The sequence below is a fragment of the Balaenoptera musculus genome, chromosome 11 (genome assembly GCF_009873245.2).
Source record: "Balaenoptera musculus isolate JJ_BM4_2016_0621 chromosome 11, mBalMus1.pri.v3, whole genome shotgun sequence".
Lineage (NCBI taxonomy): Eukaryota > Metazoa > Chordata > Mammalia > Artiodactyla > Balaenopteridae > Balaenoptera > Balaenoptera musculus.
In genome coordinates this window covers 27147699-27219787 of record NC_045795.1, presented here as the reverse complement: position 1 = coordinate 27219787, position 72089 = coordinate 27147699, and the positions used below count along the sequence as shown (strand labels likewise).

At 35.1% G+C, this 72089-nt stretch overlaps 2 protein-coding genes across 2 annotated transcripts; both read right to left on the bottom strand.

The window, feature by feature from the left end:
- Positions 1-28160: 28160 nt before the first annotated feature.
- DEFB114 (defensin beta 114) lies at positions 28161-35450 on the bottom strand. The gene is made up of 2 exons (XM_036870139.1): positions 35384-35450; positions 28161-28303 (listed from the first exon to the last, which is right to left on the bottom strand). The coding sequence occupies exons 1-2, from the start codon at positions 35448-35450 to the stop codon at positions 28161-28163; spliced, it is 210 nt and encodes a 69-aa protein (XP_036726034.1).
- Positions 35451-62472: 27022 nt separating this feature from the next.
- LOC118904505 (beta-defensin 110-like) lies at positions 62473-68119 on the bottom strand. The gene is made up of 2 exons (XM_036870715.1): positions 68045-68119; positions 62473-62789 (listed from the first exon to the last, which is right to left on the bottom strand). Exons 1-2 carry the CDS (start codon positions 68097-68099, stop codon positions 62641-62643), a joined length of 204 nt encoding a protein of 67 aa, XP_036726610.1. The 5' UTR covers positions 68100-68119; the 3' UTR covers positions 62473-62640.
- Positions 68120-72089: the final 3970 nt, after the last annotated feature.

Sequence of the window (72089 nt, the reverse complement as noted above, 5' to 3'; positions counted from 1 at the left end):
ATTAAAATGGGTTCATAGGATGAAAGGAAGAAATCAAAGTAGAGGAAGATGATTGTTGAGATGTCAGAAGAAAACTAGGGGATGGACTTTTCCTAGAGGCAACTGATTAGCCTCAGACAGGGGAAGCCCCTTACTGTCTGAAACACTAAGGAAGGCAGTACTAAGAAGGCAGAGATGGACATAAAGAAGTACAGTTATAATAACTCATGCTTGGTAGACATTTTATTTTTTTCTTTTGGATAGTGAAGAAAGATGCTGAACATAGATTTGAAGAGAGCTGGAGGGTAATCAGGGACCATCCATTTTCTCCAGCAGCATGCAGCAACAGGGTATGGAAGAGTGGGGATTGAACCTAAGGTTAGAGTTTTTCAGGATGGGTTGGGCACAGGAGTTGACAATGCTGGTAGGAAAGTGGTTGAAATTTATCACCAAAGGTAATTGCACTGGAAATAAATTGGGATAGACTTTTTTTTGATGTAGCTCCCCTTTGTTGAAAGAGGTCTATTACAAATGCAGACATAATTGACATCGTTTGACATGATGCCTAGAAGTTGTATGTAATCATGGTATATAGACAGTATGGTGAAAATCAAAACTATTGAGCCAAACATGTGTTGGCCATTGCCCTTTTCTATTAAATATGAACTATTTTGAAGCAAGATGTAGTAAGAATCATATAGGACTTTTTTCTATTATTACGAATATGTTTTCATATTATTTTAACATGTGTAGATAAATAATTTTTTTCCTTCCAGTCCTTCTGACTATCGTGAGAGAGAGTGTGTGTATGTGTGTGTAAGCTTGTGTGTATACACATCCACGTGCAGATAGCATTAATTGTGGTCTGAAGACTAGTTATGACTTATGCATGAGTCACAGGTTCCTAGCCTGCTGGATTGGGAAAGGCAATGCTGCCACTGCCAGCCTTCCCTGTGACACCACACGGAGCTCTGGTTACATCTCTGCCTGGCCTATAGTGGCTGAGAGGCAAGAGGAGTTTCTCATTCAAAATGCTCCACAGCTGGAGTCTTGTCTGCAGTATCAGCCGATGCCTCTGGGCTCTAATCTTTCAGATTGGACGCTATAAGGTTGCTTATTCAGTTTTGTAAGCTGTTTAATCAGTAGCTGTTTTGGACATAAAAGACTGTTCTCTCATTGAAAACAGTATAGAATTATTTCTTCTTCGGTAATTTGCTTGAATCCAATACATATATATATATATATATATACACATATACATATATATATATATATATATATATACACATATACATATATATATATATATTACATATAATCAAAAAGGAGAGGACTTATAAATGACTTTTATTATATGCATTATAGAAAAAAAATACTTGTTTTAATCTTTTTGAAATAATGAAAATAATTTTTTTAACATCTCTTTCTCTAAAACTCACTTGACTAATATGCAGGAGAAAATTATAGGGTTGAGATTTATCAGTTTTTTTAAATATGAAGAATTATAAAAACCCATTGCTGTTCTCCTAACTTATAGGTTCTTTTTAGTAAAACTTCTTAGGTTTTATGAGATTTTATTTTGAAAGCAATAGTAAAAATAATATTCACAAACTTCACAGTAAAAAAAGCAGTTTTTTCTAATTTCTATGCATTTTATCTTCAAAGTAATTTCTGCTTTGCATTTAATGTATCAAAGAAATTATAACAAGTAATTTGATTTCCATATGTATAAAATTTCTATCAGTAATTTAATAGATCAGGAAAAATATTTTAATGCACTATATGATCTGATTTTCTTGTTCAGAAAAATAAAATCCAGAGTGAGAAGAATCCTTAACTTTGTTTCAGCTCTGATTTCTAGTCTCAATTGTTCCAGAAACCATATAACTTGAAAATATCATTTAATACATTAAGATATTAGTTTTTTAGTTTTCATTTCTAATGCCTTCTTTCATATCTTCATTACCTCTTTATAGATGACTTCCAAGTTTTATTTCCATCTGTAACTTCATGCCTGATATACATATCCTATTACAAAACTACTCAAGGACTTGACTATCTCACAATTTTAATGTGAGAATCTATGAATTTGAATAATTTATCTAAAGATGATGTCATCACATTCACTCCAAAGAACGTTCTCCTTCAGATTTTCTACAGTGATGTACTTTCTCATCACTTATTCAGTCTCTCGTGCTGGGAAACATGGAGCTAACTTTGATCCTTTCTTTTCTTTCAACTCTTTTATCTAGTCTGATCTCAAGTCATGATGTATTTTTCTTCACAACATCCCAGGGAAAATAGATCTGGAACTTGAGGAAAATGGTTACGAGTCCATAATTTAAGAACAGAATAAGGAGAAATAACTGGGTGTTTGGCGAGTGGCATTCTAAAGATCATAAACGTCCTTGGAAGAGGTCAAGGGACCACGGGACATAGTGAAAAAGGCAAAAGTAAGGAATTGGGATCATGCAATGCCATGCTAGTTCAGAGAGAGGAAACTAAACAGTATTGGGAATTTTCAGAAGATCAATCTACCTACTATGTAGAAAAGATTGAAGAAAGGAGCAGTCGCAGTGATCAGATGTGTATTTAGGAAGACAATGAATAGAATGGTTATACACCTTTATCTTGTTGGTATAAATTACAGTAATAGGTTTTCTAATGTTACTTCATCTTTACATTTCTAGATTTACTGGGTAATTGTGTTTTCTTACCTACCTAACATCTGAACCTCTTTATAATATTTGGCCCTCTTACGCTTCTCTAAAGTTTGTATAAAACATTTGCTTGAAGTTTTCATAGAATTTAGCTATATTTTACATTAAACTAGATAGAGGTAAGGTGGGTAATTCACTGGGATATCTTGAAGTCGTTTTTGTGCCCTATATTTACCAATGTAAAGAACTAAAAATTAACTATACACTGGTAATAGCATGGAAGGCAATACCGCTGCATAGCTTTGATGTTGTTTAATAATTGCTGTGATATACTGGGCTAGTGTTCATGCTCTTAATATGCTTAGACAAGATTTATTTGAGCTCTAAGAAATGCCTATTATAATGACTTTCCAAGGGTACAATTGGGTACTCTTAGTAGTTTGGTGTCCAGCAAAATAATCTGCAATACTCTCCCTTTCCCAAGACATAGGAGGTTACAAGAATGACATACTGCCCCTGCAATGTGTGCCAGTATTTGACAGAGTACACACATATCCAGAATGCTCCAAAGCACTGCTGAAACCCAGGTCTCCCTGCACCTTCCTTCACTGGTCCACTTCTCATGGCTATAGCTGAGAGGAGAGAGAAGTCAAAGGCAAGGCAAATTCAATTTACCTTTCATAATATTACTTTTTCTTCCCTGGGAAAAAAATCCCTTACAGCAGTTGGCTAGAGGCAAGTTCATACTGAGCACATGGACCAGTATCTAGAGCTGACTCAACCCAAGTGTCCATGGAAACACATATGTCAGTATCTCCAGAGATTAAAATGCCGTATGTCAGAGTTATTCCAGACTTATGTTCTGGAATGGCTTTCTTAGAACTATATACACTTTAGAGTTGAAAGAACTATCCAAAGTCACTCACTTTAACTCTTTGTTTCATGCATGGGAAGACTGAGAACCAGAATAGCTAAATGACATGCCCCTTGCCAATGGCTACCCATACAGTTTAGAGAAAGAAGAATTTCTTAAAGTCCAATTCTGAATTTAACCAAGTTTATTTTTTCTTTCTTTTCTGCTTCATTTTCCTTCTCTGTAGAAAAGTTGAGAGATCACTGAAAATTACTTTAGAGAAACCCTAAAGCTTTTGCCACCTTTCCTCTTACAAATGCGTGAGACCATATAATCAGCACTTGAACTTTTCTAGTTTTCCCTTTTATCCTTTCTGTGACTTCTTACACCAGATGCTGTTTTATTTTCTCTGAGATTATACTTCAATCTGATTAAGTGTCAGTGTGATCCTGAAGCTATGATAAGTTTGCTTCTTCATAGAGCTAACAAATATAATACTAATAGGTATGGAGAATAATGCTTGAGGAAAAAGATAATGATAACTTCTATAGAGGTTGCATCCCTAAATTATTCTGAAATAGAATTTTTTAAATAAATTTTATTTATTTATTTATTTTGGCTGTGTTGGGTCTTCGTTTCTGTGCGAGGGCTTTCTCTAGTTGCGGTGAGCGGGGGCCACTCTTCATCGCGGTGCGCGGGCCTCTCACTATCGCGGCCTCTCTTGTTGTGGAGCACGGGCTCCAGACGCGCAGGCTCAGTAGTTGTGGCTCACGGGCCCAGTTGCTCCGCGGCCTGTGGGATCGTCCCAGACCAGGGCTCGAACCCGTGTCCTCTGAATTGGCAGGCAGATTCTCAACCACTGTGCCACCAGGGAAGCCCCTAGAATTTTTTTAAATGTAAAGACTTTTAAAATTACCACAATTTATAATCTCATGTCTACTGTAGTACAATGTGATATATTAGCACAGTGAAGCCTCTGATGTAGGTTGGGGATGACTCCCCCCAACACACTCATTCTAGTTCTTTACCAAGTCCAACCCAAGGGAGGTGAGTTGCCCTCCAGCCTTCCCTGAAGTAAATCAGTTATGTATACAAAGCCCCTTTGCTCTGTGGCAGCTTCGCTTCTTTCTGTCTTGAGCAATACTGATAGCTATCAATAAGGCAGAAGGAAGAGGGAGGGTGGGAAATGATAAAGGAAGGAAGCTTAAACTAGTAGAAGAAGGAAACTCCCACAATGTAACCTGGGCCAAAGCAGTCATTAACAGTAAAGCATTCACCTCAGTGGAAACACTTTGAACTTCTTAAAATGTTGCAACTGCCAGTTAGTGGTAGGCAGCAAGGATCTGAGTTAATATGCTTTACTGAATGTACAGAACAACAGGACATTAGAGAAAATGCAAAGTTCCAAAATATGCCTGACTCTAATACAGTAATACACACAGTATTTATATAAAACATCTATCTATCTATATATATTATACATAATACATATATGTAGCTTCAGGGAAATCATTCACAGTAGACAGATGAGCAAAACGTTTCTAAGATGGGTGTAATTTTGAGAAAGGTACTCTCAGTTTTCCTTAACTCTGCTCTGTATGTCAAATGGTGTCTGGAAGAAAAGTGAGAAGGAAAATATTAGCTTTGCTAACTTAATGAAGGTTAGTTATCCCTAGATAGAGACATACTTTTGATTGTGATAATTACATTAGACTGTATGAGTAGATAAAAAATAAATCCAAACAGGGGAGGTGTTTCATCAGTAGTCAAACACTACCTGGAATCTTGCATTTGATTCTAGAAAAGAAAATGGAATACAATGGAAATCCCGGAGCAGTTTTCTAGGCAGCGGTGCCTGTATGGTATGAGGATGTGAAACCATATTGTATGAGAAAGAAAATGGAAGGTTTAGCAAAAGAAACGTAAAATACAGAGAGAGACTGTGGAGAAGTCTTTAGATATTTAAAAGTTGGACATGGGAAGGTGATTAAACTTGTTAAATAAAATCTCAGAGTATAGATCCAAGATGTGACTATTTCAGGGAAAGTGATTGAGGCTGATCATGTGGAAGACGATTTTTAGATCTCTTAGATCAGCTGTCTAAAAGTGGAATCAGTTACTCCTGGAAGTTGCAAATTTACTGTTATTGAGATTATTCAAGAACAAGTTGGGTAACTCCTTGGTGGGAACATCTTAGAAAGAATTCAAACATCAAAAGGAGAATGGACTAAAAACAGAGAATGATATCTTTTAATCTTAAATACTGTTTGCAAAATGAATCAGCATGAAACCTGGACTATTCCTCCCTACAAAGAACTGTTTGTGCCTGATTAGTCTATTTATATGCCAAAGCCCAAAGAACATGAAAGATGCATTTTGTACAACCATTGAACTAAACATACTGGAATACTTGGATCTCTAAAATGAATTCTATGCTTAGTATTAGAGCCATTAGTTGTGAATAAATTTAAATATTATATGCTCTTCTTTCTGAGCTCGTGTGTGTGTTAAAAACAGCTAATTAACTATTTTTTGAGTGCCTAATCTGTAGCATGCTTTACTGGGTATTATGGGTATCCAGAGATGTATAGATACAGTTTGCTAGCTTAAACTGTTTACCTTACTTCTCTTTTCTTTTTTCCTTTCCTTTCTCTTTTCTATCTTTACATATTTTTATACTTCAAACATCTTGATTTTTAACTTCACATGACACATAGATTTTAGTCCAAGATTTGTCATTTATTAGCTGTATAATCTTGGTAAAATTACTAATCTCTTTAAGTTTCAGTGTCCATATTTGTGAAAGATAAAAAAATAATAGAACCAGCTTCATAGTGAGGACTCAGTGAGATATGGACACATCTCTCAGCATATAGTAAGTGTTCATTCATTCACTACTAGCTCTTATAGTATCGTTCAAACTCACTGTCACATCTACCCTTAGCATCTCTCATTAAACCCTTCTTATTCTGGGTTCATTAGAACCTCCAATGAACCACTACTCTCTACCTCATTGTTACCACCCACTCTGGTGGTTATCCTACCTTGTTTTGGAAAAGGATGGGCTTCCCATTTCAGTTTAAACCCCTGCACATCTGTACCTTTACTCTCAACTCTTGCCCTTACATGGGGAGATGGGAAAATCTATAATGTCAGAATTCTAGGTTGGTAAATACTAGAGTTTATCCAATTGACCCTCTCATTTTAGAGATAAGGAACCTGGGATAACGAAGACAGGTCTGACCTTTTTCAGATAACAGACCAATTAGTTGATAGGAGCAAGTTAATAGCAGAGTAAAGTACTCCTCTGCTATAGAGTATCCCTAGTTCCAAACAGTTGTGAGTCAATTGAGACTATGGAGAAAAAAAGGAAGAAGGTCAGAGTTTGATCTTTAGCCCTCAGTGGCACGTAGGACAATATTTTGAGTATTAAAATGAATAAATTAAAAGAAACTAACATATTTTTAGTGCCTATTCTGTTCTGAGCACTAAGATAGTTTCTTTATATATAGCACATTATCTGATCCTCAATAACAAAACCAAAACATATAAACAAACTTTCTCTTCATTTCTTAATTGAGACAATGAAGCTCAAAGAAATTATATTTGACCAAAGTTAAATACACTAATAAATGGTAGTGCCACAATTTTAACCCATGTTTCTATGAATGTAAAATCTATGCTCTTTGACTGCTTTTATGGCAGTGCTCACTCTTCCCAATCTTGGCTATTATATAATCCCAGTCCTCTAAGGCAAATAAGTCCACTTCTCCTAGGGATGTTCAAGATACTTAGCATGTATTTGTCTTTGGGAGAAGAGGCGGGTATAGAAATTAACTATGTAGACTGTCACCTCTTGTGGTTCCTGGGCAGTAGGAAGCCTAATTTAAACAACTCCTCATCAGGGTGCTTACTCCTGAGCTTATTCTACAAGAAGTTGGATCTCACCAAGAGAGATGTAGTAAAATTCCCCAAACCCCAAGAATATAAGAAAAATTTAATGTCAGAGAGGGCAAGAGAGAGAGCAAAATAATTTTTTTTTACAAATATTAAGAATTGTTTGAACCTCAGAATTTTCACTGGCAACTTTGGATAACAGGAAACATTGGAGCAATATATTCAATCTGTATGTTATTATGTTTAATGCACTGCACCATCCTTTCAAAGAGCAAAAATTTAGAAGTCATCACTCTGCTTTCAGAAAAAAAAAAAAAAAAACAACCCTCTGGTTTGTGGCACTGCCTAGTTTCTGTATTATAAATATTCCTACATGGCCAATTTCAAGGTACCAACATGAAACTGCTGACTGCAAAGTTGAAAGATATATGCACATTGTCTTTGATGAGCCCACTGCAAGTTCTCATTTGCATATGACAGGGTTATATGGATATTTCATATAGGTACATGCATATTTTTATGCGTATGCATAGAAAAAGAAGGTCTGGAAGTATATGCAAAAATTATTTTATCAGTTTGCGCTGGAGAGAAGAGTGGGTTTAAGATATGTCTGATAAAAGAGGACTTTCCTATTTTATTCTGTATATTTTTGTATCTTTCTAAAACATTTTATTAACATGTATACACAAAAAGTACATATATAATAGATTTATACAGTTCAGTTTTCACAAACTAAACACACCTATATAGCCACTTACCCAGATCCAGAAACAACATTATCGACACTACTCATATCTCTGCCAAGCATTATTCCTCAACACCCCCGAAGTAACCATTATTCTGATTTCTAACAGCATAGATGAGCTTTGCCTGCTTTTGAAATTTACATAAATGGTACAGCATATATTATTCTAGTTAACCCAAATATTCAATGATGTAGACATTATACCTACGAGCTTTGTATTTAGGTTTAAGTATGAATACAGCCATGTCACTAGGGAGAAATGGCTTGGTGATTTTAATCTGCCAATCAGTATGATGAGCTCTTTTTAAGACCTTATGAGAGGACAAGAAATACGTAGCTGTGGAAATACGTTGATTACAGACTGATGTTCAACTATGTTACCTGGGGCCTGAATCAGCACTGCTTCAGACCAGTGCACAAGAAAGGATATAGGGAAGAAAGCACAAGAGTGAGGAGAGATTCCAATTACTTCCTACAGGACAGATGGCAGATTCAGTCCCCTGAGGGCTCAAGGAAGACTCTTGCAGGAGATGGCTATACCTGGTGCTCAGCTTTCTGAGACAGAACAAGAAGCAGAGATGTAAAGAGGAAAAATGACAGCCTGACTTGGAAGAAGAATAGGAGAGTTCTGGTTCCATGGGTAAGTCTCATATCTTTCTGAGATTCCTACATATTTCCGTGCGGTCTTGGTTGTGACTATGAGCTAGTGATATGTCCACAAATATACCCATAATCTGGTAAAGTTCTCATTATTTCTATTGAATCCATACTTCACTTATAATGAAAAGTGAGTACATGAAAACGTTGGAAATCTTAAAGAGGAGGTATTGCAATTCTTGGAATCCCAATGAGAATGCACATGATAATATGATAAAATAATTATGTTTTGATTGTGTCATCATGATTTTTCACAACTTTTGTCTAGAGAGGAAATTCTAATGACTCTGTAGACTTAGCCACAGTCCACGAGTGATACTGAGGTACGAGAAAGCTGGTAACTACAACTTCTTTCTATTTGACCCATGTTGGTAGTACTGGAACCTAAGGTTGAGTCATAGAATTGCTTTAGAAGAGATTCTGAAATGATAGGTTAAAAATGGTGTCTTTTCTATCAAAATGGATGAAATTTGTTGGTTGAAGGAAAAATATATTCTAGAAATGTCACCCTTCCTTCTACAATTCTTCTCCCCAACCCAAATATAGAAAGGGTGATATATCTCACAAATATCTGCACCAGACCATTGCAGAGCCAATTTTTCAAAATTTGATATAAGTCTATAGCTTAACATACTTATTAGGAGTTTCCCAACTAGAGACATTTTATAAAGCAAAGATATATGCATATACAATGCTTTTTTTTGGTTAAGATTATAGCTTTATGCTGAATATTGCAGGGAGTTTATTAATTTATTCAGTGACCACTTAATAGCCAAATATGGAGGAATAGTAAAGTGATTTAGACATAATTTCTATCCCAAAGAAGTGTGCAGTTTTGTGCCAAAGAAAAACACATAAGGAAATAACTCTGAAAGTAATTATTTTTCTGGTCCAAAATGATGTACGAACATGTTGCTAGGGTAGCACATAGGTGGCAGTGTATAGCTATGCTTCAAAATAAATATATATGCTATAGAAATTTACTAAGGTTTTGTACACTGGAGTTTTAGTTACTCAAGATTTTCTGAGGGTCCCATAAATGTAATGAATTTTTAATCATCAAGTATTTTTTTTTAAGATTTCTCATGTGGGTGTACTATTTTTGATGCTACAAGGAGAAAATTTCCATTTTAGGATGCAGGACATAATCAGAAGTATTTTTCCATGCTATAATGATAGAGACTTTAATCCAAGCATTATTTCATCTAGAAAACTGTAAAAATTGGTTTAACAGTGTTTTATTGTATATTGTGGAATAAACAGATCCAAAGATGGAGAACTAGAAAAGCCCTCATAAAAGAAATAACAATCATCATGTAGTCTAAAGAATGAGGAATTTTATGGACTAAAAATAAGAGAGAATATTTTTTAAAATATAACTCAACAAGCACAGTTTTGGATCTATGAATGTCACCAGATGTGAGGTGTTGATGTTAATATTAGGAAGACTAGACTGCTGTGAAACTGGACAGGATAAGTATCCTCTACAAATGAGGCATCAGCATGCATTAGAATGAGAGTGACTTTAGAAATTTTCTTTTCTAAAGGTAAGCCTGGTGAAGTTGTGCAGTGACACTTTTGTAGGAAACTATTGATATTAAGGCAAGAAGAAGCAAACAACAATTACAATATAGCAAATCAGGGATGACAAACGCCACAAATTCTGTACTGCTGGCCAAACGAAACAAAGAGAAAAGGGGCTCCAGAAAATTCACCTTGGCATTTAGAACATGTGGACATCCATGGTTCAAACTTGAAAACTAAGGAGTATGATAAATCCAGAGTCTGTCTGGATTCTGAAATCAGAAACCAAAATTGTCAGTAAGGGGAGAAAAATTGTTCTAAAGTTCTAGGACATGAAAACTACAGTTCAGTAGTAATTTTAGAAAACGGGTAAGTGTTGATCGTTAATTACCAAAACTCATGCAAGGTGATTTTAGAAATAGCAAAAAAAGAAAGCCCAAACCTAACTACAGCTCTGGTAGGAACTATGTGAGAGAATTAGGCTGAGGTTGTGATTTGGGATCATCCTTTGGGTTTGGGTTAAGATTAGTATTCATGACTTCGTTATGAAATCACTTTAAATGAACTTTCCACACAAAGTTGAGTTTGACAGTCAACCTCCAATATGATACTTGAATAGCTTTCTATAATCTTAAATAGATCACTGAGGAACATTAGAAACCTAGTGTGAGCAAGCTAGGCTTTTACCTGGTGGAAAGAAGGAGGGACTATTGCACTATCCATTGGTACTTCTGTACTATTTTCTCTTAATTTTCGCATAACATCAACCCCAACTCCTGTAGATTCTGCCACCCATGTGCAGCTAACATCCATCCAGTTCCTCTCATATCCATTGCAGGAATCTGCTCTAAGTAACATCATCTCTCATTTGTAATTCTCCAACAGCCTCTGGATTTATCTAGAAGTACACACCCTTGATCTTCCATTCCCCACACAGTAGTCACAAAGATCCTTTTTGCTTAGATTCCTGTACTTTTTTCTCTTAGAGTAAATTCTCATACATTTCCCTTAACCATTCATGGCCTTGGCTCACCCAGGCTTCCACCTTCATATTTTTTCTGTACTACTCTTCCTTTCCTTGGCAACCACATTGAATTTTTTCTGTTTCTTGTACTGTGTCTTTGCTCTTTTCCACCTCAGGACTTTACACATTTACCTACGACATTTACCATAATAATTATCCTTCTCAACCTGCCCCCCTTTTCAACTATACGGTAACATCCTACTTATCTTTTCCTCATTCCTCGGATCCTAGTTTAAATGCCATTTTCTTAATGCAGTCTTTCCAGAATCCCTTACTTCAAGGTAAATTTAGAAGCTAGATTTCTTCTATTTTAGCACATGTCACACTAATAAATATGTGTTTAACAGTTACAACATTTATAGAAACTATATTCCCCTCCATTCAGCATCACACCCCTAGTGCTTAGCCCATAGTGACTGACTTGACTCCTATTGATCCTTTCTGTAACTTGAGTAGGGACTAGCCTGAAAGGCAAACATCACTGTGGGTACGTGCCAAGGACATGGGACAGGCAAGGGCTAACCATGAGGGCTTGAGCAAGTCTGCGTTGGCAGAATTGAAAGAGCAGTTTCAAGTAGTATGGTTTTTTTTTGAACTTTTAATTTTATATTGGAGTATAGTTGATTAACAATGTTGTGTTAGTTTCAGGTGTACAGCAAAGTGTTTTAGCTATACATATACATGTCACTATTCTTTTTCAAATTCTTTTCCCAATTAGGTTGTTACAAAATATTGAGCAGAGTTCCCTACGTTATACAGCAGGTCCTTGTCAGTTATTCATTTTTAAATATAGCAGTGCGTACACGTCAATCCCAAGTATTTATGAACTGGAATAAATGTACTTATAGATGGAGATGATAAGGAAGTAGTCCTGTCCTTTAGGTGAGGCTAACAATGATCATAAACAATATAGGAGAAGTCAGTTTATGGGGGTGAGAACGAGAGAAGAAGGAATTATGCTGATGGTGTTGAGTTTAAGGAATCTACAGAATTTTCATAAGAGATATCCAATGGGCATAGTTGCATCTTGAGCTGAAGAAATAAGTGAAGATTAGAGAGTTAGGATTCATTTCGTGTGATTGGAATAGTGCTTGTAAAATATGTTTGCTCAGGAGAGTATTTTTACAATTTTTTTTTTTAATGGGAATTATTTATTTATTTATTTATGGCTGTGTTGGGTTTTCGTTTACTGTGCGAGGGCTTTCTCTAGTTGCGGCAAGTGGGGGCCACTCTTCATCGCAGTGCGCGGGCCTCTCACTATCGCGGCCTCTCCCGTTGCGGAGCACAGGCTCCAGATGCGCAGGCTCAGCAATTGTGGCTCACGGGCCTAGTCGCTCCGCGGCATGTGGGATCTTCCCAGACCAGGGCTCGAACCCGTGTCCCCTGCATTGGCAGGCAGATTCTCAACCACTGCGCCACCAGGGAAGCCCCAGGAGAGTATTTTTAAAAAGTAGACTGAAGATGTGCTCCTGGGGACCTTGGAAGTGTTTATTCTTCTATTGTGACACATGAGGCCCACAGAATTTAATTACGTTTGGGGGTAAAATGTATAGAAAATTAAAAGGACTTAGTTTTGAAATTTTTAAATGACTTCCATCATTATTACTCTATGTCCCTAAAGCTTTAGCTTTGCAAAAGCATTTTGAATTTAGAGATTTGAAAATACAAACACAGCTACTATAGTCGTTCATCTTTTTGGCTTGCTATTCTTTATTCTCCAAGAGACGCATGACTTGGGAAATACCTGGTACCTTATAGTAGAGCTTTAAGTTGTTTGTCTTTGACCTTTATCACTAAGTTATCCTAGTCTTGCTATAGAACCCATAAATTTTTTTTACCATGTCAAGTTTTCTAATATTTCTTGGTCATATGAATAGCTTATACTAGTTCTAGCTTTCCTCTTCACCCAGGGCAGAGACAAGAAACAAAGCAGAAACCAAAATGTTGAAATATCCCAGGGCTGTCTCTTTGCCTCAGGATTTCTCTCTTGAGACTTCTCAAACCCACCCACATTTAAAGATATTTTATGCTCTTTCATCTTTTTATGTGTGGGATAGGCTTCTGATGATTACAGTGTGATCTCTGTACACATATACACCATTTATGCAAGAGCAGGTTTGGAACATTAAACAGTTGTAGTAGTAGTGATATGATTACAGTGATAATGATGATTATCAATTATGTGTTTATTATGCACCAGATATTGCATGAGTTTTACTTGGATTATCTCATTTAATTTTCATGTCAAACTTATTCAGTGAGTGTTATTATTATTCTTATTTTATAGATAAGGACACTGAGGCCTAGAGAGCTGGTAATGATTTTTGTTCAAATCACACGGCTCAGAACATAGTTAAGCTGGGATTCAAACTCAAGCAATCTAACTTCAAAATATGAGGACTTCATCACTATGGTGATATACACCCCCCACCTTCCTGACTCACTTAAATTTCTGACACCTAGAGAAACCTCTAGCTTCTTAGTCACAATTTTCCACCATTTTGGAAACAAAATAAAATTATTGGTTCCTCAATCAATGCTTAAGACATCAGCAGATATGCACAGTGACAGTGAATTTCACTCATGGTTTAATTTTATTAATTAAGATGCTAAGAATGTGCATGACCCAGGAACAGAAGAATACCAAGACGAGCCATCCCTTATTAACAGACTAAAAAAAAAATTTCACTTTCATAAACGGTGTGTTCATTTTCAGACATGGTTGCATTTTGGACGTAAAGCGGATATGCCAGAGTATAGGACAATATTATTCAGATCTTTATTAGACACCTCAATCTGTCCATATCCTGGCTAAGAAAGCAACCATATCCTTTGCAGGTAGCAACTGGCTGAAAAACAAGAGTTGAATCATTGTTAGTGACTTTGGCCTTGGAGATTTATCTGGCTTTTGGGGTCTGGAGCAAATATTTTGTTTATATTTCCTTCCATATTTTCCCCTCTCCTTATGTTCCCCTCTCTCTTTCTTTCATTTATTTTTCCCATATATTTTTACCAAGCAATCATTATATATAGAAGAGATACCGTCTTGGGTCTTGAGAAGCCATAGTAAATAAAAAGAACTGAGTCTTCAACTTCATGGAGCTTATAGTCTAATGAGAAACACAGACGTATAGACACACCTAAAGGTGCAACTACAATTCTGAATGATAAAATGCTATTACAGAATAAATAGGTGGGTCACTTAGGGAGGGGGAGGAGATTCATAAATTCATCTTATATGGGATAGTTTCCAAGATTAGACTTGAAAGGTTATTTATCAGGTGAAGAAAGAAGTAGAAAATTCTAGGGAGAGAGAACGGCAAGTGCAAAGAGTTGGAAGCAAGTGGGAACATGATACTTTGATAGAAGTTGAGTGTTACTGAATTATATAGAGTGAAAGGTGAGGAGTTAAGCATTTTAAACCTGGCTAAGAGGTCTGGACTTTATCTTGAGGGTGATGGAGAACTTGTGGAAGGTTTTAAGTAAGATTTTAGGGTGTGTCTTATATCCTGTTACTTCTCAAATTGGCCAAGTCCATGTTAAAAAAAAAATTAAGAAAATAGGCTGTGGCTGTACCCTTGTAAGCTAGAAAGGACTGATAAATAGAAGCAGAACAATAAGCTCTTTTCTGTCTCGTACTCCATACTTCTAAGTTAACACGGACAAGTACAAACACAATCTAATAATATAACATGTGAGTTTCTCTTGAAATCTTACTAGTATTTGTTTTATTCAATATGTGGAGCATAATTTGGGAATACAACATTTGCTAGGATGTCTCAAATCTGGTCCACTATCCCCCTAGATCATGTCTTCATCTCTGTATACCTGGATTATTTCAATAGTCTCCTATCAGATCTCCCTGTGTCCATGCGTTCTAGGTATGCTCCCCTACACTGGGGTGCTTTACTGATTTCCCGTATGCTACTCTTCCTTGTTATCCTGTGGGCAATAGGGAACCAATGAAATCTCCTTTCTCAATTTCTTTTACTAGCTAAGAGGCTCATGTATTTACTATTTGACAAAAAATGATTCTCAGATTTAATAACAGCTAAGATTGGGCTGCTGAAATTAATCCGAGGAATTACCAAGAAGGATGTCCCAGTTGTCAGTGTGTATTTCAAGTTCAAGTTCTGAGGGCTGGATTCCGCCTTGCCCAAGGGCAGTCTTTAATGCTTGGCAGGATTCCCCTTCCAACTCCATCTTTTCTGCCTCTTGTGTACAAGGCAGCCAAGAAGAAAAACATTCAAAATAAGGCTCTTTATGACTAAAGGTATTGTCAGTTAGAAAATCCAGCTTGGGGAGAGGAGGCAAGAACACCTGAATGGGACTCAAAGTCTAACCTTGTTTTTTGTCTCCATAGCCTGTGGAATGAGGTCTGGTTATATACCTTGAAAAAGTCCCTGATTATCATTGCACCCAACTCTCAAACTGAGAATTTTATAAGATACTGTTTCATGCAGTAGTAGTTACCCAACATTTCAACGTTTCAACTTTATAAAATTGAATGTAAGGTTGAGTAATCAGAAGTTTTTAAAGTTCATTTTTTAAAGTTGGAACATAGGAGCTATACAATCATTAGTTCTTTTTAACTTGGCTAGCCAAAAGTTTAATATTACATTTTGATGCTCAATTGCAGTTTTACATTTTTGGTGAAAGTTGGAATGTGATTAAGTGGACATTTTTAAAAAGTGAAAAAGAATTAGGGTTTATATGCTTACTCTCTAGAAGTCACTAAAACTCAGTAATTATTGAGTCAATATTCATATCAAAAAGCCTCAGATAATTTTTGGCTCCTTCTCCCTCTGAATGTGGTGAATAATATTAATTTATTTTGATCCTCTCAAGTGCTAAGAAAAGTAGTTGTTTTTCGATAAGATTCCTATTTCTTGCCAGCTCAGTCATTTAATAATTTAATAAGTGGCCAAATTGGAGGTTTGGCAAAGCCAATGTATCTTGCCTTTTTCCCTTTATTTATCTTATGTCCACAATTATTGCCCATAAATGAATTTCTGGGTGAAATAACAGTAATTTTGTCGTTTTGTTTTTCTTCTTTTTGAGAAGAATAATTGACATTGAATGTTGCCTAAGACAGTATAGCCAAAAGTAGAAAAAGGATCACTGGGACCTCCTGAGAAAGAAGAGAATAATATCTCAATACCTTCTCCTTTGAGATTCAAATTTATTGAAACCTGTTGGAGTTTCCACTAACAAGGTACAAAACTCAGACTCCCAGAAAATAAAATTTTATTGGGAGTAGAGAGAGATGGGACCACCAGACTGAAGGAGAAGACCCATTACCACTTTTGCTACAATTGTCACTGATAATGTTTTTCAGCAGCTATTTCAGGGTTAGATCAATGATCTCCTTATCAGGCATCAGTAATAATCACTATTACAACAGGTTTCTGGCTCCACAGCAAGCTGGCTAGTTCTCCAGTTCCCACACTTCCTGTGGTGCCCATGGCTTTTTCTAGCCTTACAATAATGTGATTGGGTTCTGACTTCAGAGCTGGACTAGAGCAAGCTTGGCTGACTACTTGGACAGGATTGATAGTGTTGATGGACTTTAGTGGCTATGTCTTATTTCCAGATATAGCGTCTTTTAAAAGTTCCTTGTTTAAGAGAACAAATACATAAAACTGAAGGGTTGGACTGACTCTTGGACTTCCTGCTTGAAGTGAATCAAGTCCCTTGATCTATGACCTGATGAAGATCCTATTTGTCCCATTCCTTTGGTCTCTTTCAACTTCTCACTCATTTGGAGAAGTGCTCCTATCAGTTTGGATACCTTTGAATTGAAGGGTCCTGATAATAATAAAATTTTTGGTGTCATTTAGCATTCTCCTGCCAGTTAATAGAGAATTGATATCCCAAATAATGAAATGGTTTCACAGAACCACCCAATATATTGGATATCTCCCACTATTGTCAGATTCTTTGAAGAGAAACTAGTTCCCCAAATGATCCCATGGGACCAAAAAAGCAACACGTACTATGCAGAAGTGGTTAGTAATTCAGGCTCATTTATTACTAATCCTGATACTCACTGCATTTACTTTTCAGGGATGTTGATTTTTATTGCAGACTTCTACATACAACAGTTGGCATTTAATTTTGTGCAGAAACCAACTGGTGTTTCAAAATCATGGCACACACGTCTACATTTGCCTCTCTTGATGAAGCAACTATAAGTGTCTTTCATGGCACATTTCACTGTTAAAAGGGGAAAAAAGCACATAAGCCGTTTAGTTATTATATGTGACATAGGGTCCTGAACTTGGAATAAATCAGTTGTTGACATGAAAATTATTATAGCATCTGCACATGCTAAGATTCCCCCCGCTCCTGCCACAATGGGGATTTAAGAAGTCATTTATTTTACTATTTTTCTGGCAATGAGGGTTTTGTGATTCGTTGTCAGGTCTCTCTTCAACTTTTGGCTGGGCCCAGTAATGGCTACAGCTTAGTTTTCCATGAAAATTTACAAATGGTTATTGTTTGATCCAGAGTAGTTTTGGAACAGACATTGTATATTCCTAAGGTTACCTAGTGACCTGATTATTTTTTCCTCTAATTCAAAAGAAATTAAACAGTTAAATTTTTGGACTTTAGGATTCAAAAATGGGAAATCAGTTTATGTTGCTTAAATTACTCTCTTGCTTTTATCTTTAGGACTCTCTTTGATGGGAAGAATGAATAGAACCCTAGCAGGCACTGGGTTAAGAGGGCTTCTTTGAACACACACACAGATCTGAGGCTCTCAGGGAAGAAGACGTTGTTGTACTAGTGACGCTATGCATGACCAGCTTTAGACACACTTTGAAGAAGGGTGAAATTGCTTAGCATTTCTTTGTGGTTTCTCAGAGTCCCCTCCTTTACAAAGCACTCAAGTCTCCATTATCACAACATGTACCAACTAACAAAATCATCCATATCATGGATAGAAGACTTGCTGTTTCACCTCTTCAATAAATGTTTGCATTTTTAAATGGGTCACTAAAGGAGGGAAACTCACAAAGTAAAAGCATTAAATGTAATGGTGAATTACCAAGCATTCACAAAGAAGGTATGTGAACAGTGTTCTTCCCTCTTCCCCTAGAATCTTACTATATAGGATCCAACTGTGATGGAGTTGATGGTACTGGTAACCCAAGATATACTGATGCCCTCTGATTTCAGTAAACTTATGTTAGCATAAAATCTCTGTTACTTTGGATAACTAGGCCTTATAGGAAAAAAGTCAAACCCATGTTACATTGATTTTTTTGCCATATATTTTAGGCCATGTGATATCACTGTTCCACTCTATAGATTAATGATGTCTCCTTATTTGTAATATTTAGAGAGATGTTATTTATTGCTTTTGATGCCGGAGGGAAAAGACATTATCTCACCAGCTTAAAAATGCATCCTCAAATTACACCGTCCTACATGAGAGGTGTGAAGCATGTATGTCGACTTAATTGGAATATACAAATAACAGAAGATGACAGCTGTCAAACACCAGTATGAGGAAAAGAATAGCATTATTCAAGTGTCAATTCTAAATTAGCATATTTCCACTAGTAACAAAAACAACAAATATCTTTTCTCTAGATAACAGCTATTGCATCATATAAAAATTCATATTTATGTGCAAGAAGGAATTGCAAATTTTTCAACTTTTAGATGAAACAGTGCACATATCCAAGTGTCTTAGGTTTCTGAAGATACTGCAAATGTCATGAAGGTTTTCACATATGTTTTTCAAAAGCAGGTGACATGAGGGACACATATAAATCATGATAACATGACTGAAGGTAATATTATATTCCCAAATGTGGGTGTCCTATATACCAGCCTTCTCTATTTTAAGGAAACCTTTGTTTGGGGTTAGTAAAAAACAAAACCTGGTTTTAATTTGATTTGTTCTGAGTTTAGAAAGATGTCATATAATAATAGTCCTCATAATTTTCATCTGAGAAAATTTATTTTAATTGTAAGATAATTCAGATCATTTGAATCTTTTACCCAGAATACTTAGGTGTTTGAGTTTTTAAATTTACTCAAAGATAGACTTAACTGTTAGAGCACTTGGTTTCACCTATGCTATTAAGGAATGGAGTTTGAGTTCAATTAGTAAACTATTGAAGTTCTAAACTACTTCTAAATCAAAAGTCCCTAGAGTTTTATTTGTTTGCTTGTTTGTCTTATTTGTTTCTAAGGTGATTGGAATTATTTTCTTGGGTGTGTGTTTTTACAGTGTTCTTGCATATACAAGAAAAATACTTTTTCTATCTCAAGTAGCCTGAAATATGTCAAAAGAGCACATCCAATGATCTCCATCAAGACACATCCCTTGGCTGCTAATCCAACCTAAGAGTGATAAGTACAATGGTTTACAAAGGAGGGTACATAACCCAAGCACATGAAATCCAACAGGGTAAATATTGCATCCATTGTCTCCTACAGTAGTTGTCAAAGAAGAGTTTCTTCCTCCAAAATGAGACACCAAGAAGTTACTTTCTTTCTAAGATGTTTCAGTACAATGTAAAAGTAATTACAATATTTAAGAAGGGCATAATATATATTGTAGTCTATATTAGGCATTTTGCATATTTACATATCAGTAATCCTCATGATAATACTATGAAATAGACTTACTACACTTAATTCACAGATGCAGAAATTTATGCTGAAGGAATGTAAATAACTGATCCATTTATATAGCCAATAGGTGGCAGAAACCAAATCTGAACCCAGGTATAAGTAACTCCAAAGGCCATATTCATTTCATTATCTGATTAATATTAATTGCTATGTAATTGGACCTGCAGTAATAGAACTGTTAAAATGCTTTTAGGCTTTAAATCCGTTGAAAACATCAATTTTTTTTTAAATGAGAATTCTCAAAGTAAATCATGCAACATATTATAGCCAAATCTATCATTCAGTGTAAGTTAGTGGAAAATCCACTGTTACTGCACAACACACACAGTACCTCATTGTTTCTCAAGGATCCAGGTGATTATACTTTAATATCCTATCTACCTTGTCTTTCTGGATAGCCAGCCTAGACTGAGAACAAAGAATTTGACCAAGTCCTTAAACTGACTCCCATAATGATATAACTCACCAGGAACCTTATTTTTTAGTAAGATCACAGGTCCTTTCTTTATGATTTACTCCTGGGACCATCACAAACTTCTCTCTTGGCAACTCAGTCACTATCTCCAGTTGACATCAACCAAGACTCCATAAAGATTTCAACCACTCAATTAACTTTTCCATTTTACCTGGTGGCAATGGGGCCAGAAAGAAAAACACAACAAAGAGAAGGACAGGAATCTTCATAATTAAAGAAAGTCAGTCAAATCAGCAGCTGTGGAGTCTTTCAGTGAGAAGAAGGTGGAGAGTGTATCTTTTTATATTTCCCTGCAGTGATATGAATTTAGTCATTCATGTTTATCAAAAGTTAACTCTCCTATTTAGCAGTGCCTGGGGCAAAAGTGCTGGATGTTGTTTTTCTTTTATCTTGGTAATCTAAAGGGCTTATGACATCGCCAGCAGATTATTATGATTTTTAATAGCTAGTTGACTAAGTAATTCCATATCACTGGAATTTCTTACAGGAGGTCTGAGGAGTATAAATATGAGAATTTAATCTTTGCTTTTCTTCTTCTATATCTTAAGAAGTTATGCAAATATAAACTACTGAATTTTAAAAGTAGCAGAAATTTCGTGTCTACTAATTTATTACTTTTGCTACTAGAACCACCTTTTCCCCTGTGATCTATAGTTATTATTAAAACCCTATTCATCATTACAGAAATAAATAATTCTTTGCTGTCTCTCACTTGCAATGTAGATCTTAGAGACACAATAGGCATAAGAAAATTTCACAATGAATACATGCTCTCACACACATATACACAGTCAAATAATAATATGCGTAACGTCATATTTGCAAGATGCCAAATGATGACACCATCAACAAATACTGTCATTTTAATACAAGAATGAATTATTTGAATGGTGTCTGTAAGGTGTTTGTAAGGAGTTATGATCATATAAAGGGGATGTTTAGCTAAAGATACAAGTCAAATTTTGCTTTGCTTTGCTTTGGCTGTTCTTTTTTTTTTTTTTTAAGATCTAGAAGTAACAGGATTATTGGAAAATGTGGTTACCATGGTCCATTAAAGAGAAGTATTAATGAAATTCCCAATTTAAAGACATTCCATTCCTCTGTTCTTAGAAAGCAAGGAAAGTTTCTCTATTAAAGATTAAAAAATTCAATAAACCTCCTTATGCTTAACTGCTGAACCAAGAAACCTGGAACACTGCCAGATTATTCAGTGGCTGTTACATATAAGCTGCCGAATTCCTACGACCAGCCTCTGCAACAAATTTGTACAGGGTCTTCTGAATGATCCTTATTCTTAGGGTAAGTTCAAAGGGTTGGTAATTATTCAAAGTGAAGTTGGATAGTTTTAGATTCGATATGACCCTCAGTCCAAAGAGTGCTATCAAAGCTCTGGTGCTTATCCAAGACTGATGTTTTTAGGACATATTTCTTATTCTCAAGGCGCTAGTCATTGCAAAGGCTACCTTTGCGGCTACAGAGATTACAAAAACAGATAAAAGGAAAAATTAGCCAAAGCTCATCTTCTCCACTTACTGTGGGCTTCTTTCATGGACCTCTTTTGTATTTGGGAAGAATGTTTGTCTAGGAGTTATGGTACCTGAGTTCTTTTCCTTATGTTACTAACTTGATAAGAAACATTTTGGTCAATTCATCTAACTGGACTTCACATCCCTTATCGTTGAACAATAAAAGCTAACATATGTCCATCATTTACTGTGTAGGTACTGTCTTGAACAATTTATATAAATATATATTAACTCATTTAATCCTTACAACATCCTACAAGGTATGTAAAATGATTATTTCCTGCTTATAGATGTGAAAACTGAGACTTAAGAAGATTAAATAATTTGCCCAGTTTGGTACAGTTAATAAATTGTAGTGATGAGAATTGAACCCAGGATGTTGGATACCAGAGTCACATCTCTTGACCACGTTATGCACTGTCTAATGAAGGGTGTGATTAAATTATCTAAATCTTGCCAGTGAAAACATGATTTTGCTCTGATTTCTTTCTTTGCTTATGACATGACATAGATAAAAATGTTTGTAAATGTAAAATACTAGAAAATTATCTGGTATTATTATTATGAAATCATTGAGATACCTAATCCTGCTAGTATGGTTTTCAAAAAATAATTTTGTAATTTCTGGAATAACTTGGTTGAGCTTGTTAAATATTTTAAGTAATATTGCACATCATTTAAGCCGGTATTCATAAGGTAAAGCACTGCACTCCTCTAATCATTTAATTACCAGCATGTCAAATGTACTGAATAAAAGTACAATAGCAAAGTCTCTTTGTTCTTCAAAAGAAACTTCTTTAAGAATCCAAGAGAGTGAGACTCTGTGTGATATCAGAGTTGTAACATTGATTTCTGTTAGTTGAGCAGGTAAGATCAAGGGCATCTTCTAAAGGGAAAGTAACCTAAAAAACAGCACAAAGAAGGATGTACCTTACTATGTATTATAACATACTACAAAGTTATAGCAATAAAAATAAGATGGTATTTCTCAGAAATAGAGGTCAATTGATCAACAGGCCCACATATATATTCATAAATTTAGCTTCTCATGAATATAGCATGTCAAATCTGTGTGGAAAACATGGCATAAATATGACACAAATGATATTGCGATTAGCAAACTATCAGAAAAAAAATGTCCAGAAACCCACGTCTCCTAACATATGCTAAATAAATTGTATTCTTTAAAATAAAAATAACAGAATGTGAAATACGTGTGTGTCTGTATGTGTGTTTGTGTATGTATGTATATAAAATATATCAAAAATATATATGGAAATATTTTATAGTCTGGTCACAGGAAGTGGCTTTCTAAGCAAGAAAGAAAAAGCCTTAGAAGTTATACAAAAGATAATACAATTTAATGATACATACATTTATAATTTATTTATGAATGAAAATCAAGCAAAACTTGGATAAAATATTTGCAACATGTAATAGCCAAAGGGTTATTGTACATAAAGAATGAGTGCAAAATTATTTTAAAAATACAAATCATTCTAAGGAAAATCAAGAGTTGTTTATGAAAAAGCAATTAATGGGAGAAGAAATACAAAAGTCCAACAAACTTACCCAAAATATTTAACTCACTGGGAATTAGGAAAATATAAATGAATGCAATTATGATATTTTTCCATAATCATATGTTGCATTTTTTTTTTTATTCTTTAAAGAACAATTATGAGTTGTGAGCTTATTGTGGGAAAACAGACAGGACATCCTGGCTGTGTATAAATGTTAAAAATGTACTTTGACACAGGAATTCCAAAAATTCATGCTCCTTTTACAGATAGTGTGCAAATACCTCAAGATGTCACCTATATGCAGAATCCCCAAAACAAAACAATTAAACAAAACAAAATGAAAACAGATTTATAGATATAGAGAACAAATGGGAGGTTGCCAGAAGGAAGGGGGTTGGGGGACTGAGCAAAACAGGTGAAAGGGATAAAGAGGTACAAACCTCGAGTTAGTTACATAATAAATAAGGCATAGAGATGTAATGCACAGCATAGGGAATATGGTTAATAATGAAACAGCTAAGTGGCATTTTGGGGGGTTCCGAGGAGCTCCGGTTCTTTATGTCTCAGCACAGAAAAAATTCAGCGAGAGGTGAAGTGATAGATAAGAAGTGATTTATTAGAATAGGACGCTTGTGAGACTTAAAAGCAGGCGGGTGAGGTACCACCCTGAGAACTTAGTGGGCTACAGTTTCATAATCAGAGGAAAAGTGGGGAGGATGAGAAGACCACCTTCTTCCTCATTCTTGAGTAGATGTCAAGCTTCTATCATCATTTCCTCCTCTGGTTGGGCAGGGGAGTTTTCTTGTCCCTACATGGTCAAGCCAGGACTCTCATGGCACTATGGAAAAACTATTTCAGGTCTCAGTAAAATGAGGGTCTTTCATTTTGAAATGTCACCTTTCCATAAATTATAGTTTTTTATGTGTGCAGAGAGCATGTCCTAGGGGTCATTAACTTACTGAGCTCACTGGGCAGGATGTGGGTCTCATGCCACCATTGTTTTATTGTTTTGGAGTATGTCTCATGCTTCTGCTGCATGGGTTTTGTTGCTGAGCAAGCCTGCTTGGTGTTGTGGTTAAGCAAACCTGCTTTCTTGAGTAATCATGAACTTACAGGGGTCTCCCATACCTTTTTTCTTTACTTACAATCCCCTACTGGGATTAAATATTTAATCACCTACTCTGTCCCTTTACTCTGTCCCTATCAATAATACTGTAATAACTTTGTATGGGGACATAAGGTTACTAGACATCGTGGTGACCATTTCATAATGTATGCAAATGTCATCATTTTGTATCAATAGTACACCTGAAACTAACATAACATTGTATTCATCAACTATACTTCAATAAAATGGGCACCTAATAAATACCTTTTGAAATGAAAAAAAGAACAGATGGGAAATTGGGATGTCTAGGATAAATGTAGATAAACCATCTACTATGGTTACAAGCTTGTTAAGTTTGAGGAGAGATGAAGGAATAGGATATAAACCCTTTCTAAACCCTCATAATTTACTTGAAATCTAGCTGAGGCCCCAAAAGAGAAGCATCTCTAGGAGCCAGAGCACAGTGAAATATAATACAGTAAGCCCCCTACATATGAACGAGTTCTGTTCCAAGAGTGCATTCGTAAGTCCAGTTTGTTCGTAAGTCCAACAAAGTTAGCCTAGGTACCCAACAAACACAATCAGCTATACAGTACTGTACTATAATAGGTTTATAATACTTTTCATGCAAATAATACATTAAAAAACAAATGCAAAAAATAAAGAAAACAGTTTAAATCTTACTGTACAGTACCTTGAAAAGTACAGTAGTACGGTACAACAGCTGGCATACAGGGGCTGGCATCGAGTGAACAGGCAAGAAGAGTTACTGACTGGAGGAGGGAGAAGAGGTGGGAGATGGTAGAGCTGAAGGATCGTCAGCAATAGGAGACAGAGGGCAAGCTGCAAGTTCACTCATGCCTGACGTTGATGTCACAGGTTCTGGTTCCTTGCTGAATTCAGTTCTATCTACCCTCTTGAAAAAATGATCCAGTGATGTCTGGGTAGTAGCTCTTTTTTTCTTATCATAAATGACATGGTAGCACTGGATTGCATTCTGAACAGCTGCTGCAACCTTCGTGTACCATTCTACGTTTGGGTCCTGTGCTTCAAAAACTAACAGTCCCTCCTCAAATTAAGAAAATCCCCTTGCCATTTCCTGCGTCATGAATCTCTTTGGTTCTTCAGTTACTTCTTCTTCCTCTTGTCTCTCTTCATCCTGTCTCTGGGCCTCCAGTTCCATCAGGTCTTCGTTAGTAAGGTCCTTGTGTTGCACAGCAAGGAGTTCAATGAAGTTGTCCTCTTGCAGGTCTAGCTTGAAATAAAAATACTGTACTACTGTATTCTATATAGTACTGTACAGTAAAGTACACAAAAGGACAACCACTTGTAGAGGATGCACGCACGTGACAATGTACGCCAGATGTGTGAACTAACTTACGTGATTGAACATGTGAATGCATGTTCGCATCTTTGAAAGTTCGAAACTTGAAAGTTCGTATGTAGAGGACTTACTGTGTATTACTGTATATTAAGCAAGTATATGGTGCTGCCAATACCTTGGTTGGAGCTCTAGAACTGGGTATAGTGTACATTGATCTTTGTTCCTAATTAAAATACAGAATTGGGCTATTGAGAAATGGGAATTCTGGATATGGATCTGCCACTGACTGTAGTCATGAGCAAAATCTCAGTTTCCCTTTTCTCATTTTCCAAGTCCTGGCCAATTTTCCTTCCCACTCCCAGCAGTTTTTTTTCTTAATATTGAGAAATATTCTCTCTGAAATGAGCCCAGTCTGGTTGGTTTCAGGATTTCATAGGAGTAGATTTTCTCAGCCCCTTCAGGTATTGCTAATTATCACTTCATTTACCCACTATTAAATTGGAAAATCCCTCCCAGTTATAGCTGATGTAACGATATTGGCATGCTATTCCTCCTCCAACAGCATTCATTGTATGGGACTGTTCTATTGTCACATTCATAAAAAGGCTGCATACAGATTTCACAAAGGCCTTTAGGCCATTGGTGTTTTGCCTTTTGTGTTTTTTTTCTCCACCCATTTGTATGATAAGGTATGTGGGGATATCTTGTCACCTAGTTTGTTGTAAATTTTTTCATGAGTTTTGGTTTTACTCTTATTTGCTCTATTTCAAACAACTGTGTTGCTGCCACCATCCTCCAAAATCCCTCTCCTCAAAGTTTTAATGTAAATCTTGAATTATTGTGCCTTATTTCACATTGCATTCCACATTTCCAACTTGTTCCTTATCCCTAGAGCTCTTTATATATTTCTTTCTTCTGTTCTCAAATCCTTGAATTTGATCCTCATATCTGATTCTTGAGCCTACAGAAGTACAGACACTGGCTAACCTCCTTGTCTCTAATGGGTGCATTCTACTTGAATTAAACATTTTTCTTTTGAGGTACACATCACTAAACCCCCGGTGGCTATATGATGCCTATCTTGGTAAAATCTGTTTAAGGTAAGATATTCCCACTAGGTTCACCAGATTTTCAATTAAAAAAAAAAAAAAGCAATAATCTTGGGCCAGTAGTTAAGTTAGTTTTAAAGAATATGATGATTAAAAATATGTTTGGGACCTTGTAGAATATTGATAAAGTGTTGATTTATCTTTTGCTTTTAGCTGAAAAACAAATTCTAGTCTTCATGTTTCTTCCTCAGCTTTTAACATTACGGAGACTACTTGTGCCATCTAGTAGTTACACGGAGGTTAAAATAACAGATCTTTATGCATTTTCCCAACCTATCCATACTTAAAGAAACACAGAGCTAATATTTTATGAGTGTAAGCTCTAGCCAAAGTTCGGATTGTATTTAAACCCAGTTTAACAGTACAGTTGACCCTTGAACAAGGAGGGGGTTAGGGGTTCCCACCCTCCCCACAGCCGAAAATCTATGTGTAATTTATAGTCAGCCCTTTGTGTACACAGTTCCTCTGTGTCTTGGTTTCTTGGTATTGGTGGTTCTGCATCCCCAAATCCAACCAACTGGGATGGTGTAGTACCTCGCAGTTCAAATCTGTGTTGTTCAAAGGTCAAGTGTATTAGCATTAGATAGTATTAAAATAATATGCCTTTTTGAATGAGAAGAACCTTGGGAGACGAGAGGGAAGGGCAACGAGCATTTCCGTGCTCTACTATAGCTCATGCATTCATCTCGTACTTAGGTTTTCTGTCTCAATGTCAGTAACGTGTTGATGATACTTAGGTAATTGATAAGCCTATGGGTATTAATGTTCATGAACCAACTTTCTAGTGAAGTCATGGTTAAGTTGGGAAATGTTCAATTGTGTAAGTGTAGGTGAACCTCCGACACATCAAAAGTGGTCTGACATTGACACAAACATAGTATCCATGATAAGAAATTAGCACCAGATATGCCTCCATCTAAACTTTAGCTTAGAGAAAATAAGAAAGATCCTACCTCATTCCATTGAATATATAATTAATATCTATGAAGGAAGGCATTGATATCAGCTTATGTGTTTATTTATTACAGAGCTTCTAATTACATTCTGACACCTCTCTGCACTGGTGCACACATGACTTCTTTGGTCAGAGGTAAATCTTCCGTTTCAAGATAAATCTTCTTCAAACGCCCTCTCAATGCAGCAAATTTTACTTGGTGACAAACATATTTCAATTTGCTTTTCATGTTTAGAACAGCGTTTCTTACATTGACCATACAATTTTGAGCATCGATTAGGATCCACCAAGGCTATAGTAAAAGAAGAGTAATTGAAATAACTGATCTCTTATTTAAGAACATATTATTTATGATTATAAAAATACTACGTGTACATTGTAACAAATTTGTAAAATGCCAAAAAATAAGAAGACACAAATATTACATATTCCCATTATCTGTATAAAATTGAAATGTGTTTTTAGTTAATATATGATTAGATTTTATGACGTGTTGCTCTTCTCAACAAGATTCAAGATTTTTAGAGCTGCATCATATTCCTTGAAATTATATATGACAATTTATCAATTTCTCAACTACATTATAGTTAAAATTTTACCAGGTTATTATAAACAAATTTGTATTACATATTTTAATATTTACATGATATATGTTTAGGATAGTTGTGAAAGAGTTTGATTCTAGAGTTTTTTTCATTATATTCTTAATCTTACATTCTAAATTCTCACAAACTCTAGACCTATATTGAGCTATCTATTCTACTTTGTGATTATATCTATGGGTTTTTGAAACAAAACCAATGAGCTAGATTATCAAAATATATAATAGAAAAATCATTTATTATATTTAATTTTATATAAGTAAATTTTAAAAATGAAACAAAACTTGCAGGAGAATGCCCAAGTATAAATGCTCCACAAAGAGAATTATTCAAATTAAGCTCTGGTGTAAACACCACCTAGGTCAAGAAATAAAACATTGCTGGCATCACATTTGTGCTGCTTCAAAATCGTATCCCATTCTACTCTTTCATTTTCAAAATAATCTGTTATCTTGACTTGCAATATTTTGTTTGCTTATTTTAAAGCTGATGTGACAGCAACTGCACAGTATATATATATTTTCACTTATATTTATGACAGTTATTAATATATGTTGGTTGAAATACATGCTTTTATTTTTTCTCTCTCTCCTTTTTTAAAAATATATATTAGTTATTTTTTTATGATTCTATCACCTTACTATTGTATATTTATATTATCTTTTATTATTCTTTTACTAGTTTATGATAGAGGTTTCAGCTTCCCAAAATCTTATCAAAAGCCACTGCTTTTTTTTCTGTCTCTGAGCTTCCATATGAGAAGATAATTTTCTTTCTGTCTAGACAATGCTTTTAAGAATTTCCATTAATACAGGAATGCCGATGTTGAATTCTGTTTTTGTTTGACAGTACATATTTTTATGCTTTCATTCTCAGAGTATTTTCATTTGATACAGACTTCTAGATTGTAGTTATTTTCTTTCAGAACCCTGAAGACATCATTGCATTGTCTTCTCACTTCCTTCTTTGTTTTTGTTGGTGAGAAGTCAGCTCCCAATTTAATAGTTGATCCTTTGAAAGTAATCTGTTGTTTTCCTCAACTTTTGCTCCCTTCTTTCCTTTCTTCTTTCCTTCATCTTTCCCTCTCTTCCTCTCCCCCTTTTTTTTCTATTTTTCAATCATTAATTTTCCCTTGTTTCATTCCAGATAATTTCTTCTGATATTTCATCTTTGTTAAATATCTCAGCAATTATGCATTAACTCCTGCTTAACACACTCATTATGTATTTAATTTTGCTTTGTTTATTTTTCAGTTCTGGAGTTTTACTTTTGTTCTTTGTTATAGTTTTTATTTCTATGCCACGTTTTAAATCTTGTTTTTATTTATTTATTTATTTAAACAAATTACACATAGTTATTTTAAAATCTTGGTCTGATAACTCCATTATCTGGATCCCTTGTTAATTTGTTCATTATTGTGTTGGTTTTTGATTTTTGATAGGATAGTCTTGTTTTCATTTGTTCCTGATTATTTTTGTGCTACATACTTTGGCAAAGAAAAAATGAGGAAATAACTTGAGGCCTAGAGAAATATTATCTTTCTCCAGAAATGATTTATTATTGTATTTTTTGCTGGTGGCTTGAACAGCCAACCAACCTTCTTGGACGGTCTTAAACCGTTTATAGAATTTAAGGTAATGTGAAAATGAGCACTAGTCCCTGGGACAACTAGAGTAATGTCATTTTAACTTAGGCCTAGTTTGTAGCTTTCTGGCATCTGAAATGAAAACTTGCCAGTTTTTCCATAGTTCTCCTTCCTTCTCGGGCTCTGAATTGCAATTTTTGTCCCAGAAGTAGCATAAGGCTATCAAATTTCTGTTTTTCAACTTCTCTCCTGCCTCTTCAAGAATGATTGAAAGATTGATCTCAACCAGATGTTTTTTCTATAATTTTTAATTGACCTGTTAACTCCGCAATGCTTTTAAACAGAGTTTTTTCTCTTATTTTTGTTCATCTATCCCTCTCAATAGGGAAGCTGTAGTTAAAAACTGTTATAATTTTATAGTGTGTTTTAACATTTTAACACTGCTATGTGAAACAGACTACTGTAATTTTATAGTGTGTTTTAACATTTGATAGAGCAAACAAATCATTACTTTTAGTTTTCAAAATCTTTGTATGGTACAGATTGATAGTTCTTTCTAACTGCAGAGTGAATATGGGTTTATAGCCATAGACTTTGAGCTTCAATTTTAATTCTGTCACCTGTTAGCTATGTAGCTTTGGGTAAGCTATTTCAGTTCTAGGAGCCTTAATTGCCTCGCTTGTAAAATGGGGACAATGGCATGTAATTCACAGTCTTTTTGAGACATGATGAGTTAATATGTATGTTTACAACAGTGGAATATAATAGCTTCTCACAGATTAAGAACTATTATTAAATGGTAAACAAAAGACTATAGTTGAAATTAAATTCTTACTGAGTACGACTTTTAGACCACACAGCGGGCTTTGTTCTGAAGATAAATCAAAATGTGGAGGCAAAGAGATAAATCCACAGATAGACTCATTAAGTACAATGATAAAAGAAATATATTGGGTCAAACGTGTGAACAGATGAGTGCTTATTATCTTGACATGGTGTCATGGGAAAGTGATAGGAAAATGTAAATCTTAAAAAATGAGTAAGAGTTATCCAGATGAATAGAAGGACTGTAAAAAGAACGTGAACCAGCAGACAAAGTAGTATGATTCTTATTCCAAAGTTGAAAGAGGACATGATATGTTTAGGTCCAAAAGCAAATAATAATGAAAATAGTTTTTATTCATTAAAAACCTACGTGTCAAGTATTGTTTTAAATATCTTGTACACATTATCTCATTTAACTGTTCTAAAACTTTGAAGTAGATGCTGTTCAGATAAAAACTTGAGGCTTTGGGTGACCAAATAATTTGCCCAAGGATGCAAAACCCATGCTTAACCCAGGATTTAATCTTAAATTTCTCCAAATCCAGAATTCACACTTTAAATATTTAATCCATGGCTTCTACATTGAAAAAGTTGGAAACTGACACATGAAAAGCATTCAACAGCTATCTGAATATTGTATCAAATTAGATACTGCTTGTGATAGATTTGGCTGTCTCTAGGAGCCTTAATTATTTTATGACTACAGAGAAATATGAAGATTAAAAAAATTGGAAGTTGAGTGGTTAATGACAAATAAATGGGATTCTATTAAAATGAACATTTACATTTGTAAAGAATCATTAGTAATAAATTCTTGATAATGTACTCTCTCTATATGCTTAATAAGTGGTTTTCCAGGCTGCAACCTGAATGTAGAAAAAAATTTTACCTTAGGCAAATTTAAATAAAATAGTTCTGGCCCTTCTATTTGGAATTCTTTATTAGTTCTCCTTACTTTGATATGTCTTAACTCAAAGTTAGATGATAATTGGGAATTTTATATCACTGTCTGTTCCCCATCTCTTACCCAGCTCTTATTTAGATCTTAGAATTACATTTTTGATTTCTTTTCTATTCCTGAAACACTGTCATTTTGGCAAGGGTTATACTTACTCATCTTATGGCTGTACTTGGATCTTTACAACTGAAGAGATTTAATGTCAATTAATAGTACCATCATGTAAAAGTCATAAAGGATTCTAAAGTAGGTATTAATTTATTTGTTCCTTAGTTTATTCAAGAATATTTAAAGAATTTACAAATTGAGGAAGGTCTAATAAGGAATTAAGACTAATTTGTACATTACCTCAACTAATGCAAATTAATTAATATAAACTAATCATTGCCACATGAGAGGCCGAGTGTGGAGTTCATTTGTGATAGAGCAGCTTTCTGGATTGGTTGGGAAATTATTTAGCTAATCAACAAAATCCTGGCCACTTTGAAAAGGCTATTTATTATTATGGGTTTTACTTTTTTCTCTACATTTTATCATGTTTCTCAAGTAACCAAATTGCCTTGGTGACTGACTCAGCTTACTTGTAAATAGAATAAAACCTAAAGCACCAAGACTGATACTGTCTTCTCACCAAAATTTCAACACAGATGTGTGTCTCTCCTTCACTATTTTAGACTTGGCTTCTGGTTCACCATGCACTAGATCATAAATCTGCCAAGGCCACCATATTTCTGCTGTTTGGGATCCACGGCCTCTTCTGAGACATCTTAAGAGCTGGCTATACCTGAACACAACCTTGTGTTGTTTCTCCTCTTCTACTTCCTCTCCTCTCCTTTTTTCTTTTTGCTTCTATTCCTCTTCTTTCATTTCTTGAAATATTGCAGTACAGTCTTCAATGTGATAAATACTTTGCTTACACTGTTGTTTTCATCTTTTCAAAACCTTATAAAATTAATATTACCATCCATTTTATAGTTAAGAGAACTAAAGATATTGCCACAGCTACAAAGGAGCCCCAGGTCCTTACTATAAACCCTGACCCATTTACTGGCAAGCTCACTCTATAAACTATGATAGTATGTTATGTTCACTATCGCTATGGATTATTTTAGGCTTGCACTTCCCCTAAAATACTGTCCATTCCTTCATATTTTAATCAAAATCGGTATTAATCTCTAATCATTTTACATCCGGTCTCTCCAGCATGGTATCACTCTGCACTGAACACTCATCTGACATCTTCACAAAGTATTCACTTAGATTAGACACTTTTCCTCGCTTCTTTTGTGACTTTAAGGTTTTACCAATAGTCAAACCACACCATTGTGCAATGAATATGTACCACTCTATGAACTCCTTCAAAGCCACCCACTCTGACATCTTGAATTACTCTTCCTGGTTTTTTTTTTTTTTTTGATCTATCAAAGGCCACATATAGTGCATTCTATCCATTTCAGCTGGCATTATAACTTAGTATCTGTTAGAATGATCAAAATGTAAAAGAAAGATTGTGGTCATAGACACAGACCAACTATCTTCATAGGCTTCTTTAACGTTTTCTTCAAGGCTCAGTAAATGTAGAATTTGATGGTATAGACCGTATACATCTAAAGTGCAGCTATCCTCCTGTGTGACCTCACTGCTTTTGACCAAGTTATCTATTCAGTCTTTTATTTAACCTCAGTGCCTTCTACTATAGGAAGCATGATGAAGTATAAAGAACAATATGCTGGGATCTGAAAAGTCTGTATTTGCATTCCACTTATCATTGATATTTGTATAAGTGTGAACTTGAAATATGATCTTTTATGTCATTTTCCTCTTCTATTAAAAGAGGCAATGACAGTCATCTCATAATGTTATCTGGAAGGTCAGATTAGATATCGACACGGAAAGTTATGGAATGGGATTGGCATATACTAGACCCTCATACATACTTATTGTCTTTCTTTCTTTCTCTCACCTTTCAAAGTCTAAACACAAGTGTCTTACCCCCAATTTCAAAACTCTTCATCAGGGAATTCAGGATATTCTCCCAAACCTCCACTAATGCCATAATTGCACCATTCTTACTCTTTGAAGCATAATTACATAAACTTTCTAATTCGAGCAAATCCTCTGATTTATCTTTTACTCAACTAGCTTGTAAGGATGACTAGAGAATTAACTGTATCTTTTATTTCTGTTTCCTCAGAGTCTAGCATTTTGTTCAGTAGTTTACTAGGCACTCAATGTTAGATGGTTATTGATTGACACGCTAGTACCATATGCCTCAACACATTCCTTAATCACATTTGAAGTCCTCACTTACTCAGGCCCCTTTCATTATTAATAATAACTGTAATAACAGAAACATCTATAATAATAATAATAATAATAATAATAATAATAGTACCTAAATTGGTAAACTAATTTTCAGTTTGTAGAGCCACTTTCCAATACGTTATTTCAGTAAATTTTAACTGAGGTGCATGTAATTAACAGGTACAAACTTTCATATCAGATATTTCATTTTTTTTTACAATTGTTATTGATTCTTCTGTATTTTCTTTGTTTTTTGTTAAGGACATCGACAAATCACTTAAATTCTCTGAGTGGCAAGGTTGACAAGCAGTTGAGTAGGGAGCTAGTAATAAAATCTAGATTTTCTAAATTTGAATTCAGTTCTATTTCTAATACATGTTGCACCTTTTGAACTTCTAACTCTCTAGGGCCAAATTAGCACACTTTGGGTCATAAATTTGTATCTCTCTTGTTAGAGAGTCTGGATTGCTTCAGGGGCAACACGTATTAAGAATAGCATGTAATCACCACCAGGGGCTTCACTGTACTACATATTTTGATCGTTTATTTTTAATTGATTCATAAAACCATTGCTGTATTCCTTTACTAATGCATTAACTAATTCAACAAAGATTTTTGAAGTACTATTTCTTTACTTGCCTTTTTATTAGCACTGTACCTTATTGCCCAGCATATTCTGAGACTATATCCTGGATCATTTTATAAATTCTGTCATTGACATCCCAAGAGATATATACTGTTTTCTTAGTCCATTCATCTTCCCTGCGATCCAATTTATTATGAAGTCTTCACTGATATAAGAATAAATAAATTTAATAAATTATGAATTTCTTAATAACTTGAATAACAAAACAAATCAAGACCCACAAAAGAAAAAGAATCTCATCTGAATCAACTTATTTTATTTGCATTTTAATTTTCAAAATGAGATAAAGTATATTAGTATAACACTATTCTGAACGAGGAAACTGAGATTCAACATAATCAGAGACTTTTTAATTGAAAAGAGTGTATTAAGAACCTGCATTTTCTAATTCATAATTTAATATTTCTACTTTTAGCTAGGAGCTATATGATACATACAAACACACCAGAAGCATCTATTACCTGGTAGAATGAAGGTCACATAACACAGAAAATGAAGAAGATAAATAAAGATCTTCATTCTGTAGAAAGAAGCTGCTGAAAGATTTAACAACTAGAACACTTTCCAAAAAGCCAAGAGACATTTACTATTTATAGTTTTCTAATGGAAGAAAGACTCTTTTTCCGGAAACTGTTTTTATTTTGTGTTCTTATCTCTGCTTCATTGACTAGGGTTGTGGGCAGGATTGAAAACACTTGATATTAATCGGTCTTTAGGGAGGAATCTCTATGTAGAAGATAGTTGTAAACATGACATTCTTATATCAATGGTGATCAATTAAATACCAACACAGAGGAGCATGTACGGAGTAGGCTTGAGATAAATATTTACCATTTTAGATGTAAAACATCTGAACATTACTTTGTCATTTAAACTCCTGATTATTTTTCAAAATATATTCCAATCACTAACCTGGTACACAAATTCATCAGTACGTTCCTATATCCAAAATCCTACCTTATATCCAGTTATCCCATTAGTTTCCCCAAATTATTCATTTACCAAAGTCCAGATATTATGCGTCACTTTTGTCACTGATTTTTTTTTTTTAACATCTTTATTGGAGTATAATTGCTTTACAATGGTGTGTTAGTTTCTGCTTTATAACTGATTTTTATTACCTTTTTTTTAGATGTAACTTGAATATTTATGAAGCTCTGTTTCTTTCTAGAAAAGTCTAACTAGTGTCCACTTATTTTAAAGTTTTTATCACAGTAAAACAATAAATATTGAAAAAATAACTTGTAATGAATATAAATAATTTCTTACCTCAATTTCCCTATTTTTATGTGTTCTGGTTACTATAAACATAAGAATTTGTCCTTGCTTGGCAACCAAGAGTATATCTTTTGGTTTCCACTAAAAAAAAAAAAAAAAAAGAGGATTTAGACCACTTACACTTTCTCCTGTGATGTCCTTCTCCTCAAATATTTGAAAGTTATATTAATTTTTGAAAATCTCTGTAGGTATCTTTAAACATTTAAATACTTTATCTTTTCCCCACCAACTTTAGTCACAACATTAACTCTTCTCTATTTAAAATAAAGATATTAGTCCCCTCTCCATTCACACCAACATTTCTCCCCACTTTCCACACACTCATTCAGTTGTTGTTACACACCTCCTCTTATGTGGTCTAGAATAATATTTGAACTGTGTGTATAACCAGAATTGAAACAGAAAATTCATGCTTTATATTTAAAGTTTGTAATACAGTAAGCATCATATTGCCTTTTTAAAATATGTTTAATATAAAAACACTTGTGCTAGTCAAAGAAAACTGTCCTTGGTTTCAAAGTCAAGTAGATTGTTACTATTATTTTACTATTATTATTTTCTTTTATTATTATTTCTTTCTTTTCTTTCCCCTTTTTTTCATTTTTTAAATGGAAGTATAGTTGACAAACAATGTTGGTTTCAGGTGTACAACATAGTGGTTCGACATTTATATATATACTATATACATTATGAGTACGTCTGGTAACCATCTGTCTACACAAAGTTATTGCAATATTGATGCTGTACATACATCCCCATGACTTATTTATTCTATGACTGGAAGATTGTATTTCTTAATCCCCTTCATTCCCCCACCTACTTCCCCTCTGGCAACCACCAGTTTGTTCTCTGTATCTATGAGTCTGTTTCTGCTTTTTTTTATGTTGTTGTTCATTTGTTTTGTTTTTTAAATTCCACAGACAAGTAAAATCATGTGTATTTGTCTTTCTTTGTCTGACTTATTTTGCTTAGTATAATACCCTCTAGATCCATCCATGCTTTTGCAAATGAAAGGATTTCATTCTTTTAATGGCTGAGTAATATTCCATATATATATATAATATTCCATTATATATATAATATTCCATTATATATATGATATTCCATTATATATAATATTCCATTATATATATAATATCCCATTATATATATATAATGGACACTTAGGTTTCTTCCATATCTTGGCTATTGTACATAATTCTGGGATGAACAAGGGGTGCATATATCTTTTTGAATTACTGTTTTCATTTTCTTCAGATAGATACCAAGGAGTGGAATTGTTGGATTGTGTGCTAATTCTGTTTTTAATTTTTTGAGGAAACTCCATACTTATTACTATAGTAACTGCACCAACTTACCTTCCCAACAACAGTGTACAAGGGCTCCTTTTTCTCCACAACCTTGCCAACACTTGTTATTTGTTATCTTTTTGAAAACAGTCATTCTAACAGGTATGAAGTGATGTCTCATTGTGTTTTTAGTTTGCATTTCCCTGATAATTAGTGGTATTGAACATCTTTTTGTGACTCTGTTGACCATATATATGTGTTCTTTGGAACAATGTCTCTTCAGGTTCTCTAACCATTTTTTATTTATATTGCTTGTTTTTTGGATATTAAGTTGTATGGGTTCTTTGCATATTTTGGATATTAACCTCTTATAAGAGATATCATTTGCAACATCTTTTCCCATTAAGTAGGTTGCCTTTTTGCTTTATATTTTTGATGGTTGCCTTCACTATGCAAAAGATTTTTAGTTTGATTTGATCCCATTTATTTATTTATTTACTTATTTATTTTATTGTCCTTGACTGAGGAGACACGTGTACAAAAATATTGCTAAGACTAAAGTCAAAGAGTTTATTGCCTTGTTTTTTTTCTAGGAGTTTTATTGTTTTAGGTCTTAATATAAGTCTTGAATCCATTTTGAGTTTATTTTTTTATATATGGTATAGAGAATATTCTAATTATATTCTTTTGCATGTAGCTGTCCAGTTTTCCCAGCACCAATTATTGAAGAGACTGTCTTTTCTTCATTATATATTCTTGCCTCCTTTGTCATAGATTAATTGACCATGAGTGCATGGGTTTGTTTCTGGGCTTTCTATCCTGTTCCATTGATCTATGTGTCTGTTTCTGAGCCAGTACCATACTGTTTTGATGATTAGCTTTGTAGTATAGTCTGAAGTCAGGGAGCGTGATTCCTCCAGCTCTGTTCTTCTTTCTCAAGATTATTTTTGCTTTTGTGTCTCCATACAAATTAAAAATTTTTTGGTTCTAGTTCTGTGAAGTATGTCATTGGTATTTTGATAGGGATGGCATTGAATCTGTAGGTTGCCTTGGGTAGTATGGTCATTTTAACAATATTGATTCTTCCAGTCCAAGAACATAGTATATCCTTCCATCTGTTTGTGTCTTCTTCAATTTTTTTCATTAGCATCTCATAGTTTTCAGACATTTCTTAGTTTTTAATATAACCATTTATATTGAAGTAGCCCAAATTATGTCATTTGAATCTGTGATCCTCTATTTAACAGCATGTAAAGAACTGAAGCCCTAAGTCCAGTAGCTCTCAAGAATGAAGCCTGCCAACAACTACATGAGTGAGTTTAGAAGATCCTTCAACCCTGTTGAGTATTGAGATTTCTGTAGCTCAGGCCACCTATTTCAGTACAAACTCATCAGAGATCTTGAGACAAAAGCACCAAGCCAAGCTATTTCTGGAATCCTACTCATAGAATCTATGAGATAATAAAGGTTTTAAGCTGTTACTTATTGGGGTAATTTGTTATGTAGAAATAGATAACTAATACAACATCTTGTCTTACAGTCTTTACCTTTTAATTGCTATATCCATAATATATTTACACTTAAGAAAATAACAATATAGTTGTTTTTAAACCTGCCTTCTGGTATTTGTTTTCTATTTGTTCTCCCTCCCTTTGTTCACTTTTCTTTCCTTCCCTTTCTTGTCTGTGTATTTTTTATGATTACATTTTATCTACCCCATTCACTATATATTTTTTGTCCTTTCCTTAGGATTTATAATATAGGTCTTTAGCTATCACGTATAATATAAGGGCCTTAAAATCCTCTACTTCTATTTTCCTTTCCCATGATTTGGGCTATTATTGTCATTCATTGCTCTCTGCAGTGCTAGAAACTGCACAATATATTATTAGTTTTGCTTTAAGCAATAAATTATCTTTTATAGAGAATAAAAATTGAGGGAAAGGATATTTACATTTACCTGTGAATTTACAAATTCCAATTCAATTTATTCCTGTGTGCAAATCCAAATTTTTATCTTGTATACTTTTCCTTCTACTGGAAGAATTGTGTATATTTGTTCAAGAAAGATCTGCTGGAAATGCATTATTTCAGATTTTGCTTGCTTGAAAGTGTCTTTATTTCACTTCCATTTTTGACACTATTTTTTTTTTTACTGAGTAGAATTTTAGATTGACAGAATTTTTTTCAGTATTTAAAAATGTTGATACATTGTCCTTTGGCTTGTATAGTTTCTGACCGACAGTTGGCCTGTATTCTTGTTTTTCATAACAATGTTATTGAGATTTAATTCATTACCAGACAATTTACCCATTTAATTTGTACCATTCAGTGGTGTTCAGCTCGTTCATGGAGTTGTGTAACCATCATCACAATCAATATTTGAATACTTTCTATGCCCCCAAAGAAACTCTGTACTCTTTAGCTATCACACTCCCACCCCTCGATAAGGTCCCCTCCCTCTAAGCCATAGACAGCCATTCATCTACCTCTTGAATCTATAGGTCTTCCCGGTCTGATCATTTCATGTAAAGAGAAGATAGTACAATATGTGACAATTGTGACTCGCTACTTTCATTTAGCATAATATTTTCAAAGTTTATCCATGTTGTAGCATGAGTCAATACTTCATTTTATTGTCAAATAATATTCCATTGTATAAATATGCCACATACTGTTTATTCATCCATCAGTTTATGGAGATTAGGGTTATTTCCATTTTTTTGGCTATTATGAATAATGCTGCTATGAACATTTGTGTACAAGTTTTTGTGTTGACAAATGGCTTTATTTTTCTTGCATATATACCTAAGAATAGGATTGCAGAATCAAATGAAGACTCCATGCTTAAACTTTTTGGGAAATGTCAGACTGTTTTCCAAAGTGTTTGCACCAATTTACCCAACAACAGTGTATAAGAATTCTAATCTGTTCATATCCTCGCCAGTATTTGTTAAGGTCTGTTGTTTTGGTTATAGCCTGTTTAGTGGGCGGAAAGTGGTAACTCATTGTGGTATTGATTTGCATGCCTGAGATGTGCTTGTTGGACATTTGTGTATCTTCTTTGGAGAACTGTCTATCCAACCCCTTAGTCCATTTTATAATTGCATTTTGTGTTTTTAAAAATTGTTTAGTTGTAGATATTCTTTATATGTTCTTAGCTACCATGGTTGGGATATTGCTGGTTTTCAAGTCTACTGTAGAGCTGGGGAGAGTTGGAAGGAAATAGGGCAGTAAAAATGCCACAAAGGTAGCTGTTCTTACTGAGATTTAGCATTTTTTCTTGAATATATGCTCCTTGGATTTTTGCAAGTCTGTGGTTAATTTGCAGAGCTCTTAAAAAGTTGATGTTGACAATTTTTTTGCCAGTGTTTTGTTACTTTTATCAAGCGGCAAATTTTTGGAGTTCTTTACCTCATCATTTCAGAAGTCTTGCCTATGATTCATTTTGTACTGTTTCTTTTTTGTTTTTTACACTTGTGTTGTTTGGAAGTTATACACTGGTTAATAACGCTGTGCAACAAACTACTCTGAAATTTGGCAGCTTAAAACAAAAACTATTTTACTATGCTCATCAATTCTGTGGATCAAAAATTAACACAGAGCATAGTAGTAATGCATTGCCTCTTTTCTTCTACATCTGGGACCTTACCTGGGAAGACATGAAGCCTGGGAGTGAGTTCTCATTGGCTAGCTTCTCCTTCTTATTCTCCTTTGCAGTGTCCAATTTTTTCTTAACATGATTTAAATGTTATTCCTTGAAATTTCAGACTTTTTTTCTTCTCAATCTGTAATCTTCCCTTGGGCGATTTTATCTCATTGCTGCAATAAATGGTTCCTCAAATCTATATTTGAAGCATTTTTTTTCTTTCCTGAGCTTCATGCATGTTTACAGTAGGAAAATCTAAACTCAGAATGTCATAAATGTTTCCTTTAAATCTACACCTCTTACTGTATGTCCTAATGAATGATTGTGTTGTTCATCAATTTCTTTAAGTAAGAAAGCTGAGACTTACCTTTTCCTCTTAAATCTCAAATTGACTGAACTTTTTTCATTTCCTCTAATCAGAATTCTGTCCTAAATTTTTATATTTTCCAGATACGTGCTATAGCTATATGTAAAAAATACACTCAGTGGAGACTTTAGGTTCTAAATGTCAAGCATTTACTGACGGAAAGCTTTATAATTCATAAGATAGTTTATGTTAACAATTTAATATTGTGATAAAATTAATGTGGAATGTGGAAAACTGGAAACACAATGAGTTTATTGAAGAGAGGGATGAGGACAGAAACACTAAATACAGAATTATAAGGTGAAGTAGTTAAATAAATTCTTAAGACCCAGGAGAGAAGACTCTTGGATTGGCTGCCTATGTTCAAAATTGATTATGATAAATAGTTAGCACTGGATGGCAGAATTAGAAATGATATTTCTTTTCATCTTTAAACATTTCTGTAATCTTCCAAATGTTCTTATTATCAGAAGAAAAAATATACCTTCAAAATTTTTTAATTTACTTTTATTTTCATCACATTTTACTCCTTTTGAGGTTTGTTTGATTGCTCTTTCTCACAATTATATTATCATACTGTCTTATTATGTGAATAAAATGTATATGACTTTGTGTTCAAGGCCCGAGTGCATTTTTGCTGAAACTGTGGAAAGGTAGCATAAACTATGACTGATGGCTGATACTTAAAAGATCATATGAAAATAACTAGGCTATTGCACAGGGCAAATAAATAGGCCAGAGGTAAAGGGAAGTATTAAGGATGGAGGGTTTTTGCCATGTGGGTGGAGGAGAACTTCTGCCAGTTTAGTGAAGAGGCTGCCATTCTTCTTTATTTCTCTTGGACTAACCTAACATTGAACTCACTAGCTGTCATTATATAGTTGCGTAATCCAGAAGGCTAGAGAACAACACGTGAAAATAGATTTATAGAAAGTAGAAAGTTCATTTTTATTTATAATATAGTTACAATATAGTGTTATATAGTGGAATTATAATTTACATCTGTAGTATTAGACAGTGTAGTAGAATTATAATTTGCGTCATTAGTATTACATAGTGTACTAGAAACATAACTTGCATCTGTAGTATTACGTAGTGTAGCAGGAGTATAATTTACAGTTATAGAAGCTTTAGTGGTGGTGCTGGGTTTGACTGGCATTATGTATTCCCGTACAACACAGCAGGGCTCCGAATCGCAGTCAGTAAATACGTATTCCCAGGAGTTGCATGAAGTCTTGCAAGCACCACGAACAAGGTAACATTGTCTTTTTCTTTCTTCAATTCCTCTTGTTTTTTCTCTTGTTTTCCTCTGCAAAACTAGGAAAAAGTGGCTATGGTCATGATCCAGGTTTAATCCCCTTGCATAGGTAGATGGATAAATAGATAGGTAGATAGATAGATAAGTAAATAAAGTTGTTTAAAGTATAGAGTTAAACCATTTTGCTTCTGAAATCATGCCCAGGCAACTATATTAAAGAGTTTGGATTTTATTGCCTATAAATTGGTACAGTGTAAGTACTTATTTATCCAACAGTATTTCCTTTGCCATTAGCTTTTTTGTTGTTGTAAATAGAATATTTGTAAATATCTAATCCGTGCATGCTTTCTCAAGAGTAAAGACAAAAGGATGTGGATAAGAGTCTACATATTTTGTGTTCTAAATACCCATCCACTCCAACACCCCTCTCCCTTACCACAAATTACTGGGCCAGTAGTAGAAAGATTAATTTTGACAACAGCTATAGCATCAGTTCATTAAATTGCATTTAAAAAGAGAAGGTATTAGGAAGCATGTAAGGAGTCATAGTCTCATCAGAAACAACAACAAACAGGTTTAATTGCACCACGTTGGTAACTGTTTTCCTATTATATTCTCAACTATCAGTTCTACTCATTGCCTCTTCCATTAGTGAATTACATTATGAGTTCATATGGGGCCTCCTAACAATAATTTGTTTTATTTTCCAGAGTAAAGCATTCACACACACCCACACAAAAAAAAACAGTTGCCTTTCCCTCTTTTTCCATATTAACAAAAATTACCTGATGGACCACGAGATATGGTGAAGATAAAGATCAGGAAAATACAAAGTATCTTCATTGCTGATATAGTTCCTTGAGTAAAGTTGAGGCAGAGCTCAAAATGACAGAGATGTGCTATTCTTTGAAAAAAGATAGATGAACTCTTGTTTTTATAGCTTTCTCAGGGTGATTACTATGCTGATTAATGCTGCCTTTCAAGATTGAGCAGATATTCATGTAAGTATTGTGAAACAACAACAAGCAGACTAGAGGACTTAGTTCTGTTATGACCTGAAAGAGCCAAAAGTGAACTCATTTTCAGTTATACAAGCCACTAATGGAGTTAAAGTCTTCCTCATTCTTTAATTGAAAGCACATATTCAGCAGCATCAACATTTTCAGCCACATGCTTTTTCAAGTATTTATTATGTGCTAGGCAGTGTTCTAAGCACTTTACAGGGATTAATTAGTTGAATCCTCATGACAATTTCTATGACATACAAACTTGTTATTTTCCAGCTGAGGAAAGTGTGGCACAGAGGGATTATGTAATTGCCTCAAATCAGACACGTAGTGATTGGTAGAGTGGAAATGGACTCTTAAGTAATGAGGTGCTGGAGTCCATAGTCTCAATCCCCACCTTCTTCACTCTCATAACTGAATAATGGGTGTCCATCATGTGAAGTCATATGGCCTGAGATAGATACTATTTCTGGAACTCAATTTTTCTAGGGACTTCCCTGGCGGTCCTGTGGTTGGGACTTCACCTTCCAATGAGTGGGGTGAGGGTTCGATCCCTGGTCACAGAGCTGGGATCCCACATGCCGTGCAGCCAAAAAACCAAAACATAAAAAACAGAAGCAGTGTTGTAACAAATTCAGTACAGACTTCAAAAATTTTTTTTCTACAAACAGAAAATATTTCTAGTTCTAATACTGTTACATTAAAGCTTATCATAGTTATACTATTAGAATAATCAGTATAATTCTTTATATACCATGTAATGACTCATCCATAAGAGTACCTCACTCATAGGGGAAAGCAGTGTATTAAAAATTGAAAGAGCACTCAATTTAGATACAGAGAACTAATCTTGAGATCTGGCTCTTCTGTTTACTACCTGTATATTTGGGATAAATATTCAGTAGATGAGCCACAAGATTCTCTCTTTGAAGGCTGGATTGGTAGGACCAGACATACCTAGAGGTTTATGCTAAGGATTAAATAAGTAACATATGTGAAAAATATTATCTATTATATTTAAATATAAGCCATTTAGCTGGGTGTGAAAATCCCCAAAAATGTATAAGGATACATGTTAGAAATAAGAAGCCTAAAATAACATCATGATCTCTTTGCACTACAAAACTATGGTGTCATTTTCATTCTTTGCTCTTCACTATTAGACACCATGCATTATTTCAACCCCCCTTAAAAACATTGTATATTTAAATTCAGCGGTGCAAAGCTTTGAAATTAAAGGTTAAGAATTCATTATGGGATTAATTTTATATACCAGTACAGACTGATGGGCACTTTTGGAAAGTTTCAAATTGGAAAGGATCATAAAACTTTTTACACATGAGGATATTGAAGATTAAATTTTTAAGAAAACAAAAGACCGCATAAATATCGGTAGCTGGATTTCTGCTACAGTTTCTACTTCTTTCCACTACAAAAATATCTTACGCAAGCTCTGATAATTATTGATGGTTCATATCTTTAGAATACATGAGTCCAAGAGGCTCAGCCGCTCTGTAATGCATAATCTTGTTGCACTTTAAAAAACACCTATTAAATATGGATTATGTACAAGGCACTGTTCTATGTAACTTACATGTACTAATATTAAGCCTCATGAAAGTCCTCTGAGGTAGGTATAATGCTTAGCTCCAGTTTCACATACAAGGAAACTAACACATAGAGATTGAAGTAACTCACCCAAAGTCAACCAGCTAGCTGGTTAGTAGTGAAACTGGAATTGAACATGGTCTATTGTCAGAGTTCATATTTTTAACCATTATTATTACTACATACCCAAATCACCTGAAATGGTTGTTTTAGAGTTCAAAGGAAATTATGTAATAATGGAAACTTGTGGTTTCCAAGGTAAAAGAAATATTACAATTCATTTGTTCTCACCCTTTATTTTTACGGCTGAAGAACCCTTCTGGAAGCAGGAACTCTGGAAAAAAACCACTCCTGGGAAAGTCTGTTTTTAGAAGAATCTAGAGACACTTTGGTAAATAGTGCAAATTGTTCTTTCCTTTCATCCCAACAAATATTTTTCCCAGTCCAGCATGAATCCTCCTTGGCATTCTAAGAAGTAGAGGAAACTGTTGTATATTATACATTGTCACTGAGATGAGTCAAAAACAATTTCTCATGCAGAACTCTGTTGCAGCTAGTTGCTCTTATTCTATATTAAGCCGTAATTGGGTGCTAAAAGAAATAATATAAACCTTGAATTTTAAACTAACCTTAAAGATAACTATTAGAATGTATAGTCTGGTGGGAAAATGTTGTTCAGTGTCTGTTGGCTTGTGTGTTTTGTCTTGATTTTGGTGACAAATGTTACAGTCTAACAAATGTATATTTTGTGCTATCTTATTACTTGTGAATCATTTTTTAAAAAATTTACACATGAAACAATTGATCTCAAGAATTTGCTTACAGTCATACCACACTGTTATTGCAGTGTGAAACTCTCTGCCTAATCACTACTACTACTGGTAAATCTTAGTACAATGGGTATGTTTAACTTCAGTTATTCAGTTCCAACAATGACGTCTTCCAGTGTGTGGGCAGATGTCTACTCCCATACTTTCAAAGTGTCCTTAAGCTCAGGGCTACAGTTTGGGGTTATAAATGAAGGGTGGGTGATAGGAAAGAGTATAGAAAGGTAAAGGAGAGACATTTAAATCTATAGATTAATGAATAGTGATAGAAATATAAAAGAAAGCCACAGCTAAGTAAGCAGAGGCCATTATTAGTTTTACCTTTTTATACAGTGATATAGAAATATTGATCTGCAACTATCTCCAGTAACTATTGTTTAGTAGAGGCTTAAGTAATACTTTAGAGAAAATATATGTTGATACTGACACCTCCTCCTAATATCTTTGTTTGTAAGGGCATCACTTAAGTTGGTGGTTTGAGGAAAGATGAAATTCTATAACTATCAAAATACATTTATTACTTTTGGTATTATGCATCGGTGAGCTAAGGAAATTAATGTGGTGATCAAAACATCATATTTTAATTTTGAAAACAGAGTATTGATTATCCATTGTGTTACATGTTTTTATGTGCCTCCTCTTCTTATGTCTAAGTGAATTTTAAGTTATGGATTATAAATTCACAGTAGTCATTAATCATTCATACATATTTTGCATATGATCCATTTCTGTGTGTCAATCCAAATTTTACTCACATGAAGACTCATTTCTTCACTGAATGCATTACTTTAACCCTCACCCAACTGCAATCTTCTCTTTGCTTCAGAAGGATTTTGACTCTGTGTGTGTGTGTGTGTGTGTGTGTGTGTGTGTGTGTGTGTGAAATATGTGATATTTAGGCCTCATTATCAAGCATTCTTTCAAGTTGTAGTCTCCTCACTCTTTTTACCCAGAATCACAATTGATTTTTTTTTTTTTTTTTTTTGTCTCTGCTACTCATATGTCATCTTATCAGAGGAGATTTTAAAGGCTTTTTTGGTACCTACTCTAATGATTATAGTGAGCCTCGCTTCATTGAAATTTATTTTCGGTGTTCTTTGTTTGTCTTTATCTGAAATTAGCTGGATCCCTTGTCAGCTTTTGTTTTTTTAAAATTACTTATTCACACAGTTTGATATAATTGTTACCACTATTATTATTATTAACTGCCACATCTCATTAGAATGTAAACTCCATGAGGTAGCAATCTTGACAATTTTACAGTGGAGCCTAGGACAGAAAAGGTATTTAATATAGACCTACTGAATGGGGATTGAAATAAAGTTATAGTAGCAATTGTAGTATCTATCGTTTATCTACCCAGAAAATTTTAGAAAATGACACTTCTGAGAGAGTGAATGTCAGAATCCTAATCTTAAGGGATCAGAGACCAATTCATAAAGAGTTGTTACCCATTTCTCTCCCTTTTCTTGGTTATGGAAGATGACTAAGGGGAACTAATGCTCTGTTTTCTTAACCTTAAACAGGTAATTATGACTTACCATTCTAAATATGGTTTGTATCAAGGATAACAGTGAGAGAAATGTTCTGAAAAGTATATAGATTGTACATATAAATATTCCTTACAACTCCACTTCCTATTTTTATTTTTTATATTTAGCCAAAGGATTGGTTCTTACTATATGGCCAGTAAGTAGTAGTGAGTACTTATTGAATATTTACTAAATATTGGTTACTACCTGAACACTTTATATTTAATATCTCAATTAAACATAACAGCAAGCTTATGAAGTAGATACTACTGTCAAACATTATGCCATGTTTTACTGTCATCATTTCACACAGGTAAATGAGGATTAGAGGCATTCATTTAATAACCTGTTCAAAGTCACTGTACTAGTAATTACCCATTGCTGACATTACACCCCAAAGCGGTCTGATTCTTTTTGTTTTTTTTGGCCCTGCTGCATGGCTGGTGGGATCTTAGTTCCCTGACCAGGGTTTGAACCCAGGCCCTCTGCAGAGAAAGCACCGAGTCCTAACCAAAAGCAGTCTGATTCTTGAACCCATGTTCTTATCCACTACACTAGAATCAATGAATTTGTGAATGAACAAATTTCTGAAAGGCAATAATGAGCTCCTCTAATTTCTCTCTGTTTATAACACAGCACTAAAGCTGTTTAAGCTTTGGTAAATGATAGATGGCTGACTCTAAAAGAAAAAGGTGAATTCATATTCAGAAATAGCAGAAGGATTATGTGAATCAATGGTTCTCTGAACTTCATAACTTTTAGAATCAAATGGGATGATTTAAAAAATACACTCTCCTGGGAACCACCCATGAATTGTCTCATTCTGTGATTCATGGGTATGGTTCAGAAAATTACACTTTTAAATAAATACCCCTAAATCTTCCAGACGCTTATCCAGGTCTGATACAACTGATTTAGTCATACGCTCTGTTTTTGTCAGGCGTGAACTCATCTACACCATTTCTTCCATTCATATGATGAGTCTCATCACTTCTTTTGCTCTGATGAAGTGATGCCCGAAATGTGGATGAAGCACATTTTTCTCCCCACCAAGCCCAGGAGAGCATCAGTACCCAGGATGTGTATACTCAAGCCCTCTATTAAGGCAGTGTATGGAATAGTGTGGACAGACTGAATGAGTTTGAATGCCACTTTACTACTTTCTGACTGTGTGAGCCTTGGGCAAAGAGTGTTTCCATTCCGGTCTCAGCTTTCCTAGGGGTGGTGGTAATAAAATTAGTCACCTTAAATAGATGATGTGAAGATTGAATGTTGCAAGATGAGTACTTAATCTGACCCAGCCAATGCTTTTTTCCCTGTTCTCTACATTTTACTGTGCTCTGGGATTCATAAGCCAGTGCTCTACTGGGAATTTCATCCTTTGATATTTCACATGCACCATGAGTTAGGAGACCACCTGTGGAGGAAAAAATATTTTACAAATATATATATATTTGTGTGCAAATATGTATGTGTATATGTAGACACACAGAGTGTACTTAGAGATGGAAAGAAAAAAAGAGTAGGAATAAAACAACTAAAAAAATTAAATAATAAAATCTGAGAATATTTATATTTCCCATAGTTCTTATAGAAATATATCCCTCAGGGATGTCACAGGTGAAGCCCAATTTTTCCCCACTTCTCCACTATGCAAAGACCTTACTGAAAAGCCCCTATTTTGTTAAAAAAAATTAACAAAAATCATAATACATCTGAGAAAACAGCTTCTAATTGAAGATAAGTAAGAATTTATTTTAGGAACTGAAACCAAACTAAAGAATGTAGATAACTGTCAAGTGCATGCTTCTATCCCTTTGAAAGTTGTCTGCAGACTCTCGGAAATGAAGAAACAAGATTTATAAAGTATTTCCAAAGTTCATTTAATGCAGTTTCCTACTTCTGAGCATTCATACCCTTGACAGATTACCTCCATCTGGGACCCCTTGATCAGGCTGACTGATTTTAGGATATAGAAAGAGCCAATTCTTTGACATTAGAAAGCCCTGGAGTTGAATGTTAGGCTTGCTTTTACTAAGTGATCTTTTGGAGGTTCAATTTCCTTATCTATAAAATGGTGCTTTTAATATAAAAACGTATTGAGTTGTACTGCATATTAAATGAGACAATGCGTGAATCTAACAAGGAAAGTACTCATTAATAACTTAAAAAATTACTGAGTTCTCGCTATGCGTTGGTGCCACTCAAGACTCTAGGACTGAGCAGGAGGCAAGAAGAGCATGGTGACAGCCACGCTTGGAGTTTAATTTTCAGATATGAATTGCTCTTCATAAAATTCCATAGAGTGTTAGGAAAGAGAGTGGTTACCGAGAAAGACATTGTATTAAATGGTCCAAAGATGACTTCCACCATCCTGAGAAAGAGGTGGCCAACAAAGGGTGTCTCATGCAGAGGGCCAAAGTTAAATATTCCAGAGAGCATAATGTGTGTAAGGAGAAAAGAGCAGGTGAGAGACTGACACTTACTGAGAAATGGACAAGTCGGGGGCGGAGGTCAGGGAGCAGCAGGGGCTCCATCTCTACTGGGCTTTTCAGGTCATGGGGAAGTGGTGGATCTTATTACATGTTTGATGGAAGGTGGCTAAGTGTTTAGGAATTCACTCTAGCTCCCACTCTGTTTGGAAGGGAGTATGAACAGAGTCAGGGAGGGAGGTGATTTTGGAGATTACTGCAGTGGTCTATGAGGGAAAAGATGGCAGCTTAGAGAAAGTGTCCCTTGTTTTTGACTCTCCCTATCATTTCATTCAGTTCTCCTCCCTTTGAATCTGCAGAAACTCCTACCTCTCAGGTCCAACCACAAATAAGGGGAGCCTGTCCTTGACAATCAGACCATTGTCAGAACATTGATCATTGATATGTATCTGTCCTCTCCTCCCCGCTTCCGGTTGGCCTTGGATTAGATTTTGTACTTTTTAAAGGAACAATCCAATAATATGACACACTGAGCCATGTGGGAGTTTATGGCAGGGGGCTTCCTTTTATCTCACAATACATGTGTACTATAGGGGACATTCACATCCCCAAAAATGTCTAACACACAGACAAAACCAGAAACTCCCACAAGGGAAAGTTCAGGGTAGCTGAGAGATGAGGATAAATGCTTTAGAGGGGAAAGAGGGGGAGAAGAAAAGAGGGAAAGGGGAGGGAAGCAGGAAGATAGAGATTGATTAGCAGCTGGATGCAGCTCTGATGTGTTGCAAAAACAGTGTTTTTTTTTTTAAAGTATTTTTAAAAAATATTTTATTTATTTATTTATTTATTTATTTATTTATTTATTTATTTATGGCTGTGTTGGGTCTTCGTTTCTGTGCGAGGGCTTTCTCTAGTTGCGGCAAGCGGGGGCCACTCTTCATCGCGGTGCGCGGGCCTCTCACTATCGCGGCCTCTCTTGTTGCGGAGCACAGGCTCCAGACGCGCAGGCTCAGTAGTTGTGGCTCACGGGCCCAGTTGCTCCGCGGCATGTGGGATCTTCCCAGACCAGGGCGCGAACCCATGTCCCCTGCATTGGCAGGCAGATTCTCAACCACTGCGCCACCAGGGAAGCCCTAAAACAGTGTTTTTTGAGCTCTAATTTGCTTGTGAATCCCCTCGGTTCTTGTTAAAATTCAGATTCTGGCTCAGTAGTTACGGGGCAGGGCAGAGATGCTCCATTGCTCACAAGCTGTCCTGTGGTATAAATGCTCTTGTTCTGTAGAGCACACTTTGAGTATTGATGCCCTAGAGCACATCAGCTAAGCAGGTGCTCACCCTGTCAGAGTTTATGTGCTTAGTTACAAGTTTAGCTATGTCCTGCTGAATTAATCCTGGATTCTTTATCAGCACCATTTGACTAGCTCTATATTTACTTGGATCATACGTAGTAATCTGAACAGAACTTAAAGAATGCACTTCAATAGGTTTCAAGAACAAAATCCAAAAAATATGTTACTTTTATTGAAGAAAGATGTGCTAAAAAGAAGGAAAACATTACAAATAACAAAGTCCTGTTGCTGGTGAGGTTTCTTAAAGCAAGAAATAATGACATTATATAGGTGAAGCTCACTAGAGTTTGTGATGAGGGACCTATCTGTATTTATAGCTTATCTGTGTTGTTCATAGTTTAATTCTAAACCTTAGAAGATCATTGAATCTGTGGCTTATTAAACAGGACTATAGCTGAAGAACTTCACCAACATACCTCAAAAAAATTAAAGAAAACCTGCGTGCTGTCATCCAAGGCTTAGCAGTTTTCAAGGATGTTAATTTTGTTAATGATTCCTGGGTAGTGGATTTGAGTTTTTGATCTCTGAACCTCCAGTTTTCATTTAGAAAACTTTATTCCCCTTGTTTTTAAACTAACTCCCCAGCTTCCATAGTTATCTGTGGAAACATAATAAAAACTATGTGGGTGAAAGTTGTTGAACAATTTGTCTCTGAGCCACATTCTACTTTCAGACTTGCAACCTACAGGTCTCTCTTGTTCCCTGCAGGGTCCTGCTGTGGGTTCTGTGTTCTGCTTGATGACTAATATGTTCTCCTTTGAAGTGGCTAGTCCAGAAATTCATTACTTGCCTTGATTAAATGGAATCATAAGATGTATCGACATCCATGTAAACCATATAACTTAAATATTTCAGATAGAGTAGCCTAAACAATTTTAAGCACACAGGTGTATGTGACATTAATAATCTCTTGTTAAGCTAAATGCCATCTCCTCATTCCTGGTCCCCAATAGGACAACTTCTGAAAATGCAAAAGCCACTCTTTTAATGTGTTCATCCATCCGAAATACAAAGAAAGTGTGCAAAGAATAGACAGATTAGAGACTGTAAATTATTTTTATTCATGTAAACAGTGATATTTAAGATTTAAAAGTATACATTTCCATTAAACACTGAAAGCATTTTCTTTTTACCTACTCTTGAGTCAATAAGATGTATCTCTTTTAAAGACTTTGATGTTCAATTGTACTTCTGGTTTCCAGAGTTTATATGCAGCACTGAATTCTCCATTTAATGCAGTATCCGTAATCATATTCAACGTCATCACAAAATGTTTTACATATTCCTTTCACTTCTTGGCATCTCTCAAATCTATACTTTGGTTCAAGTTCACTTCTGGCTGCAATCAAGAAAGACATCTAAAGTCAGCAATCTAATTTTTTTACTAAAGGGAAAAAACAACCTGTTCTAGTCATGAGATCATGTGTGTAGGAGATGGAGTATCTGGGATGTCAGGTTGTTTTACAGGACAATTTATCAGTTGTTTCAAAAGGTGACCAAGATACAAACATTTCACTTGCACAAAAAGCGTACATCCTTATATTACAGCTCACATCAGCATTAAATTTCAGGTGGCTTCTAGGGGCTCTTACTCCCCTATCTTTTTTTCTTGCTTTATTTTTTAATTTCATGTTTTCTCAATTTTTTAAACCGATTCTTATTTCCTCCTCACAGTATCATTTGTTCACTACTTTCTTCTCCATTCCAGATCTTACTCGTAATTGAAATTTTTTTCATTATACTAAAGCAAATGGATATGTTCCTTTCAACAGTCTACATAACATAATTTAGTACTTAATTATATGTATTTTTTTAAACATTTGTTTATTCTTGCAGCCAAAATATAAACCCTTATGTGATAGTTATGGTTTCTTCTGATTCTTTGTTATCTCCTACCCAGTATATCCCTGATAATTGGAACACAGTAGGCATGAAAATATACTTATTCATAGAATAATTTATTAAAAAGTAAGCTACCTTAGATATGCACATAGAAACACGGTTTTGTTGTATATTAAGTATTTAGTAGAAAATGGAGCCCCCTGTTAGCTTCTAGTTTGCCGTGAGTCATCTAGGACAATGCAAAGAAAGATGTTCTGAGATTCCAAAGTCACAGTTTCCTGTTCATACGCTAAATCAGGGATCCCCAAGCCCTGGTCCGAGGCGGTAAAGACCTGGGCCGCACAGCAGGAGGTGAGCGGTGGGCGAGGGAGCGAAGCCTCATCTGCGGCCCCCCATCGCTCCCATTACTGCCTGAACAATCCCCCCACCAGCCCCCTACCCCGTCTGTGGAAAAGTTGTCTTCCACGAAACTGGCCCCTGGTACCAAAATTGTTGGGGACCGCTGCACTAAATTATAGTACACAGAAGCTAAGCTTTTATTTTTCTTAAAGATTCAATTGTACTGCAACCAATGCTTTAGAATAGAAGGCACTTTGAAGTCAGGCTTATTTCTTTCCCCTAAATTTTATCATAATATTTATTTATCTTGGATAAGTCATTCCACCCATCTGCCCTACAGACTATAATAAATATAGCTACCATACATACATTTTGAATATTAAATTTTGCATATGTGTGTGTGTCAGGAAAAATACTGCAGAATAATTTCGTTAAAATTTGGATAATTAATTGAATTGAATTTAGATTAAAGTTATATAATGTCAACTCATAGAACCTAATTGTCTGCCTAGAATCTAACTGAAATTCAGAATGGTGTTTCATTTCATTCCACGTGGCAGGTGTTTGAGTACCTAGGATTCTCCAAGCATTAGGTTGAGAACTGGCCAGTAACTTCAAAAGTAGAGAACATAGAGAAGACTTCAAATATACTAACTCTATTGTTAATAAAGTCAGTAGAAAAGAGAAAGAAGTTAAGCTTAAAGTGCAAGAGATTGTCAGGAAGGTTTTGACATGTGAATATATGTATCTTCTTTGGGAATGGGAAGATAATTCATGATGAGACAATCTCTGGCCATTGATGAATCTTGGTGAAATCTAAAGTTATTTCAGAGCCATATTTAATATAATTTAAAGGAGGAAAGGGTGTGCTGCATGATTGCATTTTGCTTTTTTAAAAGTCTTTTGCCAGGGTAGTACTTTTTAAGCTAATCAACATGCCTGAGACCATAACATCTTGTCAACCCATCAAATCTATGTTAAGATATGTTAGGGCTTCCCTGGTGGCGCAGTGGTTGGGAGTCTGCCTGCTAATGCGGGGGACGCGGGTTCGAGCCCTGGTCTGGGAGGATCCCACGTGCCGCGGAGCGGCTGGGCCCGTGAGCCACAGCTGCTGAGCCTGCGCGTCTGGAGCCTGTGCCCCGCAGCGGGAGGGGCCGCGATAGTGAGAGGCCCGCGCACCGCGATGAAGAGTGGCCCCCACTTGCCGCAACTGGAGAGGGCCCTCGCGCGAACTGAAGACCCAGCACAGCCAAAAATAAATAAATAAATAAAAATAAAAGTAGCTATAAAATTAAAAAAAAAAAAAAAGATATGTTAAATTCAGAAAAGAGAAATGTGGATTTATAGAGATCATGAGTAACATTAAAATATTCTAATGTTGCTTTTACTTTCTCATTTTTTCAAAGAGTAGAAACGTTTTAAATAATAAAGAAATGTATAGAACTATATGATCTGGAAACAAAGAGGGTGCATTGAAAAACTGGTTCTATCACACTTCTTAGTTATTTGCAAATAAGATATCTGTTTAGAATCACAGCTATGTCATGTGAAAACTGTGAGTGAGAATAACACATCCTCATAGCATTGTTGTGAAAATTGGTTATGTGATGTGTTATAAACTGTTCAGTGCTATACAAATGTCACCCATGAGCACATAAACATTTATGTGAGGTGATTGAAACTAGCTGATATATACCACATATAAACAAAAATAAGTAACTGTTTGAAGGACACATAGCATCTCTTTCATCTTCTAATATGTCTGCACTTTTTAAACATAACTGGAGAAATGAAGTTGATGATAAATTTTCATGATAAGAAAAATATAAACACTAGTTTGGAGGCCCCATAAGGAGTATATGTTCTGGAAAGATTTCTGGGAGTCTGGGCAAGAGTGAAGAGCTACAATTATGGTGGCAGTATATGGTGGACAGCAACGTGACAAGTCCTGCTTGCCCATGCGTATGGACAGCTCTTAGAAAACTGACGGTTCAAAGCTCAGTGGTTCCCATAGAGTTTATTAAATGTTAGTTTTCCCAAGTTCTGTGGGGGGTTCTTCATCCTCCCAGGAGAAATGTCTGGCATGTATCTCCCCATCTCCAAGGAGATGACTGCTCTGCCTACCTCATGATACTCTGGGCAAGTAGAAAGGAAGAGTTGAAAGTAAGAAGAGGTGGGTTTGGAGGATGTCTATTCTCACTGGGTCCAGGTGTAAATCAAGGTAGAAACAAGGCCATAGGTTGTTTGGAAGTTTGGACAATATAGTATTTTGAAAGGGTATGATCTTTCAGAACCAGACAGTACTATGTTTCAATCCTGTGTACCCTACTTACCAGCTGTGACATATTGGACAAATGATTTAGTCCACTGGATTTCAATTTCCTTATGAAATTGAGGGTTTCGTGAAATTTGAAAAGTTATAATGAGATGAAACACGTAAACTCCTTTTATAGTATTAAAAAATGAATAAGGTTTCAAAATCAGGTTATTCTCATACCCATTGTTTTTACTTCCCTTTTGCATTCACCCTTAAAACTGACCCCAGATGAAACACTGTTATTAGTGCTTATGCCCTGCTATAGTGCAAGCTGCCTTCCATCAAGCATGCTGTCTGCCTTGTTTACTGATTTATTTCAGCGTGTAACAAAGTGCTTGAAACAACATACTCAATAAATGTGTAAATAACTGATAAAACGGCTGAGTGAACAAATATGTCACCATAGAAAGAAATCTAACTGGTGTTATATACTGAAAACCTCTCTGGACTTTATTACACTCTCCATCAGTTATTTCCTGTATCAACTGAGCAAATGACTTAACTCCTATGCTAGTTTCTTCAACTGTAAAATGTGTTTAATAATAACTGTGTACTTCAGAGGGTTGTGTGACAATTGAATAAGATAACACAAATGGAACTAGTTTGTAGCCCCCAAATTAGTAAAGTAAGTTTTTATAGTCAGTATGAATGATTTATAGGTTTGTGGCAAGTTAAAGAAAAACCCTTTATTAACTCACCGGTTTTTCTTCATCTTCACTATTAAATGAAGAGAATACCTTCTCTCCTGATTCACACAACACACATTTAGTAAGCAACTATGTTGTACTTGATACTGTGCTGGATGCAGATGAAAAAAATAAATAAAATAATTAGGCTCCCACCCACAGAAGAGAGCCAGTGTCTTTAGTTGGGAGATGATGACATAGAAATGAAAAAAATACAATATCACTTGTAAAGGCAATTCTGAGATATAAATAAAATATCTTCACAGCATAAAATAAAGAGCACCTCCTAGAAAGGTCTATTTTTTACTAATACTACTATAGATACTACTACCATAACCGTTATTAACAGCTATGCTTCACTAAGTGTTCTTTAGATTTCAGGTTCTTTACTAAGCAAGTTATTAATATATTCACCATCTGATTTAATACTATAATAACCTTATGAGATAGGGATAACCATTCCCATTTCACCCATAGGACCAACAGATAGATAGATAGATGATAGATAGATAGATAGATAGATAGATAGATAGATAGATAGATAGATAGATAGATACAGATATAGATTAGATATAGGCATATCTCCTAAACATAGATATGGTGTTTTGAAAGAATTTATGATACATGCAGAATGGTATCACTTTAGCATAACTAAAGTGATGTGGACACAGACTTCATAAAATACAGAGTCAAACTGGGTACAGGTGGCAAAAGACCTGCAAAACTGAGGAATTGAATATTGTCATGAATGGAGAGGTGAAACTAGAGAGATTTTTTTTTTAATCAGTCATCAATTTTATACACATCACTTTATACATGTCAATCCCAATAAAACTAGAGAGATTTAAAACACCATTTTCTCTTTAAGGGAGTGGAGTTTTGTAGCAGAGAAGCTAGTTAGACAGTTTTTAGAACATTCTAAATACAAAATAATGAGAAATATAATTGAGTTAATGGGATTTAAAATAAAGAGGAGAAAGTGAAGTTAGGAGATATCTATGAATTCGAAGCAGCCCAACTTGGTAACTTTTGGATTTGGGAGAAAAGTACTGCTGGGAAGCAGAGCAGCAATGATATCAAGTGTTTTAGATTTTAATACTGTGTAGTTGATAATAGCAGTTAATGAAACAGAGAATAATAGGAAGAGGAAAGACTTTACGCTTTGTAAGAAGCTTTATTTTTGACATATCAGGATTAAAAAATTTGGAAGCTGGCCGAATACATAAGTTCCATAAGTAGTAATAAATATAGCTTTGTGGTTTGGGAAATATATTGAGAAAAATGCTTGTTGATAGAAGAAGTCATTGTAGTAAACAAGATTATCTTGGGAAAGCGTATCAAACAAGAAGAAAGGAGATTCAGGGACAAAACACTAGAGGCCATGGCATTCAAGAGACTATCAAAATGGAGAAGTCAGTTAATAATTGTCAAAATAGTGACCAACTCTAGCCATGTGCAGAATTCCAGCAAGATGAAGAATTAAAATAAGTCTTTGGGTTTGCTTTTTGGAAAACTTTTATAATATTAGCAGGAAGATTTTCAGTTAATTGAAATGGATAAATGTATTGGGGAGAAGAGTATAATATTTGATAGAGCGGAGACTATGAGTCTAGGCTACTTTTTAAGAAGGTTTGGTAAAGAATAGAATAAGGCAGATTAGAAAATAGCTTAAAGGAAAAAAATCTCATAAAATCTGACTAACTTCCCCCTCTGTGATGAAGTGAGAGAGTGGCATTGACATATACACACTACCAAATGTAAAACAGATAGCTAGTGGGAAGCAGCCGCGTAGCACAGGGAGATCAGCTTGGTGCTTTGTGACCACCTAGAGGGGTGCCCACATAGGGAGGGTGGGAAGGAGATGCAAGAGGGAGGGGATATGGGGATATATGTATACGTATAGCTAATTCACTTTGTTATACAGCAGAAACTAACACAACATTGTAAAGCAATTATACTTCAAAAAAGATGTTAAAAATATATATATAAATCTGACTAACTCTACTTTACATATCCATAATCCTACCATTCCTCACTGTTTTTATTGTTACCACCTTGCTACCATCATGTATTACCCATATTATTTCAATACCACCTAATCATGAAAGCACTTCAGGGATGTTCTTTTAAAACAACATTCAAATCATGTTTTTCCTCTGGCTGAAACTCACTGGATTTCTCTCAGAATAGAAGGCAAGGTCCTTTCTAGTTCCTAAAGGCTCTGGGTAATCTGTATATACGTTTCCCTTCTGACCAGCTTACCCATGACTCTGCTCCTAAGTCACTCTTTTCCAGCTACCCTTGCTTCACCAGCATTCCTCACAAATCTCAAGTATGTTCCCATGAGCAATTCTTTGTCTTTCTCATTATCTTGCTCAAAGGTCACTTTCTCAATAAGGGACCCCTGAAAAATCCTGTTTTAAATTATTACAGCCCAACAGCGTTTTGGGGTTCCTTAGCTCTGTTTTATTTATCAACAGAGAAATTTGCTTATTTATTTGCTTATTTATTATGTTTACTGTTTGTATTTGTCTCTACCTCTAAAATATGGCTCCAGAAATATAGGGATTATTGTTTGTGCTGTTTATTGATGTGTCCCAATCTTATTACATTATGGCTGACACACAGTAGGTTCTCGATGAGTATTTATTGAATTGGTAAATATATGAGGGGGTGAGGAATGCAGAATCTAACTCACATATTGTCCGTATTATGAACTGACGTTCATCTTGGGAGTGGATCCCATGTTTTATTCACTTTTTAACTCTATCAATTGAATAGTACTTAAAACTCAGTTTGTAATCAGTTAATAACAGTGCCTTAAGACAGAAGTTGTAATTCTTTAATCTTCAGATCTAAAACCCATGACATCATACCTGGGAAGAAGCAAGCCCTTAATCAAATGCTGTCTGAATAAATAAATTATTAATTGGAATTAGATTTTGTTTTCACCCAAGGACATTGAGGTGAAATAAATTCTGAAATAGATTGGGTTTGAATGCATGATATCAGGCTGGATGTTAATTCTTCTCTTCCTAGTCCTGTTCTGGAATTTGATGGTTTCAACATAATGCTTTTAATTGATTCAGATGTATATTGAGCTACTAAATAACAACAAAAATATGTGATACCTCGTGGTGTCTATTGCATCAAGGTCTCTGCCAATCAAAACTTACAGAAAACTAAAAGTAAAGAGAAATACATACTATCATCAAAATTCAGATTCTGGGCCAAAGGAGGGGAAAATGCAAAACTTTCAGCTTTTTAGAGCAAACTAGTTTAATTTAATATTATCTAACTGTTTGGTCAATAAATGCAATGAAAATTACAGTGTATGAGCAAGAAAGTTGCCAGAAATCTTTGCATTTATAAGTATTTTCCCCGTTTTTTCTTTTCTTTTCTTTTTTTGTTAATAAATTCTGAGGGCAATATGAATAATCAGTGACACCTCTTTCTTTTTAACAAAGCTGGCTGCAGAACTTCATTAAAGGGGCTTCTAGAATTTTCAGTTGATATCACAAAGAACTAAAAGATTTCCACAGGGAAGAATATTAATTTCATACTTGATGCTCATGGGTTTGCATTCTTCAAGACTGTCACATTTGTCCTTTGTGTTGAAGGCAGAAGCTGGTAGCTTGAATATACACTGGACTACATAAGGAGAGACCAGATCAAAAATTTAGATGGTTTTGGTTTTCTCTGTCAAGCACTGAAAGTTGAGGGGGTCTACCAGTACAGACTAGTTCCCATGCAGAAGAATCTCGAGTGTCTTCCAAGAAACCTCTACCCATCTACCACTTTTGGGTGATCACTAAAACATTCAATTCTTACTTGCTCCATACTGCTACTATATTAGGCTTCTCAATTTTACTTTACAGGCTTTGATGTAATTCTGGCTCAGTATCTGGTCAGGTAGGACAAATATCAATAATAATCAAACTTTCCTCTGGAGCATTTATTTTACTAATCTCCTTCTCAATGTGGCTGATATATTTATTGTTCAAAAGTTAGGCTAATCTTTTTCTGGGACCACCAATATATCATCATCTCTAGCTCATTTATAATAACATTTGAAAAATTCAAATAGATATTTGTTCTCATAAAGCACAGAAAATTTATTGATTATCTGAAAACAGTGCTGATTTTTTTGTTGTTTCCATTTTTATTTTTAAATTTCTGTGAGACAGAGTGCTTAATTATAAACCAGTGGCTCTAAACCAGGAGTGATTTTGCCCCCTAAAGAGCATATTTAGCAATGTAGGTATATATTTTTGGTTGTCACAGTTAGGGGAAAGAGTGCTATCAGCATCTGGTGGGTAAAGGCTAGGGATGTGGAGAAATGTTTTGTTGCTAAAGATACAATGCACAGGACAGCTGCCACAATAAAGAATTGTTGGACTAAAATATCAATAATGCTAAGGTTGAGAAACTCTTTTTAAATGAATATTGTAAAAATGCTTTTGAAAATATTTACAGTGCAAAGCAACACATTGGACAAAGTCTATTTTAAGTTATTAAAATGTGAAATACAATGCATGTAAGCCTCCAACGTATGCCTAGCAAATAATTGTTTCATAATGGGAACTCATGTTTATTAAAATAAAACTAAAAATTAAACAGTCCCTCGTGGTAGAAATATATCTAGAAACTTTATCTAAATAGGGGAAAATTATTTCCCCATGCACTTCACTGTAAGAGATAACGCTTAGTATGAACATAGACTCTTAGATCTCATTTTGCATTTAGAATATGGGATGAGACACCATAATACAAATATCAAGAGAGCAGCTGGGACCTGGAAATACTTGTATCCTTCTGAGTCCGAGTCTGGCCCACAGGTATCCACTCAATAGATGTCCTTTTTCTTTACTTAAATGACCAAAGGATTATTTAATTTTATTTTGGGAGGAAGGGAAATTTCTGTTTTATTACTCTGTTGTGGTATTGATGATTTTTTTCTAAAGCATTCTGAATTGATACAAATTACTAAACTGCATGTCTAAACTCATAAAAGAAGCAGAATTTGCATTTTTTGAGTAGAAAATGTATGATACGGTTGTATTGTTGAGAGGATTGTGGGGAAAACTACTGTAGACCTTCAGAGAAGGCAGTGAGAGGAAGTGGGGCAGAGTGGAGCTGAAGGGGGAAGATCCCCCTCCTTCCGTCTACTCTGTGTATCTCCTTAGACAGGGTCACCTCTCAGGACGGAGGAGCTGAGTTCAGCTATTAGTCATAGTTTCTGACTTCCTTGGTCAAAATATTTAATTACATGTTGTCTCTTCTCCTTTATGAAATTATTTTCTTCCCTTTTCACTCCCTCTTCAATTTCCTGATGCAGATTTTTCTCCGCTACATAAACAATATGGCTAGAAAATGGAGCTGATTGTGATTTTCCCCTGCTCTTCTGTTCTTACACTCTGTGGTTCTCTCACTCCAGCTCTGTCTCGCTCAAGAGAAGGAGCTGCACTCTCAATGTCTTGCCTCACACATTCAGTGGATTTATATTTTTTTCATGGGATAATCTACAAGCAGCGTTTAATAATAATATAACAGCACATCTCGATTGGAGGCTTGTATCTCAGAAATAAGATGGGTCAATACCTCTGATCTATGGTTTCTCCCAACATTGCTGATGTCAACTAGCACAGGGCCCACAGAAATGTGAACAGTTCTTGAAGAACTTCCATAAAATAAATCGTGCTTATTTCTGGTACCTAGAGATCAAGAGAAAATGCAATGTAAAGGCACCAGATAACGTGTGTGACATAAAACCACTTCTGAATGGTTCACTATTAAATTTTATTTAATTCTTTATGTATGACTGTGATACGCAGGCCTGGAAGGATGTGTTGAAGGATGTGAAGGGAGACTTAGTAACACTGGTCCTTTCTTCTCGGAGCATGTGTCTCTTTCTTTTCTTCTGCCATCTTTACTTCTGCAAGCAGCAATGAGTTCCAGGTCTTATGCAGTAAGCAATCCTAACTTCAGTGTTATGGCACTCAGGTTTACATCGACCATTACCCCTTCTGCACTCTCTCCTCAAATCCAAGCTACCGTAGTGAGGATATCTTTTTCTGGCTGTAAGAAGGAAACAATGACTGAAATTAGCAATATAGCTATGACACACTCATATTTTAAAAGGAGAAAATCCGATAAGCAAGAGTATAGAGTAGGGCAAAAGAAAAAGCCCCCTTCCAATTTATGACTATGAAACTCTTACTGAGGAAGTTTAAGTGAATGTTCTGTCCTTTGTTGATGCAAGGTAAATCCTGGAAATTAGAGAGTGTCTTGGACTTCATTTCGGTGTGCCAGCTTGCTTTTTTACAAATGACTGGATAGCAACAGAAGGATAGTTCCAAGACAACAATAAAAGTCCACATAATTTATCTCCTGCTCTCACACACATTATTTAGGCTGAATGTTGTGCTTTATGAGTTCTCCTTCAAGAGATTTCTACTGCAGCTTGATTTTACTTTTCTTTAATGTCAGGAGTGGCAATGTTAGACAATTTGTCTGAATTCCTGCAACTCCCTTGTATATCTTGAGATTTACTTCCCCCCAAAGTAATGAACTAACTTAGAGATATATTTGATGTCAGCATTGATTTTTTAAAAAAAGGAGAATGACTAGAAGATGGGTTCATTTTTGCCCATTAGATGATTTCTGAAATTACCAGTGCTCCAAGTTCCGTGTTTCATCTTGTAGTTTGGAGGTTGACTGTCACTAGAAGCTGATTATTTAGGACATTTGGGGATACTCGGGGAATTGGGAGATATTGGACTATAAGATCCATTCTTGCACTGTTGGTGGGAATGTAAATTGATACAGCCACTATGGAGAACAGTATGGAGGTTCCTTAAAAAACTACAAATAGAACTACCATGTGACCCAGCAATCCCACTACTGGGCATATACCCTGAGAAAACCATAATTCAAAAAGACACATGCACTCCAATGTTCATTGCAGCACTATTTACAATAGCCAGGGCATGGAAACAACCTAAATGTCCATCGACAGAGGAATGGATAAAGAAGATGTTGTACATATATACAATGGAATATTACTCAGCCATAAAAAGGAATGAAATTGGGTCATTTGTAGAGACGTGGATGGACCTAGAGACTGTCATACAGAGTGAAGTAAGTCAGAAAGAGAAAAACAAATATCGTATATCAACGCATATATGTGGAATCTGAAAAAAATTGGTATAGATGATCTTATTTACAAAGCAGAAATAGAGATGCAGATGTAGAGAACAAACGTATGGATACCAAGGGGGAAGGGGGGTGGTGGGATGAATTGGGAGACTGGGATTGACATATCTACACTATTGATACTATGTATAAAATAGATAACTAATGAGAACCTACTGTATAGCACAGGGAACTCTACTCAGTGCTCTCTGGTGACCTAAATGGGAAGGAAATCCAAAAAAGAGGGGATATACGTATACGTATAGCTAATTCACTTTGCTGTACAATAGAAACTAACACAACATTGTAAAGCAACTATACTCCAATAAAAATTTTTTAAAAAATGAAAATAAAAGATCCATTCTAAACCAATCTATTTTAATTTCATATTTCACCTTATGCACTGATGTATGTACTTTCAGAAGCCCTTTATTTTGGAGTCTTTTAAAACACAAACATCACTTTTGATAAGTATTCACCTTACAATATGATGAGAATAAGGAGAACTGGTGTAGGGGAATTCTAAGTTTTGTGGATAGCTGGCCAAAGGTCAGACTCAAATAGTTTTTATATATTCATGGTATGAAATCAAATAAATCTTGCCACTAGTTTCTGCCATTAAGGTTTGGTATCCAATAGTTCCTTTAAAGGACAGGCCTTTCTGCCTAGATATTCTGTCTACATTTCAACCAGTTGGTGGTGAGTAGTGATACTTATTAGTGGATCCCTAGACTCGGAACTACTTTATCCATATTGTTGGTATAAATAGCTGGTATAAAACCTAACTCTTCTATTAAAGTTAGCTGTTTTCTCACTATAAGTGAAGCAATGCAGAATATGACACAATTTACAGCCAAAAAAATAGTTACTCAGCACAGTTTAAATGCTAACTTCTTAATATCATTATTTATTGTACAGTTTCTGAGGAGTTACTATTATCAAGCCCATAAATGATTTGCCAGTGATAGAAACCTGAATTATACTCATGTTGACAAGAGTTCTGTCACATTCAACACTATTGTACAATATTTCACCCTAAACTGACCTCACCCCTTTCTTATTCCTTGTCTTATTTCACTTTTCTAAAAGTGAAATTATTGTCTTCTTTCTCCTCATTCTGACCTCTAAATATGAGTATTCCTGAAGCTTGTGTCTTTGGATCTCTAATACTCGTCTTTGCAAGCATCCATCCACTCATTCAACTATTAAGTCCACTTCTTGTCTAACTCTGACAGTCCCAAGGGCAGGGTTTCTCATCCTAAGTACTATGGACTTTTTGGACAGTTCTTTGCTGTGAGATGCGATCCTATTCAGTGAAGGGAATTTAGCAGCATCCCTGGCCTCTACCCATTAGATGCCAGTAGTACCAGTTGTGACAACCTAAAAGGTCTCCAGACACTGCCTAATGTCTCCAAGGGGGCAAAGTTGCCCCTCACTGAAAACCACTGTTCTAGCGATGCTGTGATAAGCCAAACATATATTTTCTCTGTCCTCAGATACACTGCTCAAATACTATCTTCTCTCTGAAATCTCTGTTGATCACTTTCAAGAAAGTTACCTCTCCATTGCTCTCACAAAGCACTTCATAGCATCATTCATACAGCATCTATAACATTTTCACATGTTAAGGAATTTATTTAAACTATACATAAAACTCTAATATATAAGCTAAAAATGGGCATGGCATCTCTTAAAATATCTCTTCAACCCATAATTTGTTTTTGATTTCACTGACTTGCTATTTTATTCTGTAGAAGAGCGGTCCCCAACCTTTTTTGGCACCAGGGACTGGTTTCGTGGAAGACAATTTTTCCAAGGACCGGGGTGGGGGGGGGGTGGGGTGGGGGGATAGTTCAGTGGTGATGTGAGTGATGGGAAGCGATGGGGAGCAGCAGATGAACCTTCGATGTGTGGTGTTCTGTGGCCTGGGGGTTGGGGACCCCTGTGGTAGACTATCATTAACCTTCTTGGAAATGGGAAAAAATCATGATTACCTTTTCAGTACAAAACTATACCATCCTACATCCAAAGTACATGGCAGACTTGAAAAGTAATTGTTAGCAATAACAGAGTTTTGAATTTGACAGAATAAAACAATAGGTTTGAGTGAAACAGTGCTTCATTTCTAGACATTTGGTGCCTTTATAACTTCTAGAAAATGAAGAAGAAAGCTAAATGACTTCAGTGGAAATTTCCATGCATAGAAAATGTAAGGACTTTTGTCTAAACACTTTTTCAACTGTAACTGTCTGAGTGGAAAATGAGTTTTTGTACCTCAATTTTGAGTAAGAACTTTTACCATCTGAAGGTGAGATACAAAAAACAACTGAGGAACTCTAAGAGTCATATATGAGATTCAATTTTATCCAGTTTAGTTCAACCGCCATATGTTGGTGAATTACGAGGTGAAAGAAAACATTCTTATTGCTTTATTATTGTCTCAAAGTGTCCATATTTCACATACACCTTTTCTAATTTTGTGAAGAAAATATGTATGTTGAATATTTCTTTACTTTTACATATATATTTTTATCACTAATGGTAGGAATTCTCTAAAAGTTTGGTACATGTGTGATTAACAAGAACAATGGCCTCACTTTGAAAATATAAGAAAAAATATACAAAAAGTTAATACCACTGATGTTGTAATCTATGTCACTGTATTCCCCCAAGTAGCTTATAATTTCTAATTCTACAGAACACATCATTTTAAAATTTGTTGATCAATGTGTGAATAACATTAGTCATTATTAAGGGCACTTGATGTAGCTGTTATAAGGAAAAAATAAGCTAATAAAACATAAAAACCCTTGGCATAGTAATCTATTAATTTTAGCTATTGTTAAAATGAAAAGAAATTTTAAAAGATTTATCATAATGTTAAAAGCAATATGAATCTGTGTAGAATTTCCTTTTGGCCCTTTCTAGGTCTGGAAAAAAATACAGAGATCCTTTTCTAACAATTTTTGAATGGAGGTAGAGGAAGTTATTTTCTTAGTTAAATTAACAATTAACTGTATTACTTTGTTACTTCATTGATGTTTGGCCCCTATATAGAAGTTTCTCCATTTGCAACCTTTTAATGATAATTTATCAGTTTATTATGTGAAAATTTTTAGGTTGTCATGATAGACTTTATAATATTCACAGTGAAAGAGTAAGTTAATTCATTCTCCTAGGCCTCTATTATGATTTTCATTTGTCCTAAAAATGTCAGCCAGGTTCTACAAAGGAGTATTTTCCTAGAGTTAGTGAACTGAACCTAATTTCAGTGCCAATATTATAAATTGGGCAGACTTGAGATCAGCCTTTCACTTTAAACTAAACGCTTTAAGAAGGGAGTAAACTCGAGTTCTCCACTTCCAAAACTTATTATTTTATTTCTGTACAATTCATACTTACACATTAGTTCAGGAGAAGAGAATCTTGTTACATACCTTATGTGAAGAGATAATCCTTGAGGGGGAAAAATCTCATGAAAAATACAGCTCATGTACAAGTTATTACACTCAACATTCACGTGATCTTAAGAAAGGACAACAAGGGACATGATTTACCTATAGTACCAAGGACAGAATATGAAGAAAGTCTTCCTAGACTGGAAGAAGTATATTGGCATAGGTTAAAAAGAAGGAGAAGGTAAATAGTTCTCTCTCTTATACCGAACCATCTACCACTTACCAGTTGGTTATGCTTAAACAATACTTTTTTCCATCAAGAATCAATTCTAACTAATTGTTACCAGATGAAGGTGATGAGACTAATGAATTGATCTTTCAGGTGTTTTACACTTTTTATTTTGAAATCATTTTAGATTTATGGCAGAGTTGCAAAGATAATAGAGACCAACTTCCCCTTATGGTAACATCTCATTTACCCATGGTACATTTGTCAAAAATAAAAAATTAATATTGCTATAATACTGTTAACTAAACTACAGACTTTATTCACATTTCACCAGTTTTCCCACTATTGTCTTTTTTAAATTTTTCTGTTCCAGGGTTCAATCCAGAGTAGCACGTTGCATTTAACATAAAAACCTTTTAATCTCTATGTTATTACCATACTTCTAACAAGGAAAAACTGATGCCTCCTCAAATTCATTAGCACAAGTATGCCCATTAACATTTCCGTGTTACCTGGTAAAATTGTGACCCAAAAGAGTAGAATAAAGAAAAAGAGATGAATCTTCATGGTAGAGAGTTTCCTGGGGAAAAAAAAGTGCCAACAGATCTTCTTTTTTAAGTCAGGTGTTTTCAAATAAGGAAACAGAGAAACCTTTTATTTATAGATTCTCCTGGGAAGTGGTTTTAACTACTGAGGCTTATCAATAGCAAGAACATTTGTACGCTTGGTTGAATAGTGCTATGTTCAAAGAACAGGGCCACAAAAATTATTATTAAATTTTTTTCATAAAAGTAAAAGCTACTTGTGTTACCTTAAATAGACTCTCATGAAAATGCAATCTTTAGGGAACTTCAAAGGGATATGTGTTTAGATTGCTAAAACATCAGGATGAAAATGTTACAGTAATACAAATCCTCTATTATATGTTACATGTAATACTAAATATTCTAATGCTCTTAGAATAAGGATAATAGAGAACAACGATTATATTTAAATTATTGGCAGTATTAAGTTATTGGATGCCTGAATCATAGGATTTTACAGCTATAATTTTCCATTGATATCTTTTCTGTTTACAGGTGAAATCAATGAGAACTAGGGGTGGGGGGGTTGAATGATTTATTTCAATTCAAATAATGTGTAATTACTTAAATTAACATGATCATTCTGGAGTCACTAATGAGTATGGGAAATTACACAATAGGTTTTAAGTATGACATGAATTTCTTATAGTAAATTATCTGACTTCACAATTCTATGTTCAATAATTTTAATTCTGTTTATGGAACTGGAGGTGATATCTGATCCAGTCTGCATACTGCCCAAGACTATTATTTCAGATATGTGAGGAAGAGCTGGAAATATTACACAGCACCCAGAATAATTAATTGATTATCTCCTACCACAGAGTCAAGACAGTTTCTAGGATAATCGTTCTTAAACTTTAGCTACATCACAATTCCATAGAGGGCTTATTAAAAACAGATTGCAAGACCCCACCTCAGCATTCCTGATTTAGTAGGTCTAGAATGGAGTCGGACAACTGCATTTCTAACAAGATCCTGGTATGCTAATACTGCTAAAAGGCTCCACATATTACTCTAGGAAACCTGATTCATTCACTCTATAAAACATCAGAAAAATGAATCAGAGAGTCATAGAATCTGTGCCATAGTTTAGTAAAGAATGTGAAGCTGCTTAGAGATTCAAATCAGATCCTCTCATGTTACAGGTGAGAAAATCATAGATTCATAGAATACTTCCCCTCCCACATACCTCACCACATTAACAGGGCCCTGTATTATAATAGGTGATTACAGATAAAAGAATGGCAAGGCTTAGAATATTTAAGAATGAGTCTCTAGGGAAGTCCAAAGACAACAGGAGAGACCAAATGTGAAAAATTCAGAGACACTTTCAAAGGGCCTGATGTATTTTCCAAAATAACTCTCAAGTTATTTAAACTTTTCTCACCTTTGCCCTGTCAGTCTGCTGTTAGTGAGGGTTGAGATGAATAAAGTAATATGAGATGTGAAAAACATACAAGATTCCATTGATGAATTATAGGCAGTGGGGAAAGATACCGTGGGTCAAGTGTCCGTATCCTAATCACTCCCCAGACAGGTCAAGGAAACCCTAAACACTCTCTGAAAACAACAGTACACTAAATTAGGTGACAAATTTGGGCTGGGGCACCCAAATTTGGGCTGGGGCACCCAAAAAGTGGCTCAAAATGCTTACTCCCCAGAGTGAATCTCTACCTGTGTAATCTCCCTTTTCCTCTGAGCCCCCTCCCAGGGGCACTCATCACTTCTCTTCCCTTCCCACCCAATTCCAAGTATATCGTTCTTACAGCCTTGGTTATACAAGAGTCCTTCTGCCAGTTTCCAGTTATTTTTCAGTGAGGATTGTTCCACATGTAAATGTATTTTTGTTGTGTTCATGGGGGAGGTAATTTCCCCATCCTCTTACTCTACCATCTTGATCCCTGAATTTCTGAAGACTATTTCTTTGGTTTGTCTCTCTCCCTCTATCCATGCATCTATCTATTTATTGATTGATTGATTCAAAAAATAAACCTTTATTTAGCTCCTACTATATATCAAGCACTGTGGTAGGCTTTAGCAATGACATTGTGGCAAAAAAAAAGTGGGCCCTGTATAAGTAAACTTGACCAAAGACCTCATCACTAAATCCTTTTCTGAATAATGTCACAAAGTAACTCTCTTTCCTTACCCTTCCATAGAAATTTATTTGTATCACTCACATGGTGTTTATAACAATCTAACTTGAGAAGATATCTTGCTAAATAATATCCGAAATCATGATTGAGATAAAGACTAAAACAGAAAAAAAATATTTTGTTAAATGTCCCCCGCACCCAGTCTAGACTTTTGTTGCTCAACTGCCTCTTCAAGTTATCTTAATTACATCATCCTTGGAATTCATAAGAACACCTTAACTACTCTTTCTGTATAACTATATCTTTTTTGTATGATATCCAAAGTTATCAGGGTTATGAACGATGGACAGTGGTGATTAACAAAAATAAAATCTGCCAGGTGTCAGCTAAGAGGAAAACTGAGACAACAGTCTCACTCTTAAGCATAAAGGCACTAACAATACTTAAAAAATAATAAGAAATTTGGAAGCAATGGTTGGAGAATTTTCCCTCCTGGAAATATTGAGGACATTTGTCTAGACAGAGTTTCATCAAAAATAAGACCCTATAACTTTAGAATAAGACTTATTTTCACTTTAAACATGAAATTCAGCCTTCATAAGCCTGGAATGTAAAAGACAAGAAGAGCTAAGTAAATGGGACCGGGATAGAGAACATCCTTGGGATACTTCCTTCATTTCATTTGACAGATAGTAATTAAAATGTGCAAGACATAATTCTATTAGTTTTATTTCACCTCTGTAGTTTTCCTCTGTACCATATTGTGCGTTTTCAAATATTCTGGAAGAATTACGTGTCTCTGAGTATAGCTTCTCAAATTTCCGTCTACATAGGATTTTTTTTTAAACATCTTTATTGAAGTATAATTGCTTTACAATGGTGTGTTAGTTTCTGCTTTATAACAAAGTGAATCAGTTATACATATACATATGTTCCCATATCTCTTCCCTCGTGCATCTCCCTCCCTCCCACTCTCCCCATCCCACCCCTCTAGGTGGTCACAAAGCACCGAGCTGATCCCCCTGTGCTATGCGGCTGCTTCCCACTAGCTATTTTACATTTGGTAGTATATATATGTCCATGACACTCTCTCACCCTGTCACATCTCACCCCTCCCCCTCCCCATATCCTTAAGTCTATTCTCCAGTAGGTCTGTGTCTTTATTCCCGTCTTGCCACTAGGTTCTTCATGGCCTTTTTTTTCCCCCTTAGATTCCATATATATGTGTTAGAATACTGTATTTGTTTTTCTCTTTCTGACTTACTTCACTCTGTATGACAGACTCTAACTCCATCCACCTCATTACAAATACCTCCATTTCATTTCTTTTTATGGCTGAGTAATATTCCATTGTATATATGTACCACGTCTTCTTTATCCATTCATCCGATGATGGACACTTAGGTTGCTTCCATGTCCTGGCTATTGTAAATAGAGCTGCAATGAACATTTTGGTACATGACTCTTTTTGAACTATGGTTTTCTCAGGGTATATGCCCAGTAGTGGGATTGCTGGGTCGTATGGTAGTTCTATTTGTAGTTTTTTAAGGAACCTCCATACTGTTCTCCATAGTGGCTGTATCAATTTACATTCCCACCAACAGTGCAAGAGTGTTCCCTTTCCTCCACACCCTCTCCAGCATTTATTGTTTCTAGATTTTTTGATGATGGCCATTCTGACCGGTGTGAGATGATATCTCATTGTAGTTTTGATTTGCATTTCTCTAATGATTAATGATGTTGAGCATTCTTTCATGTGTCTGTTGGCCATCTGTATATCTTCTTTGGAGAAATGTCTATTTAGGTCTTCTGCCCATTTTTGGATTGGGTTGTTCGTTTTTTTTGTTATTGAGCGGCATGAGCTGCTTGTAAAT

Coding starts and splice junctions, on each gene's coding strand:
- LOC118904505 (XM_036870715.1), bottom strand. CDS start 68,099: ATGAAGATTCATCTCTTTTTCTTTATTCTACTCTTTTGGGTCACAATT. Junction 62,790..68,044: donor TTGGGTCACAATTTTACCAG/GTAACACGGAAA, acceptor TCCTTCTTACAG/CCAGAAAAAGATATCCTCAC.
- DEFB114 (XM_036870139.1), bottom strand. CDS start 35,450: ATGAAGATCTTTATTTATCTTCTTCATTTTCTGTGTTATGTGACCTTC. Junction 28,304..35,383: donor CATTCTACCAGGTAATAGAT/GCTTCTGGTGTG, acceptor CTTTTACTATAG/CCTTGGTGGATCCTAATCGA.